This window comes from Onychomys torridus, chromosome 12 (genome assembly GCF_903995425.1).
Source record: "Onychomys torridus chromosome 12, mOncTor1.1, whole genome shotgun sequence".
In the NCBI taxonomy this organism is placed as follows: Eukaryota; Metazoa; Chordata; class Mammalia; order Rodentia; family Cricetidae; genus Onychomys; species Onychomys torridus.
This window is the reverse complement of record NC_050454.1, coordinates 74822508-74894596: the sequence shown is the minus strand read 5'-3', so window position 1 is coordinate 74894596 and position 72089 is coordinate 74822508. Positions and strand designations below refer to the sequence as shown.

Sequence of the window (72089 nt, the reverse complement as noted above, 5' to 3'; positions counted from 1 at the left end):
GGAAGCAGATGCAGAAATCCACAGCCAAGCACCAGGCCAAGCTCTGGGAGTCCAGTCAAGGAAAGAGAAGAGGGATTCTATGAGCAAGGGGCATCAAGATCATGATGGGGAAATCGACAGAGACAACCAAACCCAAGCTAATAGGAACTCATAATCTTTAGACCAACAGCTGTGGAGCCTCCATGAGACTGGACTGGACCCTCTGCATAAGTGAGACAGTTGTATAGCTTGATCTGCTTAAGGGTCCTCCTGGCAGTAGGATCAGGATCCATCCCTGGTGCATAAGCTGGCTTTTTGGAGCCCACTACCTATGGTGGTACACCTTACACAGTCTTAATGCAGGGGAAGGGCCTTGGACCTGCCTCAGCTGAATGGACCAGGCTTTGATAACTCCGCATGGGAGGCCTTACTGTCAGAGGAGGGAATGGAGTGTGGGTTGGTGGGGGAAGGCTTGGGGGGGGGGGTAGGATGAGGGAAGAGAGGGGGATCTGTGGTTGGTATCTAAAATGAATAAAAAATTTCTTAATAAAAAAATGGTAGACTTACTGGCTACCTGGACAATTACCTTAAATTCCTCTGTGGTCACTGAGAACAGAGGTCCCAGGGCAGTGTCACTCTTCAGTTGTCAGACCCAGAAGATATGACAGAGTTTCTTGTTGAGTAGGAACCTGGCAGGGATTGGCCTACCTTGTCTAGACAAAGTGAGGCAATCAACTCCCCAGGCTCATGTTTGTCCACAGTTTGGACAGCGTCCTGGCTGCAGGTGGGGTAAAGGGCAGTTTTATACCCAGTGGCTGGCTTTGCCACAGTAAAAGAAACAAAAAACACTGGAGCTGTGGATTATAGCCTGGTTATCTTTTGCTTTACATCTAGTATCCACTTATGATTGAGTACATATTGTGTTTGTCTTCTGAGTCTGGCTTATCTCACTCAGGATGGGGGGGGGTGGGAGGAAGGTAGGGGAGAGCAAGAGGAGGGGAGGGGGTGTGATGATATATTGTGCACCCCAATAAAGCTTACCTGGGGATCAGAGGACAAATCCAGCCACTAAGTTAGACATAGAGATCAGGCAGTGGTGGCACAATCCCAGATAAGGGATTAAAGGATTACTAGGAAGGAAGGAAGATGGCAGGGCACAGAAAAGTATATAAGGCATGAGGAAACAGGAAGTCTCTCTCTCTTGAGGCTAAGGATTTTGTAGAGGTAAGAACATGGCTGGCTTTTTCTGTTTCTCTGATCTTTTGGCTTTCACCCCAATATCTGGCTCCATTTGTTTGTTTGTTGTTAATAAGACTGTTTAGTAATTTATGTCATGGGGGAACTGTGGTTGGTATGTAAAATGAAAAAAAAATTAAATTAAAAAAAACATCCAGGTGGAGTTCTTATGTGGCCTATCATCTTTGGAGGAGGAGATTATGGGTGCTTCCAGGAGCTAGCATTCTCTCTATCATGAAAAGATTTTTTTATTAAACATTTTAAATGCCATGTTCACCAGATCTCTGAGGTATTTGAGGACCATTATCTATTAAGTACTAGACAAACTGCTTGTTTCTAGTTACATGTTTGGGTCTTAATTTTGAAAACATTCCATTTTCCATCCCTGTTAGGTTTAGCCTTTAAAACGTAATAATTTTTTAACTGAAGCTCTTCTAGCATCAAAATGAAACTTTTAATCATAGATACAGTCCTTAGAGAGGCTGACAGCTTTACTGATCCTTTTGTGGTGTATCATTATAAACTAGACAAATATTACTGTGAACCCGAATAGACCTTTGGGGTTTACAAATCTTAATTATCAAATATATATCATTTGTCAAACATGTTATTGATCCAAAAATTTTAGCAACTTGGTATTCAACAGTTATGAAAGACATGGGTAGTTAGACATACATACTTTGCAGATCACAATTCTCCAGCACCCTTTTACTTTCATTTTTAATTATTCTTACTATATATTATGAGAATTCCCTTATGTCTTTCCCTTTGGGAAATTTTGCATGGGATTTGAAGGATGAAAATGTATAAAACATCAGCCTATTTTAAATAAAGCAATTCTTTGGAAAAAATCCCTACCACTGTGCAACCATATAGCAAGATAACTTTGCCTACTCCCACACAAGTTAACACCGAGTTGCTAGAAAGTTTAGATAAGTAATATATGCTTGATATTTGATAATCAAGATATATAAATTCCTAAGGTCTACTCAGGTTCACAGTAATATTTGTCTAGACTTACGTTTGCTCGCTTTAAGCTTTAGCTATTTGGATAAAGTAAGCCATACAAAAAACTGCAATATTCTATAATGGAGAGTCTGGTCCCCCAAGAAAGTCCTTTTCCCAAGGTCAGAGAACAAAAGCTCCCATTTCCACAGGGGCTGGAAGAATGTTCCTGTTTACTACAAAGGAAGTCATTCTCTTTATCTCTGGCAAGAGGAACTTGTGGCCCTTCCATGAACCTTGGTGCCTAATAACTTGTCAAGGTCAATCTTAGCTCCCTCACTCAGTCCATGCTCAAAAACCTCACCCCAGTTCATAAACCCCCCTTATAATACTTTGTGAAATTATAGAGTATAAAAGTATAGCCTTTTTTTTTTTTCATTAAAGGTGCAGCCATCCTGTCACCCTCAAATTGCATCAGTCTCCTTCCCTTTACCCACTCCACACCTCCTCTTTGGGACCTGAACCCTGTTGGAGCTGGACCCCAGGAGCACGGCCATCTTAAGATGCTAAACTCATAAGACCTTTACTCTAACCTTAGTAAAGATGGCTGTCAGTCATGTGCTTGCCTTCATCTTGATGATGTCATCAGCCAAGATGGAGAAGGGTCACATGGTTGCTATTTAAAAACATCTATTTTCCTAAACAAGAGATGAATTTAAGTTACATATACAGTATATTCTAAACAAGAGCTGGATCACAATTATATAGTATGTGTTAACATTTAGACCTGCCCCTTGGGGACCTAGCCAATAAGCAGGCAATACCCTGGCCTGCCCAGCATCCTGACAACATCATCCTATGTAAAGTCCCATTTAAAAGAAAATCCCTCTCCCTTCTCTTTCTATTTCCACAAACTCATGTCTGCATCTCCACTCTCTCTCTCCCTCTATCTGTCTCTCTCTTCTCTTTCCCTCTCCCTTCCTCTCTGTTCCCACGAAGTTGCTCTTCCCCTCCTCTCTTCCTCTCTTCCCCTTCTCTTTCTCTTCTCCTTCTTCTCTTCTCAGCTAATTGGCTAGCCAATCAATCAATAAGTTTTATTTCTTAATTATCTTTAATTAAAGTAAAATTATTCTTAACAATTTATAAGTTAGTTTCCCTTATATGCTTAGAACTTAGGTTTTTTTGTTTTTGTTTTTGGTTTTGGGTTTTTGTTTGTTTGTTTGTTTGTTTTGTTTTTCAAGACAGGGTTTCTCTGTGTAGCTTTGTGCCTTTCCTGGAACTCGCTTTGGAGACCAGGCTGGCCTCGAACTCACAAAGATCCACCTGCCTCTGTCTCCCAAGTACTGGGATTAAAGGCATGCACCACCACCGCCCAGCCAGAACTTAGGTTTTATACCTGTCAGTTTAGCCTTAAAAATATTAAGTTTGTACTGAAGCTATTTTAATATAGAAACAGGAACTCTTATGCAAAAAATATAGTACATAAGGAGAGTAACAATTCAATAAATCTTTTAAGATGTATCATAAAATGAGATAAGTACAGTAAAAAACTAAACAGAGGAGGATTTTTTTTTTTTTTTTGGTAGCAGCTGCAGCTGGTTAGTCCAGTCTGTATCAAGCCAGGTAGCCCCCGGGAATGGCAAGGTGAGAAGGGTGAAGACCACTCACAGGCGGAAGTGAGCTGAGATGCAGAGAGCAGATAGTTAGGTTCAGAGAGAAGAACGCAGATGTTTAGGATTCCAACCCCCAAACCTCTTGGGGGGGTGTCTGATGAATCCATACAGGTCATAGTAGGGTGTCCCCTAACCAGGACCTGTTTTTTTTTTTTTTAAATGGGTTAACTGAAGTTCTTGTACTTGGCCAAGATTTTTGTAAATTACCAAGAACTTAAAAGTCAACCCAAAAAGAGGAAAGAGAGAAAAGGACACCTTTTTAGGAGAGCTAGGAGTTGCCATCAGTTTTTAAACAGCTCTGGCTGTGGGGCTTGCATTGTTACTTAAATGACGGCTGCAGCAGTGAGCTCCTAGTTAGTAATTTAGAAGTTTAGGCTCAAGTTAGCCCTTAGATCCATTTAGTTTTAGCAAAAAAAAACAAAAAAACAAAACAAACAAACAAAAAAGCACGTTTGTAGCAGGACACTGCTGCTACTGAGAACATAGTGAACTTCATTAGCTCTAGTTTACACTCTCAGGAGGTCTTGTAGTGTGATAATATTGTGTTACCTCCTTGTAAGACCCTGAATAAAGTAATGACAGGTTTCTCCCTAAAAGGGAGGGGTTAGCATCTCTGCCACTTATCATAGTCCGATGGTAAATCAATTTCATAAGGTTGGCAGCTTTTAGGGGTCCCCTAAGTCTTTCCTTATGTTTTTTAGAAGGCCTTATGAAATTAAGATAATCTGTTGCTTCCTCATCTAAGCCAGTAAACAGACTGGAGCTGACTGAAATGCCTTTCATCTTAAGCCTGTGTCCTGTAACTTCTATCAAAAGCTGGTTCTTTTTTGACTCGTTCTGTCTCAGGGTGAAAGAAGGATTCTTAATAGGGAAGGGAGGTATTCAACTACTTACCACAAAGAGGCCTGGGTTTCCTCCCAGTCTGCAGCACCTTTGGTGAGGTCCATTGGTAGCTGTCACTTCAGGGGTCACCTTTATGATTCCCTGGAGAGACTACCTTGTCTCTGGACAGCCTCCCCCAAGCACACCACTGCTTTTTGAGTGTGCTTGGTAGATTACTCTTCCTGAGACTGGGTACTCAAGGGCACCAGGTCTTGTATAATATTAGAGGGACCAGCCTTAACAGTATACATCCCAGGGGCTCAGGAGAGAGAACAACTATCAGGGAATAGAATCTCAGCACACTGAGCTCTATAGTCCACTTGCTTTAATTCCTCTGGCATAACATCCTATATACACAGCTTCAGTTCTGTTCTTGTGCCTAGCTCCTTTCTTGCCTGATTTCTCTCTGTTTATCTACTGCTCCCTCTTAAGTTCCATCTTAATTCTCTTATCTTAATTCTGCCTCATCTAGGTCATTTTCACCTTGTTCTTACCCAGTTAGGATTTTCTCATCTGACTCTTCATCATCTTCCATCTCGTTCCTCTAGTACTCTCTTCTAGCCCTTCAATCTAGTTCTTCCCCATCTCAGTTTGTTCCTCTCAAGTTCTTACCCATCTAGTTCTTCCATTCTCTTTTCTCTTCTCTATGTTCCACATGCCCTGGAAGTCCTGGTATATATACACTTGCAAGAGTATTCCCTTAGCAGTGCAAAGCCAGGCTTCCAGGGTCAAACTGAGGGGTGATAAGAATCATACAGAGAGGCAATAACCATTAATTATCATTTGCAACCCCAAAGGGAAGTGACCAATGGGGAAATGAATTAACCAAAGGCTAAATTCAGGTAATATCTAAGAAGAGGAGTCTTATATGCTCAACTATAGTCTTAAACATGATTGGTAGAAAACATTAAGAATCTATAAGTTGCTAGGTCAATGGGAGAAAATAAAACTGTCTTCTTTTTTCCTGAGGCTCCTATCTGTCCAAGCTATCTGCCGTTTTTTTTGCAGGGTGGGGGAAAGGGTGCTCAGTCGCTAGGCAACCTGCGTACAGCTAGATGCCTCTGGTGACAGTTAAAGGGAGATCTGGAACTAGAGGTAAGGTTTGGGAAAGGAGGAAGTAAAGCTTAGTTGGCACATCTGCCAGGCCTTCTCAAACAGGTAGCCTGGATGCTTAAATCTGTTCTTAGAGAGTACAGAAGTGTCTGATAAGGTACTTTCCTCCATCTGGGGATGGACCTGGCCAGATGCTGCCAATGATGATAATTACAGGGAGGCTTGAACTGGGGTTCTGCTGAGCATAGCTGTCAGCACAGAGAGTTATCTAAATATTCCTAGAAGTGGTTAGGTAAGGAGTTAAAGGTCTACAAAGTTAGTAAGGCTGTAAGAAAGGAGGGTCTGACCTAAATTGTGTAAAGTTATTACTTAAGGTTTACCTGACCTAGGTGGTGCCTCCTTGTGGAATTTACCTTGAGTCAGGAGACTTTCATGTGGATTGTTATTACTGCTAGTCCTTGAAAGTGGCTAAGGGAGATATCTGAATCCAGAGAAAGCCTTTCCTATGGCTGTTCTCCAAATACCTGGAATGTGTATGTCCAGAGAGTGATCAGTCCACACTGTTAGCCCTTCTTAGGGAAAAGTCAATTGGGAAAACTATGAAGGCACACACGATTTTCATAACAGAAGACAGCTGATATATAACAAGCCAAATGACACCAAAAGCTCTTTGGAATTTGGCTTCCTCTGAGGAATTTCCTGATCCCTCCAGGTAGTGACTTTGGCCATAACCAGCTGAGTTCTTATGATATATTCCTGCGGCCCACAGCACCTGCTTTCTCTCTTCCCCTTCTCCCTTTCCCTTCCCTTAATAAAACTTTCCACGTGAGTTGTGTGGTTTATCTTTCCCAGTGGCTCCCACCTGTAGCTAGAGTTTTCCTGCCTGGCCCAGTCAGGACAAATCTCTCTTACCTGCCAGTCCCACAGTCACTCAGACCCAACCAAGAAAGCATACAAAAACTTATATTGCTTACAAACTGTATGGCCGTGGCAGGCTGCTTGTTATCTACCTTTTCTATCTTAAATTAACCCATTTCTGTTAGTCTATACTTTGCCACATGGCTTATGGCTTACCAATGTCTTTACATGTTGCTTTTCATGGCGGTGTCTCTCCAGCCTTCTACTTCCCAGAATTCTCTTCTCTCTTGTCCCGCCTATACTTCCTGCCTGGCCACTGGCCAATCAGAACTTTATTTACACAGAGCGATATCCACAGCACTTCCCCTTTTCTTTTTTTTTTTAGGAAGGTTTTAACTTTTACATAGTACAATTACATATAACAAAACAATTATCAAGCAAGAATTACAGTTACAATATTAAAGAAGATATCCTATCTATCTTATATTTGTGAGTCTAAGGTTTTATATCTAACTTATTTTTTATCATTATTGAGGAAATTATAACTATCTAGTCTTCAACCACATCAAAGACCTCAGAAGGATATAATATTACCTGAGAACCGGGAGAAGGATGTAAGCATTTTTTAGGAGTCTTGCAAGAGTAGACAGAGACAGCTGGCAGCCTGGACAGTCACCTAATGTTCCTTTGTAAAGTTGGGCCATTAGTCTTCAGCCCACAGGGATAGAGTCTCTCGGTCACTTCTTTTAATGTCCTGTAGAATTTTTGGCAGTTTCCTCTCTGAAGCAGGAACCTGAAGGACCATTTTGTCAAGCAAAGTTTAGTGGTCACCTTTCTATGGGTCCTGTATGTCTAGTCGATCCCATCCTCGTCGCCAGCCCGGCTAGCTCAGTCGGTAGAGCATGAGACTCTTAACCTCAGGGTCGTGGGTTCGTGCCCCACGTTGGGCGCCATTTGTAGTTAGAGTTTTCCTGCCTGGCCCAGTCAGGACAAATCTCTCTTACCTGCCAGTCCCACAGTCACTCAGACCCAACCAAGAAAGCATACAAAAACTTATATTGCTTACAAACTGTATGGCTGTGGCAGGCTGCTTGTTATCTACCTTTTCTATCTTAAATTAACCCATTTCTATTAGTCTATACTTTGCCACATGGCTTGTGGCTTACCAATGTCTTTACATGTTGCTTTTCATGGCGGCAGTAGGCTGTGTCTCTCCAGCCTTCTACTTCCCAGAATTCTCTTCTCTCTTGTCCCTCCTATACTTCCTGCCTGGCCACTGGCCAATCAGAACTTTATTTACACAGAGCAATATCCACAGCACCCACCCACTGTGACTGTGACTGCCTCCTGCCCACTGTTTCAGCAAGGCATGTCTCTTTCTTATCCACTATGGGGCCCCTTGGCTCCAACCCATCAAGTTCTCTCTCCCACTGTTTTTACAAAAGTGTGTTGTATCAAATTAAGATTACCTTTGTGTAGAGTTTTAATTATAAGCCTTTCATCAAGGAAAGATCCAGAACCAGAGGAGCAGAGCTGAGAGAGCGCCAACTCTACCTTACCCTGCAAAGATGGAAGCCTCTGAACTTGGAATTAGGAGCTCCCCTGTTATTTACATACCCTTCAAGCAGGGAGCAAAGAGGGTTTTCAGATCAAGAGCTATTTCATATGGGCCCACAAAGAGAAGGCTCATTCTTAGCAACAGGGTTACCTGGGCAACTGCCACAGGACCACAAAAAGAGACTCAGATACCAGCATCCAGGTAGACTTCCTCCACTGCCCTTAATTTGAGAAACCAGTGCTAAGATGCTGAATTTTCCCAATGGGGACACACTCTTATAGCAAGGCCCCTTGGAGCTTCCAGCTGTCTGGCTTCTCTGTGACTAGGAGCCATGGAGAGCCCTTGGGCCCAGTAGGAGGAGCAGACTCTTGTAGTTGGATATTTTTGGAGGGGTGGGGAATGCAAACCAGCTCCCCAATAGACACAGAGACTTGTTGTTAATTATGAATACTTGGCCTTACCTAAGGCTTGTCCCTCTAGCTCTTTTAACTTAATTTAACCTGTTTCCATTCATCTATATTTTGCCTTGGAGCCTTTTACCTTTCTTTCATTCTGTATGGCCTACTTCCCTGCTTCCTCTGTGTCTGGCTGGATGGCCCCTGGCATCTCCCTGGTGTCTCCCTGGTGTTTCACTGGCATCTCTTTTCTTTCTTCCCCAAGCCTAAATCCCTCCTCCTACTTACTTTCCCTGCCCAGAAGTCCCACCTACACCCCCTCCCTCACTATTGGCCATTCAGCTTTTTATTAGACCAGTCAAGTGCCTTAGGTAGGCAAGATAACATGGCAACACATCTTTACATAGTTAAACAAATACAACGCAGCTTTGCATAGTTAAACAAATATTCTGCAACATATCCCATTCCTAGAAGCCAGATAGGACTTCTTGGGAATGCTTCAGAGTATGGAAAGCCTGGGACCCAGCAAGAGGCACCACAAACTCTCTGTGTTTGGTAAGGAGAAGGAAGAATGGGGAGGTCAGCTCTTCCTTAAACATTGGCCTTGTCAAGCTGACCTGCTGGCCTAGGCATCAGGAATCATTTCTTGAAGGCTTTGAGATGCTGGTGAGGTCCCATATTCAGGACATGCATGTGACTTCTAAATTGTATCATCAGCTCCAGTTCCTCTGTGGAAGATTTACTGAGCCCCTACTGTGTGAGAGCATTCATAACCAACCTTCTGGGTTTATTGCAAAGGCTGTTGCAAAACCTAGCTCTTACTCCAAAGGGAACAGAAGAAAGTTTCTCCTAAGCCAAATGTGAGTGACCATGGTCCAGGAAAATGGACGCAGAGTGTCTTAGATGATGTGTTCTACTGTGGAAGTGCTTATAGGGACTTTCATAGTCACCAAGCAGTCATGAACTATGACAATGGTAGCTTATAGCAAGGTGGAGGGGATCTCTGCTACAGGTTTGAAGACTTTCTTAGTTTTTGCATAGGTAGACAGTAGTGGTCCTATGAGTTAATTCATTCCAAAAAGTTTCACCCTACAGTCACAACAAGACTGTTAGGCCAGACATGATACTTTTCAGGGAGCTAAAGTTGACCCAAGATAATTTTGTCTTTCAATCTGCAATGGTTTCACTGTCCATGATAGTGAAGATTTTATCAGTCAGTCATCTGTAAGATCATCAACACAGATGGAGCTCCCCCACCCTCCCATCTTCAGGTCACGTGGTGAAGCCTGCTCACCCTTTGGCTTTCATAGTGACGGTCACTGAAGTTAACCTGAGGTTAGCCACTCAGCTACTGTGTGTAGTTAGAGTTTTCCTGCCTGGCCCAGTCAGGACAAATCTCTCTTACCCGCCAGTCCCACAGTCGCTCAGACCCAACCAAGAAAGCACACAGAAACTTACATTGTTTACAAACTGTATGGCTGTGGCAGGCTTCTTGTTATCTATTTTTTCTATCTTAAATTAACCCATTTTTATTTATCTATACTGTACCACATGGCTCGTGGCTTACCAGTACCTTATATCTTGTCATGGCTGCAGCTGGCAGTGTCTTTCTCCCCCCAGCCTTCCACCTCCCAGAATTCTCTTCTCTCTTGTCCCGCCAATACTTCTTGCCTGGCCACTAGCCAATCAGAACTTTATTTACACAGAGCGATATCCACAGCACTTCCCCTTCTGTTTTTTTTTAAAGGAAGGTTTTAACTTTTATATAGTAAAATTACATATCACAAAACAATTATCAAGCAAGAATTACAGTTACAATATTAAAGAAGATATCCTATCTATCTAATATTTATGAGTCTAAGGTTTATATCTAATGTATCTTTTATCATAACTGAGGAAATTATAACTATCTAGTCTTCAACCACATCAAAGACCTCAGAAGGATATAATATTATCTGAGAAATGGGAGAAAGATGCAAGCAACTTTCCGGAGTCTTGTAGGGTAGATGGAGACGCTGGCAGCCTGGACAGTCACCTAATGTTCCTTTGTAAAGTTGGGGCATTTGTCTTCAGCCCACAGGGCTAGAGTCTCTCGGTCACTTCTCTCAGTGTCCTGTAGAATTTCTGGCAGTTTCCTCTGTGAAGCAGGAACCTGAAGGACCATTTTGTCAAGCAAAGTGGTCACCTTTCTATGGGTCCTGCATGTCCAGTTGATCAAGTAGTCCAGGCAAGAACAGTTTCTTGCCCAAATGGCTATTTTTGCCAAAGTGAAGATAAACTCCATATGAAGTGTCTTCGATGCCCATCCTCCTCTCTGAAGTAAATTGGTGCTTCCAGGAGCAGCCATGTCTCACTGTCCAGAAAGTCTAAATTTTAAAAATATTTTAAATGCCATATTCTGTAGGTCTTTGAAGTATTTGAAGATTACCTATCTATCTGAAATATCTCTATGTATACCTAGAAGTCTTAACTAACATGGCTACGAGTATGATTATCATAGATGACTAATTATTAATCTATTTTTAATTATCCATTACAATTTTAAATGAGCTGTACAAGCATAATACCTTAAACAAAAGTAGAAATATACACACAGTATAACAAAATTAACTTTAAGTTTGTATCAATAGACTAAAATCTATACCAATGTAAAACATTTTAAACAAGTTGTTGCTCTTTAGAAATAAGTTCATTAATCTACCCTTTCATCCTATTATATCTATATCATATCCCCTTTTCTTCTTTATGAAGAGATCACATTTATTATCAACCTGATTTAAAGAAAAATATTGGTTTTTCTCTGTCCCACACCAGAGGGCTCTTCTGATTTGGGACACAGGAATCTCTTAACCCTTTCTTTTAGCAATATGTCTAGGTTTAGAGAAGGAGTGAGCCAATTAAAAAGAAATCTGGTAAATGGAGAATGGTAACAGACCTTAGAGCAATTAACAAAGTAATTCAGCCAATGGGCTCTCTACAATCTGGAATTCCTTTGCCTACTCTGTTACCTAAAGGATGGCCTCTCATAGTTATCGATTTAAAAGACTGTTTCTTTTCAATACCCCTACAAGAAAAAGACAGAGAAAGATTTGCTTTCACGGTGCCTACTTACAATAATTCTCAACCGGTTAGAAGATTTCAATGGAGAGTCCTCCCACAGGGAATGTTGAATAGTCCAACCCTGTGCCAATATTTTGTACAACAGCCCTTGGAAGTGATACGTAAAAAATTTCCTAAATCTATAATTTATCATTATATGGATGATATTTTACTAGCTGACTCAAATGCAGATATTTTAGAAAGAATGTTTGAAGAAGTAAAGAAAATATTGCCTTGCTGGGGATTACAAATTGCTCCTGAAAAGATACAAAGAGGAGATTCTATTAATTATTTAGGATATAAAATAGAGCTACAAAAAATTAGACCTCAAAAGGTACAAATTAGGAGAGATCGCCTACAGACTCTTAATGACTTTCAAAGGTTATTTAGGGACATTTCTCATCTACGAACTATTGTTGGGGTAAAAAATGATGAACTGAATAATTTGTTCAAAACCTTAGAAGGTGACAAGGACTTAAATAGTCCAAGAGAATTATCACCTGAGGCTGAGAAAAAATTGGCCTTGCTAGAAAAAAAAGTACATGAAGGACATGTAGATTGTATTGATCCAAAGCTGGATCGCATTTTGGTTATTTTACCTTCTAGGCATTCTCCTACAGGAATATTAATGCAGAGAGAAGATATTATATTGGAATGGATATTTTTACCAAATAAGCCAAATAAAAAATTAAAAACTTATGTGGAAAAAGTCTCTGACTTAATTTTGAAAGGAAAATTGAGACTTCGTCAATTAGCAGGAATAGACACAGCAGAAATTGTTGTACCTTTAACTAAAGAGGACATTGAAAAATTATGGACAGAAAGTGAACCTTGGCAAAGAGCTTGCAGTAATTTTTTGGGAGAAATTAACAGCAAGTATCCTAAAAGCAATAGAATTGATCTTATAAAGAGAGCTGATTGGATCTTGCCTCGAATTGTACGTGAAAAACCCATATCTGGAGTTCGGACATTTTATACAGATGCCAACAAACAAGGAAAGGCAGGTTACAAATCAGAAAATTTAAGTAAAGTGGTTCAAAGTCCTTATAATTCAGTTCAAAAATCGAAATTGTATGCTATTCTATTGGTATTAATGGATTTTTCAGAACCTCTCAATATAGTTACTGACTCTCAGTATGCTGAAAGAGTGGTATTACATATTGAAACTGCAGAATTTATCCCTGATGCTTCAGAATTAACTTCACTATTTATTCAATTACAAGATACAATCAGGGAAAGGAGTCATCCTTTATATATAACTCACATCCGATCCCATACTGGTCTGCCAGGCCCTCTAGCACAAGGTAATGATGAGATTGATAAATTATTGATAGGAAATGTGCTGGAGGCCTCAGAATTTCATAAGAAACATCATGTCAATAGTAAAGGTTTAAAAAAGGATTTTTCCATAACCTGGCAACAAGCCAAGGAAATTGTAAAGAAATGTCCTACTTGTTCCTTCTACAATCAGACACCATTACCAGCAGGATGCAACCCAAAGGGTACTCAGAGGAATGAAATCTGGCAGATGGATGTGTTTCACTTTGCAGAATTTGGAAAATTGAAATATGTACACCATACTATCGATACTTATTCAGGATTTCAATGGGCAACTGCTTTGAGTTCTGAAAAAGCTGATTCTGTAATCACTCATCTGCTAGAAGTTATGGCCATCATGGGTATACCTGCACAAATTAAAACTGACAATGCTCCAGCATATGTCTCTATTAAAATGAAACAGTTTTTTGCTTATTATAATATAAAGCATATTACAGGTATACCACATAATCCTACAGGCCAAGCAGTTATAGAAAGATCCAACAGAACTCTAAAGGACATGATAAATAAACAGAAAGGGGTAACAAAAACCCCCAGAAATAGACTGCACAATGCTCTATTAACTTTGAATTTTCTCAATGCTAATGAGAAAGGAACAACAGCTGCAGAGAGACATTGGTTAATAGAAAAAACAACAGAATTATATCAGCCTATATACTTCAAGGATGTGCTGACCTCAGAATGGAAACCAGGGCATGTGTTACGTTGGGGACGAGGTTTTGCTTTTGTTTCTGCAGGAGAAGATAAGCTGTGGGTACCATCAAAACTGATAAAGGTTCGATTTGAACAAGAGAGACCTCTTAATTAGAGGAGGTGATAGTTCATCAACCAATATGACCATCCAGTTTAAACTCACTTATAACATTAATACATGCCTTTTCATTTAATCAGATGTAACTTGCCAAAAGGGAACCTCCCCAACATTAGTCTTGGGGAAGGGTTTTTGTTTTTGTCTTTTAGGAGAATGAAGGCTAAGGAATCTGAAGAACACTGGACAAATGAGACAACTGAAGAAAAAGGACAAATCATCTGTCCCAGGAAAAAGAGTAAAATGGCCTATTGGTATATCATCTACAAAATTTCATAAATCTTCCTAAATGTTTGTTTTTGCTCTTCTCTAAAAAATTAATACTCTTAGTCTTCTTGTAGTCCCAGTTCAATTAAAGCTTCAAGCTGATTTTGGAGTTGGAGAATGGCTCTCTCCTCCTTTAAACTCAAGCATGTTGTTAAAAGGAAAATGAAAACTCCCTGTATCATACCAGAAGAAAGAGCCATCTTCTGACATGGGACAGGAGGAAAACCAAATTAATTAAGGGACTATTTTATTACTAATCTCAATTCTTTGATTCTATTCTGATTCTTTAAACTTTTCTTAAAGTATGAATTTTATATCAAAATTTACAAGATATATATATTAAGATAATAATGGTCATATAGAGTACTAATCAATTCTAGAGAAAAGGCTTCGATTAGCTGCCTATACATGTCTTTGTGTTCGAGTCTCTTTTCAGTTTTCTGCAGGAAATCACGGCCAGGCCTAACTTCAACTGAAATCTCCAGGAAGAAGATGGGGCCCCACAACGACAATTCCACGTGGAAAATAATATCACTAAGCTGACAAACATCATCTACAGATCAGCTTTGGACTACAAAATGCTTAGAGCAATTCTGAGATGGCTAGCTGAGATGATCCAGTTTCAAAGACTACTTGAATAAGGACTTGAGATAAACCCTGAACTTTGGCATTATGGATAACAAAGAATATAGTTATCTTTCCTAGAATTTGTCAATTAACCCAAAATTTTTCTTTTCAGAATAAAGATAACTTCGCCCATACCCAGCAGGAAGCAATTTTAAGAATTCGACGCCCACATTCCCAAAGGGGTGGTGTGGGGTGGGTGGTTTTTTGGTCTTTTTATGGGTATTGGGTCTGGGATAGTTTTCATTGTTTAGGAGGGTTGGTTACAAGTTGTTGTTAAGGGTTAGGAAAAGGGCTAGGCAAAAGGTGCTTGTTAAAAAAAAAAAAAGAAAAAGAAAGAAAAAGACAATTACTAGTTTTAAATACTTTACATTCAATTGGATTGTTTTATATTGTATACAAATTATTATTATTGAGATTGAGATTGTTAGAATATACCATACATGTATTTCTAATCTTGTTCGAGATATTGTATTTATACCATTCATTTAACAATGTAATGCAATTTGCTAATCCTTAAATGTTAGTATTACCAACTATTAGGATATATAGAAATGAAAATTAGTGGTTAGACATTACAATTGAACTTGTAGTCATATTAGGTGTGTTTTCAAGATCAAACAGATATATTTTAGATAGACAGGTCATCTTCAAACCCTTCAGAGATCTACAGAATATGGCATTTAAAATGTTTTAAAAACTTAAGAATTTTTCTTTTTTGCTATGACTATGAGACATGATGGCTCCTGGCAGTACCAATCTACTTCAGAGAAAATATGGGCATTGAAGAAACTGCATATGGAGCTAACTTTCATTGTGGCAAAAGTTAGCCACTGGACAACAAAGTATCCTCGAATCAACTGCTAACAAACAGGACAGACAGGACATGAAACCAAGGACTACCAATTCTTGCCAAAACAAATGTGGTTGTGGCTTTAACAAAAGGCATCTTCTGAAGCCAGGACAATATGGCACCATCCCTGAAGTGAGTGACCTTTGCAATCTGTAAAAGGTACCGTGCCCTTTTCTTCGAAGGCAGCTGAACAGGGAGTGGGCCAATGGCTTCTGATATGCAATGGAACAGCAGATGAAACAGTTATTCTTGAAGAATAACTAAGTTCACCTCTCTCAATAGTAGACTGGCGTTTAATAGAGAGATGTGGAGAAGAACAGGATGCCAAGATGAAGCCACATATACACAGCCAAGAAAAATGGACAGCTGAATTGAAAAGACATCAATAATTTCCAGAATTTAAAATCCTGAATCATGACATGACACTAATGGAATTCAGGTGTTTCTGGTACATGGACTGCTCTCACCAAATGTGAGGTCAAACTGTTGACCTTGTATACATCTTAGTTCACAAAAGAGTCTGTCAGATACGCTAAGCCTGTAGGCTGAAGATGATGCCCCAACACTGTGGAGAAACCTCAGGTGACTTTCCAGGCAGCTGGCTGTTTCTGTCAACTCACATTTTTTTTTTTTTTTTGAAGCTGCTTGCATGCACTTCTTGTTTTTATTTTTTATTAGGTAGTATTATTTCCTTCTTGGGTCTCTGAGGGAGTTGAAGATCAGTTAGTTATAGTTATAATTATGTTTGTTAAGGATTTCAGAAAAACTCACTAAGAGCTTTAAGTGTATAAATTTGAAAGACGTTATAAGACAGTTCCGTTAGCTATATAAGTTAGGATAAAAAATGAACCAGGTACATTCTGGACTTACCAAATTGGATAGATAATGGAATTATTTTCTCTGAATTTGTCAAATACAAATGGACTAGACATTGTTTAGGTGTTTATTGTTTGTATATATGGTATATATAGTTATTGTACTTTTGTATATAGTTTTTCTTATATTAGTTATAACTTTTTCTTTTTTTCTTTTTATTAAAATAGAAAAGGGGAAATATAGTGATATTTTATTTGTCTTGAAATGTGATTTTATTTGTATGTCAATAAAATTGCCTTGCGGTCAGAGCAAGCCAGAGCAGAAGCCGAGCAGTAGTGGGGCACGCCTTTAATCCCAGCACTTGAGAGGCAGAGCTAGGTAGATATCTGTGTGTTCAAGGACACAGCCAGCATGGCAGACACACGCCTTTAATCTCAATACCAACCATAGACGACCTGGAGGTCTGTACAAACAGGCAGTGACGAGGAGGTCATGTGGCTGGGTTTACAACCAATGAGAAAACAGAACAGAAAGTCTTTAAATAGACAGGCCGCACAGAAGTAGGTCTCTTGCGGAGAGGAGGAACCGCAGAAGCAGTGAAGGGTAAGGTTTTCCGCTTTTGCTCTGACCTCGTGGTTTTTAACTCTGCAATCGGTTCTGTGTTTCTTATTTGACAAGCTGGTTACATCTACTACTGTGCCAATGTTCTGTCTTCTGTATTTGCTGACAGGGCCATGAAATGGTCTCTCTGGATCTCCAGCTTCCCTTTACTTTGGAGCCAGTTATCCTCTGATGCTAGAATCCTCTGCTTTAAGAGTACTGGTTGCAAATGGAAGCCAGGATATGTGCTGCGCTGGGGATGAGATTTTATTAAAAGAGAGAGAGAGAGAGAGAGAGAGAGAGAGAGAGAGAGAGAGAGAGAGAAAGAAAGAAAGAAAGAAAGAAAGAAAGAAAGAAAGAGGGAGGGGCGGAGGAAGGAAGAGAAAAAGAAAAAAGAACAAGAAAAAATAAAATAAAATAAAAAGAGAAAATAAAAGAACACTGGTTCCATTTTGGGGGATGAGACCTTTTCTGATACTAGCATAAAAAGTAAACCATTTACGAACTCCAAGCTGGTCTTCTGTGGTTGTCCTCTGGTGGTACCAGCACATATGGCACCCCTCTCCCCTTTTGAATTATCTACAGACACTGAAGTTCAGTGGGACCAATGAAGGCTCTAGTTAATGGGGGCCTTTAAGGGCCAGCCTTAAGGACCTCCTCTCAGGGTTCAAAGGAGACGCTACAATAAGGGAAAGACTAATGGCAAAGGAATGGATCTGCTCACCCCGTGATCCTTCTGTGCATGTCTCTTTATTCTTCTCTCCTGTGTTGCAAAGTTTTTTCAGTTTATATACACACACAAAACAAAGGCAGTTCTCTGGTAATCGCAAAGTTACAAAGCCAGTATGTTTTTTCCTCAGGGACAAGAAGCAGATGGGAATTGTCCCGAGTGATATTATCAGCATTTTCATGGTCCCAGGGAGGTGTGGCTAGAAGGGTGCTTGGGCAATGCTAAAAGGCAGAAAGGCTGATTTAATAGGCTTCTCAATTCTGAGGGAGTTCCTACATCATGCTATATTCCTAGGTGTGCTTAATTAAACTAGGGGTTAGTGGTAAATAAGTGTGTAACAATTTACAACTATCACCTAAGTGATTAGAACAAGGGGGATTAATAGCTTTTAGTGGGGGGGGGGGAATCAGCTGAGGTTAGCACATTCCCAAGTCAGCTGCGGGAAACTTTAGGGTACTCATTCTCAGTAATTAGGAGGTACCAGAATCAAACGGGCTTAGACTTCCTTTTATCTCTGAAGGTCCCTAATGTGATCTATTTGAAAGACTCCTTTCCTGACTACATGTCCTGCCAAATGGGAGATAATTGCAGGAAGCTAGCTTCTAATGTTTGTCTCAGAGAACTGGGTGAAGATTAGGCTGTGGGAACGGAGATTATTGACTACATGACTAAATTCTCTCACCGGAGGTTTCAGAGTGGGGTGGGGAGTGTTCCAGCATGTGGGAGAAATTGTGCCCAGTACTCTATACATTGCTAGATCTTTTTTGAAAGGGTCCCACTTAAAGAGTAGAGAGTTTATTATGGTTTCACCCAAGAAATCAACAGTGGAAACAGCCAAATCATTCAAAAGGCAACAATGCCAATTCACCTTGTATTCTTGGTTTAAGTCCTCCATCAGAACCCTTGACTCTGGTGGGTTGGCCTTTTCAATGACAGTTGAATCCCTACTGCATAGTCCTGGTGCTTGCAATAGCTCCTGATATCTAGTCCCTGAGTCACCCAGGCTGCCACTGTCAGTCCTAATTCCTAGGCTATCAGTAACAATCTTGGTTACCCCTCTGTGATACCAGGATCTATCACTGTCTTCTCCTGTATCACTTGTGCACATTTCAAATTAGTTCTCCAGTGACATTCAGCTTTATCAAACACAAATCCTGTGAAAGTAGTAGTTGGACTTTCATCTGTCTGGGGAGGGTTCCTGAGTCAGGCAATGGTAACCCATGACTATGGGCCCATGGTCCTTTGGATGAGAATGCACAGATCTGCACACAGATCCATGCTTGCTGTGTGCCACACAGAACTCTGGGTCCTAGTGAATAGGTGGTGCTTGTGAGGGACACACTATTTAGATTGAGCATACTGGGCATTGTGTGGTTATATAACCTGTGCCTGGTTATTATACTCTGCTCTGAGAATTTCACGCCAATGGGGTTCATTTCCCTTCAGCTAGTCTACAATGTACTGCATTTAGAGACTTTAGTTTTTGAGAAATTAGTTACAGTTGTCAGTCCATGCTATGGTAATGGGGAAGAGTCAAGGCCTGGACAGTAGGATCCAGTGCTGGGTTGGGGCTTCAAGGAGACCCTACTTAGACATCCTGCTCTATGGTGAGAGATAGGAGAACTGTATGCAGAACTCAATCCTGGTACCAGAGGGCCACTTCCAGGACACGACAGGGCCAACAGGGAAGGGCTGGGTCATATAGAGGGGCCTAATGAAGGCACAATTTCTTTTACAGAATTATCTAGAAGTCTAGGGAAATCTCATCAGGAGGGAGGGACAGGTGTCAGCTTCCTGGCAGGATCACCCTCCACACCTGGGAGCATCCTTGTCTCCCTCTAGTGGCCCCGTCTCATCTTTCCAATATAGAGATATTTCTCAACAACATGATCTTAAGCCATGAAGCTTAAGAAAACGTACAACAGATCAGATCTTCAGAGCTGAGGAGGCTCCTGTGTGCAGCCTTCAAGGGACCCATGACTTCTGTAATTGAGCTGATCTCCCTAGGCAAGAGCTTGCGCAGTGTCCTTCAAGGCTCTACAGATGGATAGGGGAGGACTGAAGCTGGTGTTCTGGGTGGGTCATAGTTCTGTTTTGCTGTTGGAGTGTTGAGGATAGACTGTTGGATACTTTGGATTAGTAAGATGATGTTTGGTGTGATTTGGTGCTCTGTATCTCCTGGCAGAATGTTCTTTGGGTGATAATGTAAGTGTGGGGAACCATACAGGGTGCCTCTTAGGAGTTGAGCATAACCCAATGTCCCATTAATCCCATTTTCAGTATAAAGTATGTGGGGGAAATTACTGATTTTGAAGCAACAGAGGAAACTGAGACTCAGAGATTGTGACGGCCACTGTCATGTGTGAGCTGGGAAGTGGTGACATTTTATTCACAGCTAAGATTTGCCTTTGGGGCAGTGGCCCAGTTCCTGTGTATTGGGGAGCTACAGCTAGCTGGGAAGGAACAGTTCATGAGGATCAGCACAGCAGACAGATTCCATGGGGTGAGATGTTCACACCAGAACATTGTCCTGGATTCACAGGCTCCTCCACCCATGGACAGGCACATCAGTTATTTTTCTATTGCTGTAATAAAGTATCATGATCAATGCAACTTGTATAAGAAAGGGTTTATTTGAGCTTGCAATTCCAGAAGGATGATAGCACATCACCATCATGACGGGGAAAGCATGACAGCTGGAAGGCATGGCAACTCTAGCTGGAAGATGAGAGCTGAGGCTCACATCTTAAACCACAAACATGAAGCAGAGAGAATGATTTCAGAATGATTGTGAGTCTTTAAACTCTTAAATCCTGTCCTCAGTTACATACTTCCTCCAACAAGGCCATACCTTTTAAGCCTACACAAACAGTACAACCAACTGGGGATTGAGTATTCAAATGCCAGAGACTATGAGGAAGATACTCTCATTTCAAACCACAACAAATCAGACAGACTTGTATTGTTGTTTTTTTTTTTTCCAAATTGTTATAAGGAAAACTTCAGGTTTAGGGTTCAAGAGAGACACTGAAGCAGATCATCTTTTTGGATCAGGCATTTGTTGAGTAGATATGAATGCCACAGAAAGACAGCATGGCAGGGGCTCTGAGGAGAGTTCAGGCCTATGAAGCAAAGTGTGATGACTCTCAGCAAACTGCACAGCCCGAGTGATATGGGTGGCTCCTATTGCCACTTAGCAGTCACTCCCAGGGCTGAGGATGACGTGTAGATAATGTGAGAAATCCACAGAGTCTGCTTAAAGGGCAAAGGAATTTATTAGGGGAGAAAAACTCACTGTACAAAACAGAATTTTCACAGGTTCTGGAATACTGTTCCAGCCTCCTGAGTCAGTCCCTCATCCAAACCCACAAAGAAGAGAAGAAAGCCTGCCTATGTGCATCTCAGGTCTTAAGGGTATTGATAGGCCACGCCCCAGGGGCATGTACTTCAAGGTCATAGGCCGGTACAGCAGTTACCTGCTGCATCTCTAGGGGTAGTGCTTCAAGGTCATAGACAGAACAGCTATCCACTACATGTACTTTCAGTCTATTTTGGGTAGCAGAGTCTTTCCATCTCCTGCACAGAGGTGACCCTGAGTGGGCAACCTCAGGCTGGATGAGCATCTCTCCAGGACTAAGCTTTGTATGTGGTATGTGATCTCAGCTCCCTGATCAGCACATGTCTCCAAGGAGCCAGGGCCAGCAGGAGATGACTATGGCTGACAGGGCTAGCCTTGGACCAGGCAGAGTGGGTAGGGAACTCCCTATTCTGGCTCCTTATCATCTCATTAACTCATGGATCAAGGCATATCATCCCCAGAAAGACAGAGCAGTTCTTGGCTCAGGGGTGAAGTCATAGTCACATGTAATATTTTGGTTGAGGCTGGACCACACATAGGAAGACATGATTTGCATGGTCCCTGCATCCATGTAGACATCAAAGCCATCTAGTGTTTGTGAGTACCTCTATGAAACACATGATGAACTATCTAACTGAGATGTGTTCATGAACTCATCCCTCTGTGGGGGATTTTGTTAGGGGTTAATATTCATGAGAATGTTGAGAATGTCAGTGCTGAGTACAGGTCCTCACTGTGAGTGCTCACTAGTGTTCACTTTCCCTTTAAGTGGAATAAACCCTTGGAAAGATAACTCTTCGATGAACAGCAGACAGATCCCTTTTCTGTGAAAGTTGCTTCTTAGAGGGGAGATGCCCCTTTTGGAAGCAGTCCACAATGTCATCATGTCAGCTTGGTTGCATTGAATACCTCACAGATACCTTAAGGAAACTGCACTCCGGTTACCGAAGAGCTTTGTAGCCTCTGTTGCTGAGGCCCCAGCTTCTACCCGAGGAGAACTTCCTCCAGTCATGAGCACTGCAGAAAAGACAACCTTTGGTGAACTCTAGATGGCACTGCTTCCCCTGCAGCTATTCTAACTCAAGTCAGGAGGCGCACCTCCCCAGTGACTCAATAGAAAGTTTGTAGTTGGTGCAATGCAAAATCTGATTGGCCCTTAGTGGGGGTCCATGTTTGGTCTTCATGAAAGGCCAGCAATTGATGGAACTTGGAGCAGTGCAGTGATTAGTAGGTATTTAAATTGAGAAGGGTATCCCTCACCTCCTTTCTAGCCATGTAAGCAGCTTGCCTGGCACTAATTTTATGTCAGGCAGGAAACCCTTACTTATGTACTGCATACCTGCAACATTAGGCCCAATAAAAGCCTTCTTCAGAATGCTCTCTTTGTCCACCTGAGGTCTTCATTAAGACACCTAGGCTGCTTGTATGACTAGCTAACAAGACACTGAGGCTTCCTGTGGTAATAGTTGGTGTATGCTCCAACAAATAAAGTTTGCCTGAAGTTCAGAGGGCAGAGCCAGATACTAGTTAGCCATAGAGGCCAGGCAGTGCTGGCCCAAACATTTAATCCCAGCACTTCGGATTTCATGCCCTTGATTTCAGTACTTGGGAGCGACACAAGCCTTTAATCCCAGTGCTAGGGAGGTTGACAGGAAGTGATATGACTAGGCAGAGATAGGAATATAAAGTGGGAGGAGACAGGAGCTCAGTCCTTTCGGCTGAGGAGTTGGTGAATTGAGAGGTGGCTGAGGCTTATTCCTTTGTCTCTCTGATCTTTCTGCATTTACCATGATTTCTGGCTCCAGGTTTTTATTAAGACCACTTAGGATTTGTGCTACAGCTTTCCGCCCAGCAGAAGCCTTTATGGCAAGGAATGATCAAAGAGTCCCAAAGTCACCAGGACCTGAAGGTCTGTCACCTTAAGTCCCAAGGTGAAGAGCTAGCTAAGTATTCTAGAGTCACATTGAGCTGAGGACCCCAAACCTGGAGCTCTAAGTGGCAAATCTAAGCAGCAGTTGAAAACTCCAGAGTCCTGGAAGCATGCTCTGCAGGCTGAGCTACTCAGACTATACAGTGGTAACTACGGAGGACAAGTGGCTTTAGAGAGATAAAGCACAAGACTAGGCTAAAAGACCAGGCTAAGAGGATTGCAGGTGCCTGCACTAGAAGATCTCAAGAGCCACCAAGGATTAATGAGCTGAAAGTTCCCACTGGGGCTCAGGAGCTGCAGTACTGGAGCCTGTGTGCCTCCAGGCCCACAGATTAAGCCCTGTTATGCACACACAATGATAAATCCCTGCCATAAGATCTCAGGATAGTGAACTCCTGACATTATTACCTGAAGCAATAGGCCTCCATGTCTGAAAGCTGTAGACCACTAGTCTCCAGGCTGAGACTCATAGGCCTTTGGGTTTAGATGCTCAGCTGGTGAGCCTCAGGAACCCAGGGTGTCACTGTTTATGGAAATGACTCCTATCTATCTGTTATTTCGGTCCAGAATTTCAAAAGAACCCCAGCCAGCCATCTAAGCAGAATGTCACATTCCTTAAACATATTAAATGGTACAGGGCTGTGCCTTATCTCTTATAACTAAGGCTCATATGATGCTAGGTGCAAAGCACCATCCTGAAGCCTTGATTAATAATGTATTTTAGAGAGTGAATCCCAAACACAGGCTTAATAATTGACTAACCCTCAACTCCAGGACCTGCCCAGATATCCTGGCAAGGGAGTATTTGCCAAGAATCATCCCTGGTGGTGGACAGTTCACAGCAAAGGATGTAAGGAGTCAGCACAGGAAGGAATGAACCAGGCATGATAGTCAGGAGAATCTTGTAGCCTTGGCTCACTAGCAGCCACAGTGCTTTTTTATTTATACAAAATTTAGTACGCAGGGATAGATTCATGTTGTTACAAAAAATAAATCATATCATTTTTGGTTTTGGACATGTGTTTCACCTTTTCTTGCTCATCTTTTAGTCATTGTTAAAGAACTATCACAGAACAGAGTTATCATTTACAATCATTTTCCCTCAAGTCTTGACATCATTGATGAATAGAGTTATCATTTTTACTCATTAACCCATAGCCAATGTTTAAGAATCTAGAGGCATATGACAGCCTGTTTTCAGGCTGGTAGCTATGTTTGCTTCAAGTGTACTAGACCAAAACAAAATCTTCAAGCCAGCCCTGGCATAAATTGCCATATCCCAAGCAGTGTATTCTTAACTCTTAATGGTCAGAGCACCCAAGAAAAATCCTCAGGCCAAAGCTGCTGCAGTTATTATTAAATTCCGACATGGTATTTTCAGCTAACCTAACTTTGTTGCTGTACATGTCACATAATCGCCTGAGTGTACAGTGAGAAGAAGCTTACAATCTGAACTGTGACCAATTCCTCTAGCCCACTAAATCTTGTTGAGTTTTTAAAGTTTACTTTGTTTTGACTATCTTGTTCCTGAGTAAGTACAGGGACAGAAGTTTCAAAAATGTCTTATAGCTTCATAAAGAGACCTCTGGCTTCTTTATGTGTGTCACAACCTCCAACGCATAAAAGGAAGACCTTCAAGTAGATAAGGGTATCTCCTTAAAAGTGGGAAAGGTGGTATGTTCAGGACTTTCCTGGTGAAGCTTAGAAGCATTACTCCTGGGAGAAGGCATAAATGATTCATAAGAAAATTTCCATCAATCCAATATCCCCAAATTGTACGAATACTAAGTCTCCCAAGTATGCAAAGGTGGAGATGAAAACCAAAGGTGGCATGGTGGCCTTCATGTGGCCCAGCTTTGCTGTATCCTTGTCAAACAGCTATGTTGACCTTATGACTTTGCTGTTCCCATCAGATACAGCTGTGCCAAGTGCTTTCCTGAGCTTGACTTCAGGGCATATTTTATGGAACCATGCTTCCAGTAGTGACTCTGCAATCCCAGAGCAAATGTCCTATACAGGGAGGTGAAATGCAAAGATTTAGACCCAAGTGTTCAGTGACAAAGCCCTTCCATGCACCTGCTCATCAGAATATCACATTTTCAAAGACCATAAACATAACTTTTCCCCAGGTGCTCTCTATGCCCGAACAGCAGCCTAGAACTTGTCAGGAACAAACCCTTGAGTCCTGTGGCAGATCCCTGACAGGCCTGGGGCAGTGAGTGGGGTTGACACACCCTCTCTAAGAGTTGCCACACACTAGGGGGTTCAGAACTAGGGGCTAGAGTGCTGTCAAATGTTTTTTCTGCTCAGTGAAGATGGCTCCCTCCCCCCAGACCCTAGTCCCATGGCTATTGAAACTGTTGTTTTCTTCAGCGAGAATCATTGAGGAAGAAAAAGGGACTCCTGTTGTATTCTGAATATCCTGTGGGTGCTCAGTCCCTGGGTGAGTTTCACGATGTAGTGGGAGTACCATATTGAAAATGGCTGAAGGGTCAGTCTTCAGAGCAGACAAAGTAGTAGCATAACCTAGAGTCACCAAGGAAGAGCTGTTTTGCTGCTGGGAGCAATGACACACAACTTTAATCCCAGCACTTGGGAGGCAGAGGCAGGCAGGTCTCTGAGTTTGAGGCCAGCCTGGTTTACAGAGTGAGTTCAGGACGGCCAGAACTGCACAGAAAAACCTGCCTGGAAAGATAAAAAACCAGAAAAAAATGGATTTTCTTGCTTAGATTGGTCTGAGGTCATGTCTATAAGAGATAGCCTCCTCTTCTTTGTTTTAGGTTTTTGAGACAGGATTTCTCTGTGTAGCTCTGGAACTCTCTCTGTAGACCAGGCTGGCCTCCAACTCTGAGATCTGCCTGCCTCTGCCTCTGCCTCTTCCTTCAGCCTCTGCCTCCCAAGTGCTGGGTTAAAGTTATGCACCATTGCTGTCTAGTGAGAAATTTTCTTGATCAATGATTGATGTAATTCCCATCCCACCTTGGGCAGCACCATCCCTAGGCAAGTGAGCTAAGGCTGAATAAGAAAGTCAGCTAAACATGAGCCAGAAAGCAGCTTTGCTGGCTTTGCTGCTTGGTTTCTACTTTGGTTCCCTGTAGGGAGCTGCCATTCTAAGATGGCGCCGACTTCCTGACAGCTTTGCTGTAAACAACTCCATATTTGGCTATGCTTGCTGGGCTGCGCGCCTCCAGACTTGCGCATGCGCATATATGGTAATTTGGCCTTATGTCCTCAGCCTATCCCGTGGCTCCCCGTGCTTGCATTCTGGTGGGATCCAATCATAGATTGACCCGTTCGCTTGGTTCCCTATATAAGCAGCTGCCTTTTGGTTCTTGGGGCCCCTCACCTCCCGCTCTCCCTTAATCAAGAGGCGCTCCAATAAAGCGTGATCTGAGAAGAATCCTCGAATGGTGGTCATTCTTCCTCGCTGGTCGAGGAGCTCGCCGCAGTTCCCTGCTTGTGTTCCTGTCTTGGCTTCCTTCAGTGTTAGATTCTGATAACATATTAGCCAAATAAATCTTTTTCTCTCCAAGTTGCTTTTGTTCCTGGCACTCTAAAGAGATACTGGTTCCCCTCCCTTGGGACATCAGACAGTGAGACAATGGACTCCAAGACATTGGATTTTTCTCCAGAAATCTAATACTGGAAGAAGGAAAAAGCCAAAGCCTCATGTCAGCTGAGAGGTGGGGGAGGGTGATAAATTTCATAGAGTTCTGATAACTTGTCAGATATCTGGCATGGATGTGTGGAGTTGAGACAATGATGAGTCAGTGATCAGTAGGAACACAAAGATCTTGATCAGGATCTTTGGGCAAGCTGAGCAAGCCATGAAGAGAAGCCATTAAGCAAGCAGCCTTCCTCCATTGCCTCTGCTTCAGCTCCTGCTTCCAGGTCCTTCCTGCTTTGTGTTCCTGCCCTGCCTTACCTCTGTGACTATGATCAGGACCTGTAAGCCAAATAAACCCTTTCTTCTCAAGTTGCTTTAGGTCATGGCATCTATTATATCAATAGACACTAAACTAGGGCAAGTATAATCCCTGCTGCTGGGATGCTGCCCTAAAAATCACACACAAAAAAAATATGTACGGACTTGGAAGGTCCCCATGTTCCAATGCCCAGATGTGACTAGTTCTCCACTAATGCAGCTCACTCTGCCTCCTGGGAACAGACATGAGGATATAAGTATGTACTGTGTGTCAAGAGCTTATTGTGATTTAACTTCTGGCCACTTCTACAGGTTCCCAGAAACAAAGGCCTTCCTATGAGCCCACACACCCATTTTTATTTTAACCTCCTCAACGTGTAGGGTAGCAACTGGACTTGATACAGCTGATACTGTCAAACTGGAGACATCACTGGAGCTCATCACTGGATGAGCATATGCCAGTTGGTTTACCAGAAAAGCCAGTTCACAAGTTGATCAGATGTGAGGAGTGTGTACCTTTTACCCATGGAAGTCAGAAAAGTAGTGCTGGATCCCCTGGAGCTGGAGTTACAGTTATGACCTGCCTGACATGGGAGTTGGGAGCTGGAAGAGCAGCAAGCATTTTCTCTCCAGCCCCTAGTTTTTATTCCTATTATTAACAGGGAAGGAATTTTCTCCTGTCTTGTGCTGCTGCAAACATGGACTTAATTGGATTTCATATATTCTGAAATGCTGTGCCTCACTGCTTTCTAATTTTCCTGTTTAATTCCTTTGACACCAAGGAATTTATACAGGTTTTTGAGCCTGTCAAGAAGAAATGCCTTCTTATTCTGATTTTGATCATGGCTGCAGTGTGTCCAACAATTGGAACCAAGGTCTCCTTCTTGGTGTAGCATAAGCTGGTTGACATGGTCTGTGGTCTGGGTGCTTAGACAGATATTTCTTTCCTTCAGGACAGCCTATCTATCATCTCTCCCATCTCTCCTGGAGTCTGTTTCATTATCTGCCTTGATAGATGGCCTTCTGCCCTTACACAGCAGGCTGGAACAAGAGTCTTTCTGACCTCTCCATGCCCTGCTCTGAATTGGTTATCAATTTCTTCTGCTTCCTCAATAACTCAAAGCTTTCCTCTCTTGTTCAGCTTGTTTTGATAATCTGTCTTTTGAATTCTTGAATTGGATTTCCCTTTGCCTCACCTTGATACCATCCCTGGCTGTGCACTCTGACACAAGCACTTGCCTTAGCAGCCTCAGTCCACAGGAGAAGACCCCAATTCAAGTATCGCAGGCTGACCTGACTCCACCTCTCTCACTACGCACCTGTCACCTTCCTGTCTTCAGGTATCCTGGAGTCGAGTGTCGTGCATAGGGTTGGGGGTGACTGTCCTGTCACCACCAGCAAGCCAGGGTCTGGGCCACTGGAATGAATGAGACTGTCCTGGCCCAGCTACTGCCAAACTGCCCCACCTGTGTCATAAGAGGTGTCCAGCCTGACGTGGATGCAATGCAGGAGGTGTACAGGGAAGTCATTAGGCTACCACTCCCATCTAGCCAGAACCAGTTCTAAGTCATTCTGGGAAATTACTTGCACCAGTGACAGATGGTGGAGAACAGAACCCCCAGACACCACCCAGCACCATTGCAATGTCCAATATATGTTTAGATTGTTAGTGTAGCATCGGGGACCTGCTCAGGGGATGAGTTAGCCCCACCCTTGCTTTCACTTCCCTTTCCCATAAGGCTTCAGCCCACTCAGCATGCAGCATCCATGACTCAGAGGCTGTATCAGCTCACCGCCTTCATGGATGCTTTTCTAGGTGGGTATCCACAGTGGGCCTTTGTTATATGAAAAGTGTCATTTAAAACCCCTGGTGACTTGGGAAGCATCTGTTTATTTTATTTACAAGATTTTGTATTTGTTGTTGTTCTAAGCATCATTTTCAAGAGCGGAGAGTGGTGTGATGGGGTCACCGGCCAGAGCAAGCCAGTCCTTTTTTGGAAGAGAATGAATTAAAAAAAAAAAATGGAGCCCTAGCTACAGGATCACTGAAGCACTCCTCCCATCCTTACCAGGGAAATCCAGAGTCACTCTTTGAAAGCAGGTAAGTTGGCATTAAATCAACTGTCAGAGGAAGGGCGAGGAAAAAGAGGTGGTTCCTTTGGTTATTGTTAAAAGAACCGGATTCTTAGCCTGTTTGCTAACTGCTTTAGCCACACCACAAATATTTGTGGTGTGCACTGAGACTCAAGCCTGGACTGGGTCCTGGGGAGTCTAGGCCATAGACCCAAACCTCAGGGACCTTGAGACCAACAAGAAGGGGACAGTGAATGCTTGACATGGTATGTGGTGCTTTGGAGGATTATAGGGCAGAAAATGGGAGAGGTCTGAGGGGTATGAGCTGAGACAAATACTCCAGGTCCACCATCCCCACTTACCATTACTGTAGCCTATCTCCACAGTGTTCCTACTGTCTGCTCTGTAGCTTCCCCTTGAAGGCTACGTAGATGGAACTCCAGTGCTGTTATCTCCAGAAAACAAGGTGGCAGGCAGTCACTAGGACTGGCCTCTGTCTCCACCTGCCCTGTGTCAGGAGACATCCCACCTGAACTTTGCGAGCTGTGGCCAATCTATTATTTCCTTGTTTTGCTCAGCTCCCAGGAACCAAACCCCTGAAGAGTCCTCCAGTCTAGACAGCATATGCCTTTCTGGGGTACTTTCCCCTCACATATGACATGTACCAGTCAAATGCAGGTGGAGAACAGACAGTAAAGGGAACAGCAGCAGAGGCCTTCCAGTGCACACAGCACATGAATCCCCAGGACTCCAGCTAAAGTGGCTCTTAGGGCAGGGTGCTGGAGGATGGCCTGCTGTTCTAGGAGTGCCCGGCAGAGCTGGTCTCAGGCCTCTCCCTTGCCTGTTGTAGACTCAGGGAGGTCCTTCCCTTTCCACTCCTATTGATAACCTCACGAGTGCTCAATCTGGGATATTTGTGACCTGGACGACATTTTTATAAGAGACAAGAAAGCAGCAGCACTGGCCACCGAGTGCATAGCGATCAGATTGCTGCTTGGCAGTCTCATGTGCACAGAGAAGCTCCTCAACAAAGAATAACCCATTAGTGTTCAGGGTGTTAACACCCACCATGCTGACTGAGCAGGGCCTCAGTCTGCCCATACTTTAGAGTCACCCCAAGTTGAGTTCTCACACAGTGAATGGTACTCTCCTGGTCTGAGCCTGGATCCTGCACTTCAGCCTCATCCCAAAGTCCCACAGGCAGACCCAGCTAAGATAGCAGCCCCCCATCAGCATGGACTCTAGTGACCGAAGTCATGGGCCAGGGCTCTGGGAGATGCAGCAATAAAGTCCTTGTTGTACAACCATGAGGACCTGAATTAGGATCCCCAGAACCTATTAAAAGCCACTTTTGTGGAATCAGTACTGGAGGTAAGGGGACAAGCAGATACCAGAGGCTTGCTGGACAGCAATGGTAAGCTCTGGGTTCAGCGAGAGATCTCTTCTCAAAAAATAAGATGAACAATAGAAAAACATTGGATGTCAGCACACACACACACACACACACACACACACACACACACACCAGTCTGAGTCTGAGGACCTGTGTCAGTGGACTTTTAATCTTTTCTTCAATCTTGCAGTGCAGTTTTGCTAACAACGTGAAATAGCTTACAGGCCCAGTGTTCTGCTCAGGTAGAGGCATGCATCCTGATTCTGTCTATGTCCTTAGTATGTGGGACACAGAGATGGCCAAGGATCCAATTTGCATCTTTCCTACCGTATCTGCATCACTGATGGCACCAGGCACTTCAGGAAAAATTTTAGACACCATTACAAGTAGCCCAGGCTGGCCCTGAACTCACTTTGTAGCAGATGACCTTGAACTCCTAATCCTCCAGTTTCCAGCCCCTGCTGGGATGAGGAATTTATTCCAAGTAGATTAGATCTCTGGGTGGCATACAGAGAAATCCAGCTTCCTGGAGGCCACAGATGTGTAGCCCCACTTTGTAACAAGGACATGAAAGTGCCGTCCTGCTTGGGCGAGAGGACAGGATGCTGGGTGCATTTCCCTGAAACATAAGCATATGGAAATTAATGTAAAAGTGCTTCAGTCTAGACTCCTAAATATAAGGGGTCCCAGGACATAAAAGGCATGGAGCCTGGCTTGAGCAAAGCCTTTAGAAGTGGACAGTGAATTTCCTGAGTACTGAACGGGCCTTCCAGGCCCCAGAAGACCATCGCATGCACCCAAAGTCAGGAGAGGGGGGCTTTCTCATGGCTTTTCCTACCCTTGGGCTGTTTCCCTGTGGGGTTCCCTAACAGATGAAGTCTCGCAGGCCTGAATAACCTGTCTGAGAGCCTAGCTGACACCTGGATATGTCCCTGCAAGTTGCAGGATCCCTCACCACGGGATTCCCACAGTGCAGGCCCCAAAATCCTCAGGGTCTGCAGGCGGAAGAGACTACGCATGTTGCAGAGCATGCGGGAAGGACAGGGGGCGCTGTGGGGCAACAGGAACACAGGGCGGAGCTCAGCGGAGCCAGTTGGCCTGGGCACATGGCAGGGGCGCGGCTGCCCCGGACCAGTAGAGGCTGGAGCCACCGACATGGTGAGTGAGGGCCAGGGGTCCCAGGGGAGGACTGTGTCAGGGGTCCCTGGGCACTGCTGGACCCAGCTAGGGCTTTCTCACGCAGGGAATGCTTATGAGGGGAGTCAGACTCCCCCCGCTAGTTCTCACTGCGTGGGTCCCCATACTGCTCATTACCCCTCGGCGCCCCAAACCCGGGTAAGGTGGGTGCTGAGGCCTTGGTTCTTGTCTGTGCTCATGTTGGAAACCCAGGGGCGGACTAGGATCTTACCTGGGACACCAGGGAAGGCGACCTCCCAGGAGGGAATTCCAGAACCTTCCACATAGCAGGAGTGAGCACCTCCAGGCAGTAGCCAAGTGCCTTTCCTAGAAAGCACTGGGTGGCATGCGAGGTTCTCATTCGAGGTCACTGGGATGGCTGTTCGGGAGGAGCAACAGCAAAGGGGCAGCCCTATGACCTAAGAATGAGGTGGGGTTACAGCGGCTGGGGACAGTTACAGGTGGGCTCTGACATCTGGGACTGGGGTGGCTGCTGCTGAGTTTGCTGAGGTGATGGAGGGCAGGGCCTGTCGCAATGGTTTCACTCTCTCATAACCCGGGAGGGAGATGTGTTTGGTCACAGCCTCTGCGACTACTGACTTGAGGTCTTCTGGGATTTGACTGTAGGCAGGGTTGACTGAGCACCACTCTCTATAGGGAGAAAAGTTAGGAAATAGATCTGAAGGTACCTGGCCTGATGATTAGGTCTGGAGTGTGTAGTGTTGGGTAATAACCTTAGGTCCCGAAGAACTGAGTCGGGCTGTGCTGGGATGGACCCTAGCCATAAAGAATTGCGGGCTCCAGCCTGAAACAATATGTCAGTGTATCAAAAACAGCCCACCAGGCTGGAGAGATGGCTCACAACCGTTAAAGGCTAGGCTCACAACCAAAAACAGACCACCCTGCTTCCAGCTAAACCACACACACACACACACACACACACACACACACACACACACACACACACACACCCAGCCCCTCTAAATGAGCTGAATCTTCATCTAAAGGAAAGACTAGGGTCCTTCATTAATCCAATAAAGTAGCCTCAGCCTATTGAGATTGAGTCTATCTGCCTGTCTCCTCAGCATTTCTTATGTGTAGAGGTTCCTACAGCCCTATGCCAACTAGCAAACTAGATTACTTGTGTGTCAGACTCAGTCATGGTGTGGCTTAGGAATCCTGTATGCTTCCAGAAGCATTTTCTGTCTCTTGAGTCCCTTTTGTTTTCTGTCTATAAGAATTACTTTTGAGAAATGTTTTCTGTTGGAATTTTCCAGGCCAAGTGTGTAGGTCACTTCCTGTTTCTGTGATCAAATGCCATGACTCAAACTTGGGTTCTAGATAGTGAGTCCAGAATGGCAGGAAAACGATGGCAATCTTGTAGGAGCAGGAAGCTTGCTGATGACATTTCTATTCACACATATGAAATAGAGAGCAAGAAGTGGATCGTGGCTATAAACCCTCAAAGTGCACCCCCCTCCTCCATCTCCCAGGGAGTTCTTCAAGCAAGGCAGTGTCTCCTAAAATTTCCAGAGCCTCCCCAAATAGTACCTGTGCTGGCTGGTTTTATGTCTACTTAACACAAGCTAGAGTCATCTGAGAGAAGGGAGCCTCAGCTGAGAAAATGCCTCCATACGATTCCTTTAGGCTAGCCTGTAGGGCATTTTCCTAATTAGCGATTGAGCAGGTGTAAGAAGACAAGCTGAACAAGCCACGAGGAAAAAGAAAGCCAGTCAGCAGCACTCCTTCATGGCCTGCATCAGCTCTTGCCCCCAGGTTCCTGCCCTGATTCCCTGTCCTGTTTTCCCTCAGAGATGGATTTATAAGCTGTAAGGTGAAATAAACTCTTCAAGTTACTTTTGGTTATGGTATTATGGAAACCCTAGCTAATACAGTGCCCTCAACTGGTGACCAAGTATTCAAACACATGAATGAGCCTATGGGGGCATCTCTCATTTTAACCACCACAATGTCATGCAGTTTGTCTCCTATGGCCCTTGTGACGGGGAATGCCCATTTTCAGTTTTAGTGGAGCGGGGAACGCCTAGGAGATTAGTAGAGCACACCTCTGCATATTTCTCCAGAAGTTTCCAGAAACAGTTAGGTCATGAGGGCTCTGAACTAATCAGTGTCAACTACTGGTAGATTTAGAATAATGGACCTTCGGGAGAAGTGGGACTGGGCAAGGTGGGGCCCAGATGGAGCAACTGGGTCTGTGGGAAGTGTGTCTTAAAGATGGTAAATCTTGTCATTGGCTTCTTCTGGTTTCTTTCTCTGGCTTGTGGCTGCTAGGAGGTGACTAGCTTTGCTCCCCCATAACACCCCTAGTGGTGTACTGTTTCTGTTTCATCACAGACCCCAAACAAAAATCAGCATCTTGGACTGAAATCCCTGACACTGTGGCCCAGGACAAATCTTTCATGTCTTGTCCCTCTCAAGTGCTTGTCATAGTGACGATATCTCTGACTTAATCCCTAACATTTTTATAAATCTACACTGAAATTCAGTTTTCTGACAGTGAGAGACAAACTGACCAACTGAAATTAGAGACTGTTCATGGGGTATCTCTTCTACACCCAGCATTGTTTCAGGTCTCCTCTCTCAATCCACACTGCCCTCTCTGACGTGGTCCTCAGTAACCAGAATCTAGGATTAGGTGCTCAGAAGCTCACTTAAGTTCAATCAGTTGCTCACTGAAGACATCTAGGTCCAGTTCATCCAACTTTGCACTTATCCTTCTTGATTTCAGATCCCAAAGCCCACAAGAGTTTCTTTATAAAGAATGACGTAGGATTGGGAGATGGCTCAGTGGGTCACAGTACCTGCCTCACAAGTGTAATGACCTGAATTTGGGTCCCAGGCAGAGGCAGGAGAATCTCCATAAGTTTGAGGCTTGTTAGCCTGACTTACATTACTGCAAAGAACCCCTGTCTCAAGATGGAAAACAAGAACCAAAATATAAAGGTTGTCCTCTGACATCTGTACATGCATGCCTGTGTTCGCACGCGTGTGCACACACACACACACACATACACACACACACACACACTTAAAATTTTTTTAAAAAATTTTTAAATTATTATTATATTTGTGTTTTAATTTTACATATCAGCCATGGGTTCCCCTGTCCTCCCCCCTCCCACCCCCAAGTCCCACCTTCCCCCCATCTCCTTCCCTCCATTCCCATTTCCTCCAGGGCCAAGACTCCCCTGGGGATTCATTTAAACCTGGTGGATTCAGTACAGGCAGGTCCAGTCCCCTCCTTCCAGGCTGAGCAAAGTGTCCCTGTGTAAGCCCAAGGTTCCAAACAGCCAGCTCATGCACTAAGAACAGGTCGGGGTCCCACAGCCTGGGTGCCTCCCAAACAGTTCAAGCTATTCAATTGTCTCACTTATCCAGAGGGCCTGCTCCAGCTGGGGGCTCCACAGCCTTTGGTTCATAATTCATGTGCTTCCATTCATTTGGCTATTTGTCCCTGTGCTTTTTCCAATTTTGGGCTCAACAATTCATGCTCTTACAGTCCCTCCTCTTTCTCGACAATTGGACTTCTGGAGCTCCACCTGGGGCCAGGCTGAGGATCTCTGCATCCACTTCCATCAGTTATTGGATGGGAGTTCCAGCTCGACTGTTAGGGGATTTGGCCATCTGATCACCAGACTAGGTCAGATCAGGCTTTCTCTCAACCATTGCCAGCAGTTAATAAGAGCCACATTTAAATTTTTTTTTAAATTTTAATAAAAGCCAGCATCAGAGGAAATGAACCCAGGTGCTGACTTTGGGTGTTTTCTGTGCCTCACACCCTGCATTACAGTGGTAAAGGCTCCCAGCTCACAGGAGGTGGATAAGGAAGAGTGGAGAGAACAATAATGGCAATTACTCAGCATCTCAAACAGGGTCAATAGATGCTTAGGGAACTTTCCTTGTCTGTTGAGGACCTAATGATGAACCCAACTTTGATTTATCTTCAGGGGGAACATGGGATGTGTCACAGGGCCCTGGGACACTCCTGTGAGGGACCAAGAATTTGGAGACTCAGCTTCCTGCGAGGTTCAGTGCACTTCAGCTGCCTAAATAGCAAACAGGAGGAGTAACCAGGTATTCGTGCTCCAGGAAGCACAGTACCTATGTAGTCCTGTGCTCCACAGCACTGGTATATGGTGCTCATGTGGTCAGAGCCTCATGCATTCTCTAAGTTGATGTGCTGCTCAGCTTTCTCCTAGAGTGCAACTTTTGATTTGTGTTTCCAAGTTCATGACTGTGGGGGTGCCTTCCTCACCACAGACTAGTCACCACACACACAGACACTTTCCATGCTCAGTTTGTATCCTGACGCAGTTTAACTTGAATTCACCTTCCTTTTGCTCCAATCACCCTGGCTATGGAATGTGATGACACAGAGATCCATAACTGTTTGGAACTGTAGGATATAAATGCCCCCACAGTGCAAGACCTGATACAGCCCAAACATTGGGACTCTACCTCACACTTTTTCTTAGTACAAACACTATGACCAAGATAGCTCGTGGAAGGACAAGTTTATCTGGGCTGGTTCAAGAGGGTTAGAGTCCAGGATGGCAGAGCAGAGGCAGCAGGCAGCATACATGGTGGCTGGAGCAGAAGCTGAGAGCTCCCCTCTTGAGCTGCAAGCTCAAAGCAGAGAATGCAAACTGGAAAGGGCATTCTCAAAGCCGGTCACCAAGGACATACTTCCTCTAGCAAGGCTACACCTCCTAAGCCTCTGCAAACAGCACCACCAACCAGGAACTAAGTATTCAAATGTCAGAGACTAAGAGGACGCATTTCTCTTAAACCATCACATGCCATGTCTCTGTCTCTGGGGTTGAAGCAGTGTCTGGTGTTAAGAAACATTTAACTCACTGGCTAGAACTAGAAAAATACTTCTGCCTCTTTCTGGGCTTCTCTGTCTAGGCTGTGTCCCCCTCCATGACACCAGAAATTAATGTACTCTCCTCCAGCTTGGAAGAGTTCCATAGAGTCAGCCCTCCCATCATGTTGCATATTCCTGGAATACAAATCCAAGGACATGGAGAGCCTTTTGTTTTTCTCATAGCTGGTCAGCTGAGAATGATTGAAATCACCTCCAACTCAACTAAGTTTCTGACTGCCCCAAAGCCTTAGAAGACAAAGAAATCTTACACAGGTAATAATAGGCCTAAGTACTGTGCTTGTCATTGCCTCATCACTGTGATAAAGCACTGAGTAATCAACCATTAAGTTGAGGAAAGACTCAATCACATACCCCTTGGTGGCAGAGAAGAGAAAGGGAGGAGGAGGAAGGCAAGAGAGAAGAAAGAGAAGAGAGAAGGAACACAATGAAACACAAGAGTGTGAGATGGTTTTCCTAGGCATAGCTTTAACTCTGAAAGTTGACAGTTTCTGAAGATCAGTAATACAAGCTTAGCTGCTGTAAAGGATAAGGGTGCTGAAGAGATGGTTACGTAGGTAAGGCACTGGTTGCTCTCGCAGATGACCCTGGTTAGCTCCCAGAACCCACCTGGCAGCTCACAACTGTCTAGAACTCCAGTTCCAGAGGATTCAATGCCCTCTTCTGACCTCTGAGGGCTGATGCATGTCCCATGGGATCTTCTCTCTTATCTTATTTCCCCAAAGTAATCATCCCATCAGTAATGGAGAAGGTAAGGGGTAGGCACCATGCTGGGCCACACCAACAGCAAGCCAGCAGTGTGACTACTTTGGACACAATATAAGGCCTTGAAATTCAAAGCAGGGGGCTTCACTCTAGAACTCTGTGTTCACAAGGCTTGAGCCAGTCTATATTTTGCAGCCATTTCATATTGTGAAATATTAAATTAAGGTCAGCGATGGTATTGTTAAGGGGCATCTTGTCTTCCCTTAGCTGTAAACCCTGCTGTGTTCCCTCTGATTACATCAGCTCTGGCCTCTGGTCATTTGTGGCTCCAGGTAAGCAGGCCAAGGAGTGCCTCCTGCCTCTCAAGTGACCCTGGAGCTCTAGGGTGCTGCCAGCTGTGCAGCACCACCCACACCTGCCAGCCTGCCAGTCTGCAAACTGCCCCTTGAACCTGCCTGGTCCACGGGTCCTCCCATTTGCTGGGAACTGGCCCGCCCTTGTCTGCCTGCCCTAAGGGCGGTCCCATCTACAGGCAACCCAGTCAGGTAGGCCAGCCTCCCCAGGTCCCTGGGAATCGCAGCCAAGAGCTAGGTAGGAGGAGAGCAGTCCGTGGAAGATGCGTCCAGTTGCTGCAGGTGAGTGCCAGTGCAGCTAGACTTGCTTGTGCCTAGTGGGAAGGGGCAGCACTCCTTCCCATTCCTGACTGTCAAGCTGAGGCAGAAGGGTGAAGGCTCTGGCTAGGGCCACCTCTTGTGAGACCTGGGATCCTGGGGGCACAGTGTGGGAGCTGAGATTTCTGAGAAGGCTCCCACTCCCTCGATCTCTTATTACCCAGCAGGTAGGGGTTCTGTGTACTCTCCTACCTAATGAGTAGACATCAAGTGAGGGCAGGCAGGGGTGACCAAAGTGGCTTAGTCCCTGGAGACCAGCCTACCTGAGTGGGAGGCCCTAGAGCCAGGACAGCTGGGAAGGGGTTGGCTGCTGACTGGGGTTAGGAGGCCACGCTTCAAGCTGACCAGCTCAGGAATCTATGGAAAATAAAGGGACGGTGAGGAAGACCCTTTTGGAGTTTACTTGGGGGAGTGAGAAGTGGGAACCCTGATTACAGATGATCTTGACAGCACCCAGGCACCCTCTCCTCAGAATCCTTGGCATTGGTAAGAGACATGGGAAGATGGAAAGGGGGGAAGAAAGCTCACTTTTCCTCAGTTCTTGAGTTTCCCAGAGCCTGCCTTTTCTGTCATCCCCACCTCATTCACGATGAAAAGCCAGCTCCCCTGAGGGAAAGCACCAGGGCAGCCACAGCAGGTGCTGTGCAAACATGACAGGCTGAGAAAAGGGAAGTGCCCTTGACTTCCCTATCAGGCCTCCTTCCTGCTTCTGCATCAGCATCAGCAGTGACGCAGGTGTCCTGTAGGGTAAGTGAGTGGAGGTGCATTTGCATGTGTGCATCTCTGTGAACAAGGTCGGCATGATGTTGTACTGTTAAGGCCCCTTACTTTGTGTGACTGATCTCTGCTATGTTGGCACAATGACATTTCTCAGAACACATCCCTGCCTCTGACAGATGAATGTAAATGGAGCACATCCCTCATCCCGTGCACTGGCTTCCATTCTGGTTCTTTTAGAAGAGTGGTTTCATTAGCTTTCTACAGTATGATTAGAATATCATTTTCCTGGCTACATATAGAGGAAGCTGGAAGTTACCAATTGCTTTCTCTGACAGCCATTTTCCACACAGCACTTGTGACTCACACAAGAGCTATGTGGTCCTTTCATCTAAAACTTTCAGAAAATTTCACAGTTGCACTTCCCCAGTAAGTGAGATTGTAAGAGGAGGGGCTGTGTTACTTTCCACCACGGTGAGCTGAGGAATTGGCAGTGTTTTTGGAGTAGTCCTTGTCATCGGCTCATCTGTCTAGCCTCAGATTTGTTGTCACTGGACCCGAGAAGCTGCCATGATATTGTCCCTGTGGGGCCTGCTGGTGGGTGTCTTTTCCCTCAGCTTGGGTGTTGGCAAGGTGGGTTATGGAAGCACTTCCTGTCTAAAAGCCTCAATGGACAGGCGGGGAGGCAGTGGGCACCAAAGCCAGCTGAGCCCCAGCCTTCCTGGCTTCCCAGGTCTAAAAGGCATAGGTGTGGCCAGGGACTTGTATGCATGCTGGCAAGCACCAGGAATAAACAGCTTTCTTGTCCTCACTTAGATTGGAGAAAACCCATTAGCAAGACCCATGGTCTCCCTCCAAGTGTGTCTGTGTCATATCACCTCTTCTTGAAAAGATAGTCATGTTGGGTCAGGGTCTCTCCAGATTACTTCATTTTAACTTAACTGTCTCTTTAAAGATTCTGTGTTCACATCCTGTTTCATTCTAAGATCCTGATAGACAGAACTATGACACAAGAACTCTGGTGCTATTCAGCCTCACTGTGCTTGGGACACCCATAGCGTTTCAGTTCTTCAGGTAATAGTGATTGACAGCCCCTGAGTATGAAAGAGAGGTGAGCCCTAATATACTGTGTGTAGCATTGGCTAAAGGATTGCTTCTTGCTGACTCTTCAGTTAAATGGCCAGGCTTCAGAGGCCCTGGGCATCTGACAGTGGGGATGAGGCTGGAACACATGTGTGTAAATACATAAGCACATTCACACACATTTGCACAGAACACACATCTCTAAGGACAAAGTACTTTGATAACAATTTATAATCCCCTGATGCCAAGTGCTGGTCTTTACCCTCAGGCTTCTCTGTGTAGCAAATGAACCAGAGGTGCTTACCTAAGTTAATGACTTTATCACTTTATAAGGAAAGGCTGGGCCTGGTTATAGAACCACAGACAAGCTCCTGGACTCCGTTCTCCCCTCTCATTTCTGAAGCTTCTGGATCTCTTTCCACAAGGGTAGTCACCAACCCAGAGTGCTGAGAGCCATTTCCCCAGAGTCTCTGGACTCCCACCTTCCAGAAGTATCTCCCCCGTGTTCAGCTCAGGTGCCGAGTTGTCACTGCTGTTAGTGCTAGGGGCCACCATCTTGACAGACTGCCTGTGTCCTATCTGCCCAGGGACAGGTGTCCCATGCATGGAGAGGTTGTGCTATGGGTTCCTAGTGCTATGACAGGGACTTAATTGTGCCAAATTCCTGTGCTGAAGTTCCATCCATCAGGACCTCAAAATGGGACTGGATTTGAAGAGTCTTCAAATGAGTTCAAATGAGCTCACAGGATAGAGCCCAAGCTAGCAGGACTAAGTCTTTTCAAGAAAAGGTTATCAGGACATAGGCACACTAAGATGGATGACCACCAAGGACACAGTAAGAAGATACCATCTACAAACCAGGGGGGGGGCAGGAGGAACTGACCCTGTGACACCTTGATCTTGGCCCCCAGCTACTATCATGAGGAAGTGTTTCCATTGACATTCTTGGTCTGCATTTCTTTGTCATGGCAACCAAAGACATGAGTACATGCTACCAGTGTGGGCTTTGGTATCCCACCCTCCAGTTGGGCCCCTTTCCTTCCTTCACTGGTCCCCCAATACTCCCAGCTCTTTCTGCCTACCCTAGAAAAGGTCTTGGCTCTGAATCTCACCCACTTTGGCCAATGTCATGTCATTTCAAGAAGCCAGACTGGCTCCATCCTGGAGGCCAGTGGCTGGACCTTCTACCCAAAGCACAGAGTCCTGATTAGAGTCAAAGCTGGGGTTCCTTGCTTGGCCACAGGTGGCTCTGTCATGAAATGGAGTCTTCCCTAGGAGACTGCCCGGCTATCTGTATATTTTTCATTTTCTTCCTCATCAGATCCACACATTTATCCTGTTAATCTGTTCTTTACCCATTCCAAAAGTAGCATAGCAGCTCCTGTCTCTTATGTCCAGGAGTCTGGAAGACCCGCTGCATGTCATTTCATTTGAAGATTTTATTCTTCGTACAAGCCACTAGGTGGAATTTTTTCAGACTTTGTACATATTCTGCAGCTGTCCTAGCACATAATCCACCCAAAAGAAGTTCCTAGAACATGCTTCCCACAGTTCCAGAGTAGACAGAATTCACCATGTGGAAAGGCCTGGCAGCAAGGACATCCCAACTTGTAGTCAGGAAGCACAAAGAGAGAGAGAGAGAGACAGAGACAGAGACACAGAGACAGAGACACAGAGAGAGAAAGACACACAGAGAGGAAGTAGGGTGGGTTATAAAATGTCAAAGCCCTTCCCTAGTGACAGATCCCTCCAACAAAATTTCTCTCTGAAGTTTGTATAACCTTCCCAAACAGTACCACTACCTGGGGACCCACATGAGGAATTTCTCACTTACTAATGCACACGAGAAATTTCTCACTCAGAACACAACATGTCTCATCTTCATGGACTTCAGAGCTGTGCTGACCACTGTCCTTACCTGTAGAGCACACAGTAAGAGAACTTCTCTTTGGGGCTTTGAGCAGGGAAAAAACATTCAGCCAACTCTGGGATACCTCTGTTCTTGTGACTAAGAAGCTATAGATTGTGGACTCCTCCAGCTTTGACAGCCCTTTCCCTGCCTGTCATTGTCTTTTTCTCATTGTTCCTCATTCCATCCCCCTTTCTCTATCCATTTCTATGGCTGAACCAGGCTTGTGGCATCAAGGAAGAGGGTAATGTCTTCCTAAGGAATTACAAGCTCATATCTGTAGCTCCTTGTGGCCAGGTGATTTTGATAGCAAGTCAGCCTACAAAGGTCTATGGGGACCTCCTAGCATCAGGATCCTTGGGTGTCTCTGCAGATCCCTCTGAGGCTATAAGAGAGGTGAGAGACCTCCATTGTGAGACGCAGCTGTCATCTGTTACACATGCTCAGAGTCCCTTGATGTAATTTTTAATGGAGAAATGCCATGATTAAAAAACAAACAACAAATCTAAGACTACCCTCTGGAGATTCTGTTCCCACTGCGAGAGCAAGCTCAAGGATGAGCCTGTCTTGCAAAGGCCCTGAGTAGGGTCAGCTCCTTAGACCTGTACTGATTACCATAGAGTCTGCAAACCTGTGAGGAGGCTCAGACCCAGGGCAACATCAGTATAGCTGCCCATTCTAAAAAACACTCCTTGTTGTCTGTCTGTGTTGCCTGCCTTCTACTGCAGAGCTCATGGGGCCCTCATGTACTCACTTTCTCCTGACGAAACTGCCATCCCAGGAGTCTGTGCACCAGAAATGGGTAGGGGTGATAGGCTGTGGAGGAAAGGGCATGCCCAGGTGTCCATGGTGATAGGTTGTCACCTCTAGGTGACACTACTGTTGTCTGTCTACAGGTATTTTCAAGGCACTAGTGTTTGTTTTCTCCTCCCTGTGTGCCTGGTATTCGGGGTACCTGCTGGCAGAGCTCATTCCTGACGTGCCCCTGTCCAACACCCTCTACAGTATCAAAAGCATTGGAGAGAGACCTGTTCTCAAAGGTGAGTACTAAAGGACGGCATGGGTAGAGAGATGGCTCAGCAGTTAAAGCACTTGACAGACAAGTGTGGGTCAGAGTTTGGATTCATAGAAGCCATGTAAATGCTGGTGGGTGTAGCACCTGCCTATAGGTCAAGCCTCGGGAGGCAGAGATGGGGGATCTCAAGAGCAAGCTGACTTATGGAGACTAGCCACATTTGTAGCTTCAGAGTTTGATTGAATGACTCTGCCATGAATGAATAAGGTATAAGAGTGATCAAGGCAGATTATTCCAGGCATTAACTTCAGCTTTCCATACCATATGAACATATGTACCCACACACATGGGCTCACATATGTACATAACACACACACACACACACACACACTAGTGGACTTCTAAGACACTTTATACTGGGAGACAAAGCTTTACACAAGTCACAGCTCAGGGTGAAGAGACTGGAACAAGGCTGAGCCAAGGAACAAATTACAGTTGGGAAAAGATGGTCAGGGAATAGCAAAGTAGCAGAGACTGAGCCCGGCACCTCACTGAGGGCTGTGAGCAGGTGTGCTTCAGAGCATAGATGATTACTCTATTAATGATCTGGGACAGAACACCAGAGCCTGGGAGCATAAGGACAGAAGTGCAGGGCCCACAATGTGGAAGCATATGGTACCTGCTGGCATCCTGCTTTCCAGTTTGCTGGTGGCATCCCACTGAGTCACGGTGCTCTCTATTTCCCAATGTCTGTTTTATTTACAACACTCATGCCAGGAAGGAGTGCGTTATCTTGAAGGGAAATGGGTGTTGCCAAAATCCGTTCACGGACTTGGCAGGCAGTGATTAAAACTGTCCCTTCTGAGCACATATGTCTTCAAGGTTCTTCCTTCACTTCTGACTATGAGAGTCAGCTGGCTGGGGAAGAAAGTCAGACCACAGTATCTGCCTTAGTTAGGGTTTCCATTGCTGTGAAGAGACACCGTGACCATGGCAACACTAATAAAGAAAACATTTAATCAGGGTGGCTCATTTAGAGTTTCAGAGGTTCAGTCCATTATCATCATGACTGGAATCATGGCAGCATGCAGGCAGACATGATGCTGCAGCAGCTGAGAGTACTACATTTTGCAGGCAACAGGAAGTTGACTGTCACACTGAGTGAAGCTTGAGAAAAAGACCTCAAAGCCCACCCCCACAGTGACACACTTCCTCCAACAAGGCCACAACTCCTAATAATGCCACTCCCTTTGGAGGCCATTTTCTTTCAGACCACCACAGCGTTCAAGAACAGGGAAGGTTTGAGTGGAATGAACACTGTCCAAATGATTCTGGGACATAGGGCCGCAAACTTCCCCCCTTTAAACATTTCACTGCACGTAGATGCTGTTTGGTTTTTGTTTTGTTTTGAGACAGGCCCTCTCTAAGATGCCCAGGCTTGAAAAGATTTTGAACTGGAGATCTTCCTGCCCCTTCCTAAAGTGATAGAATTACAGATGTGTGCTATTACATCTGGAAGCCAGTATATTTTTAACATAGAAATAAAGTCTAAAAATTAATTTACACAAAACTAGATAATGCTTAAAAAATTGTAGGTGCTGTTTCTTTTCAATTAATTCATTTTTATCTAGGGCTGTACCTCTCAGAATATACCTGGTCTTGACTGGTTGCAGAAGCTAAGCAGAATCAGCCCTTAGAGGGAAGATTAATTACATTTTTTTTAAAAACTTAAAAAAAAAGATAAAAGGATCTTCATTGGATTTGGCTCTGACTGGGTGTTTTGGTTTTCAGTACAGTTTCTGTATGGCCTTCTCCTGTGCCTCACCTATTTCCCATGTACATGGTATGGAGGAGTCTCACCTGTGGAGGGGGCACTACCTGTCAGCAGAGGGCATAGAGGAACCTGAGAAGCTTGTTGTCTCCTTTATTTCCCTCTGCTTTTACATGTGCTTTTAAGCCCACTCTGCAGATGTGGGCTGGTAAGCCAGCCTTGACCAAAGGCTCCTTAGTAGAGTGGTTTCAGCTTCTGCCATCCTGGGGGTGTGTAGTGAAGACATTAGAAACCCAAATGTTATGGTCATAGTCACAATGGCTGTGTGCTGGTTTGTTCCTGGTGTGGAGCCTTCCCTGGGGAGAGAAGCCTGACTACATGGGGGTCTTCTGGGTACTGATTTGGGGAGATAAAGCATGCTGGTGTTAGCATAGGCCAACCTGGTGTAGGGTAACCATAGCTTTTGCTGCCAGGCCTTGCAGCTAGGTGTTCAGTGTTAGTGTTCTCAATGTTCCTGGTGGGCAGATGTCAGGAAATGGCCTCATTCACCCTACATGCAAGCACCTAAGCCCCTTGGAGCCACTCCTAGCGCCCCTTAATTTTCCTCTTGTACAGGCAGTAAAGGGGTCAAGAATGGAGTTGAGGCCCTGGGATCTGCATGGATTCTATAAGTTCTCACCCATCACTCAAGCAAGTGACTCCAGGTACAGGGGTGACCAACAAGAATGAACTCACTTAGTGGGACCAATACTGAATACTGCAGAAACAAACCACTAAAGAGAAGGCCACAAAAACACCAGTTCTGTACTCTGGCTAGAAATAAATACCATTCCTGTAAGGACCTGGTGAAGGCCCCTTGTACTTGATGACAGATGAACTTGATGTTTATTGACCAGCCTCCACTTATGCCCAGCTTAAGACTATAAGACCATGTACTGGACAGTCAGGAGAGCTGAGAGGTACTTCAGACCAGAACTGGATGGATGAATGTGAGGGGGACCCATAGGTGGGCAGAGCAGCCATACAAGACACCAAGTCTGGAGAAGGCCTGCTGGGATCCACAGGACTCAGAGAGTGCATATCCACCACAAGCAAAGCTTTCTGAGGGCACTGGGGGTGTCTTTAAATGTTGGCACCTCCTGCTTCTGATAGCTTTTCAGGTAGACTGGGACCAACTTGCTTTACAAATCTAACCAGAGAGGCCCTAGAGGTGTGCTTTGCTGAGATTTTTTGGAGCCCCAGCCTCAGTTTGCAGTTTCCACGAGGAGGTAGTCTGAAAACTGGGGACTCCTGCTCAGTCTAGAGGCTCTGCCTGTCTTCATTTACCCCTGTTTTCAAATTTTAAAACTATTCATTACAATTTGTTTTGCTTTTAATTTAATTTGAAAGAATTGTTTTAAATGGTTGCTAATTTGCGGGTTACCCTTTAAACTTGAGGCCAGCACCAGACCTCTGTGAGATGCACTGCAACTACTTGTAGTGTAAAAGAATGGCCAGAAGCATTTCTACACACACCTACTTTAGCTACAGGAGGGCTTCTGGCTAGTCCAGGACAGAAGTGCTCATAGGTAGTAATTCTTCTGCATTGAGGAACAGGAAGCATCCTGCAGTTTGCACCCTTGGGTTGGTTATAATGCAGAGGTCACTGAGTGGGAGGATGAGAGTGCTGCAGGGCAGAGGTGGGAGGGTGCTGCAGGGCAGAGGTGGGAGGGTGCTGCAGGGCAGAGGTGGGAGGCAAATGAACATTGCACAGACTGACTATAGCCAGCGGCTGCAGGCCTTTGACAGTCTGGAAGCCGTCATGGTGACAGTAACTTGTGTAAGAAGTTCTTCTGACTCTATTAGAAGTAGAAGCTTCGGTTCTGGCAGCCACAAGAGCTAGGCTTGGCTGCCTCTCCCCAACACACCAGTTAAGGAGACACTAAAAGTGATAATGAAAAGCAAAGAGATGTTATTCAGAGTGGCAGTTTCACAGCATCAGGTCTGATGTTGGGGTCCTTGATTATTTGGAGTTGAGTTTCATGCAGGGTGAAAGGTGAGGGTCCAGTTTCATTTTTCTGCATGTTAAATACAGGTTTTCCAGCAGCATTTTTTGAATGTGTATTTTTGGCAACTTGGTAGAAAATCAGTTGGCGGTATAAGTATGGACTAATACCTGGGTCCTCAGTTCTAGTCTACTGATTCTGTGCTATGACCATGCTAGTGTTTGCTTGTTTTTTCTTGAGACAGGGTTTCTCTGTGTAGCTTTGGAGCCTGTCCTGGAACAAGCTCTGTAGACCAGGCTGGCCTCGAACTCAGATTCACCTGCCTCTGCCTCCTGAGTGCTGGGATTAAAGGTGTGCGCCGCCCTCTGGAGGCCTGACAATGCTGTTTGTAAGGCCATGGTTCTGTGGGATAGCTTGAAGTCGGGTGTGGTGTTATCTCAAGCTGCATTCTTTCTGTTCAGATTGCCTTCACTATCCTGTTTTATTATTTTATTTTATTTTTTGTGTGTTGCCATTTAAACTCTCAGATTTTCTCCTTTTCTGTGAAAAGGAGGGGGCCGAGGAGTTTTGAATGAGAGCGTACTGCATCTGCAGACTGCTTTTAGCAAACGGCCATTCCCACACCATCGATTTGTCCTGTCCAGGAGCATGGCATGTCTTCCGGTCTTCTAGGATCTTTGTCAGCTTCTTTCTTTAGCGGCAGTGACTAATCTCTGTGCCTTTAGCCTGGGAGGGGGACACTTCTTGAGGGACTAATGTAAAGGTTCAACACTCCTTGAAGGACCAGTGTATTCACATGCAAAAGTAAGCAGAATGAAGGCAGAGGTGCCAGACTCTTACTCTGTTTTTATGGTTTGTTTGCTTCTTTGTTTTTTGTACCTTGTAGGCCCAGGAAGAATCAATACTTTTTAGCAAAAATAGCTTCTAAGTTCTGTTCTCTTTTCTCCTAAAATGGATTGCATACTTTTGTGAGAATTGCTATGTGATAGTCCCAGCACACTGCTTTCCAGGAGCCCCTAACCATGGGGCTGAGAAGCCATACAAAACTGTGACAAATCAAAGCTTTAAAACCTGAGTCCTGTGAGACAATAACCAAGGAAGGTGTGGTGGTTTTAATAAGAACAGCCCTGATAGGCTCTTCTATCTGAGTGCTTAGTCATCAGGGAGTGGAACTGTGTAAAAGGATTAGAAGGATTAGAAGGTGTGGCCTTGGATGGGAGTGGGTGGGCTTGGAGGTTTCAAAAGTCCATGCCAGGTCCAGTGTCTCTCTCTCTCCTTTTCCCCCTCTCTCTTTCTGTCTATGACTCAGGATGCAGTTCTCAGCTACTGCTCCTGCACCTGCCTGCATGATGATAATGGACTAAACCTCTGAAACTGTAAGTGAACGCACAATTAAATGGCTTCCTTTTAAGAGTTGCCTTGGTCTCTTCACAGCAATAGAAGAGTAAGACAGGAGGTTTTAGTGCTATGTGAAAACATTTCATTTTTTATTAGATTAATAAAAAGGTACTTTTAGTGCTGTGTGAATTTGAAAATAAGGAAGCACAAACTCCTCATTCCGTCGGCATTTACAGATATTCATGTAATAGGTATTCCAAGTGGGAGTGTCTGTATCTAGGCCTTACAAGTGGGGCAGCAGATGCAGAGAGAGGCAGCTCCACAGTCAGTGGTCTTCCTGAACTTCCTGTCTCCTTTGTCTGGACCCTAGCACCGATGCTGAGTCCTGGAGGACCTCAGAGACACTAGAGAGCCCTACTTCCCAGCCTTCCTTCCTTCTTTCCTTACCAGAGTAGCCTGTCTGTGCTGTCCTGTCTAGGACTTCTGGCTGTGTCTGCTGCTGCTAAAGCTCCTCGCCCGCCTCTCCCTCCTCATGTTCTGACCTTACACAAAAGCTCAACAAAAGCCACAGTGGCATTGCCTATGGATGGCCACCCAACTCCATTCTCCTTATTCCTCCCAACCTCTGAGTGTACAGAGGTCTGGACATTGTTCCCTGACTTCCTCTGTGCTCAGAGGCACAGTCCACACTTAACTACTGACTGGGTTGTAACAGAACACTTTTGGTGGCCAGTTCTGACTGCACAGTTTCATGGGAAGCAGTGAAGTGATGACTGTGGCCGGGAAGCTGCTGTCATGTAGCCCCAGTGTTGGTGGTGTCTCTGCTACACTGAAAGAATCTCCTCACCCAGTGACTTTCTAGTATGCCTCCTACACCCTCAGGATCATCACCCTCATTCCCAGGGTGAGGGAAACCAGAGTACCCAGACCCGGGGATTTTCCTGAAAGACAGATTCTTGGACTCCACACCAGGAAATTAAAAAGTCCAAGGGTTTAGGGTTGAGTCCAAGAACTTGTATTTATTGTGATTAACTTGACCTCAGAGAGGGCTTGTGAGATGAAAAGGAATTTTCATGGCTTGTTTGGAGTCCTGGAGATAGCATTGCTTTCTGGAGGCAGGCTGGAGCCTTCCCCCGTGCCACCTCTCTGCCTCTGGGTCTGGTAAGAGTCACTTGGTCTTGGTGTGAGCAGCATTCCTGTGGGCCAGGGACCTCAGACCCTGCTTGTCCCTTTGGACTTCAGCTGTCTTGGGAAGGAAGAGGATTCGTAGGAAGCACTAAGGCTAGGTGAGGTCCTTTGTGACCCTTTGGGACAGTGCCAGGTGGGAGGGAGCTGTGGATCCTGGACTGAGAAGCAGGCACCTTTTTCCATCCATGCAGTGTGGTTCTGTGCTCTTGGAAAATGAGTGGAAGACTATACTCATGATGAGCATACTACTAAAGAAAAACAAAATAACAACAAAAAACCCATCCTGGTTCCCCACTCATTCCCAGGCCCTTCAAGAAAACAAATACTCACCTCTATGTTACTTTGGTTACTACTATTGAATGTTCATAGGGACTCTGAAGAAAACCAAAGGCCTGCCTTCCAGGAAGTTCACCTGCACATGTCCATATGAAGCAGCACCATTATGAGATACAAGCCAGGTGTGGTGGGGGATGGGGTGGGGTGGTGGTGGTGTGTGAAGCCAGACAAGAGAATAGCCTCTAACCATGCATGACTTCCTGCTCCAGTTTCTCACCCCAGGCATGAGACTTATTTCCTGCAGATGGTGATCCATCTACCATCAGGGAAATTTTAAATATTAAACTGCACTCAAAGAATGTAGAAAGAGAATATATTATATACATGTATGAAATTGTTAAAGCATACGCTTTACTCAGAAAAAGCTGTGTTTATAAAACAGTAAAAATATACTTGTAGTGATTAATGAATCTAAAAGCAAGAAATTATAGAATCTTAATCCCAAGTTGGCATTTTAAATCTCCATAGAAGGCATATATAGTCTTAGTACCTGCTTCCAAACTCTGCAGTGGGTGTATAATATATCTATATCCCTGGCCAGACCTCTTGATCCGTATCTTGTCATTGAGATTTCAGGACCTATCATAAAGAACAGTTAGTTGGCTGAACTTTGAGTCTCGTATCATGAAACTGCGGTTGGAGTTTGTGCAGAGTTAATTGCTGTCCCAGATAACAGCCAGACTTAGCAAGAGGGGCACAACAAGGTTGCTATGTGCCTAACCTTGGCTCAACAAGTCAGACAGCTGGCAGTTTTGTCCTTGTGAATTGGTACTACGGCTGGCTGGCTATCCTTGTGAACAGGACTGCATTCCCTGGGAGAGTTTATCTTAAAACCCATTAGCAAGGCACCTGGTCTAATCTAAGGTTACTTTGAGGCTTTAAATCAGCTAATGGTATAAAAGCTGTCTGAAAATGCTGTTATTTTCCTATGTCAGCCTGAGCTATGATGTAAAACAGGGACTGTCTCTCACAGTTTTCATGGGACAAAAGACCTAATGAGGAAGCATTTTTTAGAAAAGATTTATTTATTTATTATTTGTTTGTTTGTTTGTTTGTTTATTTATTTATTATGTATACAGCATGTATGACTGCAGGCCAGAAGAGGGCACCAGATCTCATTACAGATGGTTGTGAGCCACCATGTGGTTGCTGGAATTGAACTTAGGACCTCTGGAAGAGCAGTCAGTGCTCTTAACCTCTGAGCCATCTCTCCAGCCCCCAGAGGAAGCATTTTTATTCATCAAAATTACACAGCATAAAGAAAAATCATCTTCCTGAAAATCCACAGATATAAATATGTCCAATAGATGGAATATGTATTCATGAGGAAAACACACTACCAATACAGGCTGGGGGGAAATTCCCATAGCAGTTTGGGGAGAAATTTGCAATAGCACATGAGAAAATTACAGACAGAAGCAATTGGTATTCCAGCATCTATGGCCTCACAGCCATGCTTAATGAGGTTCTCCCATCAGAGAATTATTCATCTGGTGGGTTGACATCTTGACTGTTAGTTGCCATCTGCCGTATTGTGCCATGGCCCTTGGCAGGGATATCTGGTGAGTCTGTGACTGGTATTTTGAGCAAGCAGGGTCTTGTTTCCTTGTTAGACTGGTTATCTCATCCTGTCCCAGAGCCCCAACCACTTTGACTGACAGGTAGAGGAGGAACAGCCCAGTGAAAGCCTAGCTCATGGCTGTCCTGACAGGTATATGTGCCTTTGGCAGTGAGCATTTGGGTCCCTTCCCATCTTAGAGGGAAAGGAGATGCCTCTTGCCAGCTCAGAACCTGTCACTCTGCCTGGGAAACTGTCACATGATCAGATAGAGCCCACTTGTTTCTTGGGACCATTACTTGGGCTCTTAGTGCTATGGAGCCAGAGCCCCCAGAAGACTAAAGTAGGTGGGCTTGTGAAATAGAGGTGGGGAGGGAAACTCATCCAGCTTGCCTTTCGGTCTCACAATTTGTATAAAATTTTTTAATAAATCTGAAGTAAATTGACTTGATGGGGGTTTGCTGCTATGTTTACAACACAAAATGTATTCTAAAGATATATTTTAAAGGTATTTTGGTTCATGCCTTCAATCCCAGTAGAGGCAGAGAGGCAGAGGCAGGTAGATCTTCATGAATTCAAGATGAGCCTGGTCTACATAGCAAGTTCCAGGCCAACCAGGGCTACACAGAGAGACTTTGACTCATATGTCTCTATATAGGTTAAAACAGTGTTTTGATGTGTTTGCTGACACAGCACTGCAGGCATAGTTAAACTGCAAAACATACTGATTATGTTATAAAGAGTTTCCTACATTTAGGGGAAAGAAATGCTCTTTTGCCGCCTTTCGCTTTCCCTGTTGCTCTGAGGTCTACTGTCTAATTTAACTTCTCACTGCTTTCTGAATGCTTTGGGGCTTACAGAGCCAAGCTCCTGGAAAAATCAGGGTGCTGCTGCCTTCCTCACTTCTGGGAGGTCTCTACAGGGCTGTCAGATTTAATTTGCTTACTTATATTTTGCAGCTGGATTCATAACCATCTTAAACTATCTTTTATGGTTTTTCCTTTGCTGCCTCCTGTACCAATTTGCCACACTGTTATTATCTTAAGTGTCTGTCCATTGGGACCTGACAAGTATATGATGTCCACAGTGTAGCATGAATCTTAATGGTTTTTATTAATAAAATCAAACCCGAGGCCAGTTTTTGAGGTGAATGCTGGAAGATCAGAGAAGCAGAACAAGCCACAGCTATCTCACCTTGCTAGTTCCTCAGGTGATCCTGTTTCCTCAGGCTGGAAGCTTCTGAGTCCTCATCCCAATGGCTCTCAGCTGAACTGTGCTGCTCCAAAACCTAAATGCTTATCCAGCCAAAATGCTTAACCAAATGCCTAACTAACTACATGCTTTACTCCTTTAGTTCCTGGCCCTCGCGCCTTATATACCTTTCTCTTTCTGCACCCACTCCCTGGGATTAAAGGTTGGGTTTCTGGGATTAAAGGTGGGTCACCATGCTTAGCTGTTTCTAAAGTGGCCTTGAACTCAGAGATCCACCTGGCTCTGCCTCCCAAGTGCTGGGATTAAAAGTGTGCACCACCATCACCCAGCTTTTGCTCTGGCTTGCTCTGACCCATTTTCTAGCCACCATTTTTGGCTTTGTTCTAGTGGCTGTCTGCTCTCTGACCCCAGATATGTTTATTTTGGGGAACACACAATATTTCAGGGAACACAATACCCAGCACACCACAGGGCTTCTCTTTGAACAACCATTAAGATCAGAGTTCCCCTTGCAGGGTAATGTCAGAATATTTGTGGGTATACATAATGTTCATGCATGGGCTCATGCCCACTTCACAGCCAGTGGAGGAGACTCTGTAACTAGTACTCTGGCTACAAGGCTTTCAGGAGGGCAAGAAGAATAGGCCAGGTGTGTTAGCATTGTCCACAGGGAAGCAGGCACACCTGCTGAATAAGAGAACCGTCACTGTGCTAAAGGGAGAACATGTTCCCATCTGAGGAATCATCTCTCTAAACTGAGTTTATAGACATATGTTTGCAAAATTGGAAACCAGGAAGCACCCACTTTTAAACAGTGTTAGAGCTGGGCAGTGGTAGCACATGCCTTTAATCACAGCACTTAAGAGGCAGAGGCAGGCGGATCTCTGTGAGTTCGAGGCCAGCCTGGGCTACCAAGTGAGATCCAGGAAAGTTGCAAAGCTACACAGAGAAACCCTGTCTCGAAAAACCAAAAAAAAATAATAAATAAATAAAAACAAAACAAAACAAAAGACAGTGTTTATTGCATTTAAAGATATTAGCTGGGTGGTGGTGCTGCACGCCTTTAATCCCAGCACTCAGGAGGCAGAGGCAGGCAGATCTCTATGAGTTTGAGGCCAGCCTGGTCTACAGAGTGAGTTCCAGGACAACCAGAGCTGTTACATAGAGAAACCCTGTCTCGAAAAAAAAAAAAGAAAAAAAAAAAAAAAAAACATAAACAAATAAATAAATAAGGAAGGGTAGAGAAAGGGGGAAGGAAGATATTCTGTTCATTGCATTTTCAGGTGAATATCCAAGGAATGAGTATCATTATTAAATTTTAAAGATTGTTAACTAGGGACTGGGAACATGGCTCAGTGGTGAAGGTACTTGTTATGCAAACATGAGGGCCTGAGTTCAAATCTCCAGTACCAACATTAAAAGCTGAGCACAGCTGGGCATGTTTGTAGCCACAGCATTGCAGAGACAGGTGGATCCCAAAAACTTATTGGCCACCTAGTTCTGCCAGAGCAGCAAGCTTCTGGTCCTGTATGGGACCCCTGTCTTAAAGGAATAAAGCAAACAGCACTGTGGCACCCTCCCCCACTGGCCTCTGCTTTGCATGTGTGTGTGTTTACTGGCACACTCACAGATATGCATCTCTCTCTCTCTCTCTCTCTCTCTCTCTCTCTCTCTCACTCTCCTTAAATTGTTAAACACGATGTGGAATGTTAAAATTAACTAGAAATATGGAAAGGTAATGCATATATGGCACCTTTTTGTATTAAGAGTCTAATAATTGATTTAAAGTTGGCTGTCTAGAGCTTGACAAGAACCACATTAAGTATTGTACGTGAAACTTAAGATTAACACAGCATGATGTTTAAATATGTTTCACTCATATCCCAACTTTGCAGATGCCTTTTGAGTGCATGGAAAAGTCCAGAAGGAAATGGTGGTAAAGGTAGAATAGTCAAGATTCCTCCTCAAGAATGAAAATTTAGGGATTTTTTTTTTCTAAATAATCTGAATCTGTAGGAAGGGAATTAGCCGACACTGACTGGGTGCTGTCTTTGCTCCTAGGGTCTCCTGTCATTCTCTTCATTCTCTTTACATGGGTGCTCCAGCTTGTTCTGCTATACTGCTAATCTGTACCTCTCCTCCACCCCTGGTGCTTTCCCAGGGTAGGCAGACTCTCATGTCTCTGAACTCACATGCTCATGTACACACAGATCAGCCTAACAGATGCTTATGCCTTCAACAGATGTTGACAGAGCAGCTACCAGCACTGTCCCCTGTGGAGGTGTTGCAGTGACTGGACATGAACACAAGATATATGCTTCCCAGGAGAAGTTTTTAATAAGGAAATTGTAAGCTAGAGTTAACGAAATACAATAAAGAGACATCCCAGGGGATGCTGGTGTGAGGCTGGACTGGGCCAAGGAGACAGAGGGCAGGCAAAGAGGAGCCCAGAGAAGCCTGAAGGAGAGAAAGCCATCTCTTCCATTTTTTCCTTCTGAGGACAGAGGACTGTGGTCCCCAATAAGCCATGTCTGGAGCCATGTCCATCAGAGACACAACAGTGTGCTGGATATCCTGGCAGCTCTCTGAACTTTGACCTGAACCAGCAGGTTCTTCCAGGGATAAAGCTGTTTACACCATCATTTTTATCTTTTTAAAAGAAGTATTACCCTCATGCACACATATGTATGTGCTGCAGCACAGGTGTGGAGGTCAGAGTTGGTTCTGTCTTTCCAACAGGTTCTGGGGAGTCAACCTCAAGTCCTCAAGCCTGGCACCAAGTGCCTTTTCCTGCTGAGTCCTTTCGCTGGCCTGAATGTCTGCTTTCGATAGACCAATTAACTTTAAAATCCAAGAGTCAAGTCTGTATGTACATGTGGGTACAGTGTGACATTCTGGTCTGTGCAGACACGGTGGGGTGTCTGACTGGAGCTCAGCAGCAAGGCTTTTGGCTAGAAGCTGTTTTGTGTATTAAGGATACTTGAAGGTGGCTTCTGTAACAGTTTTCAAGTATATAATGCAATGTGTTATTAGCCACATCTCATGGCAAATTTCTTGATCAAACAATCTCAGATCTCATCTACCTCACATGCATTCTTAACAAAGCCCTTCCAATTTTCCTCCCACACTCTTTAATCTGCCCAGTCTCAGATGTCCACTATTCTGCTCTGTATCTTTTGAGTTTAACTTCTTTACGTTCCACATGTGAGTGAGGTTTTGTGGTATTTGTCTTTCTATGCTTGGCTTATTTTGTTTGGCAGGATGTCATCCAGTTTTCCCAAAGTGACAAGATTGTCTTTTTAAGGCTGAATAGTATTAACACACTGACTTACTTCATCACCTTTAGAAACAAAACACCCAGAAATATGCAGTATGGGATTTGGGTCTCATCTTAGACACCCCTTTGCCCATTTTATAATCAGGTTTGAAACCTATCATTGAACTGCTGGAGTTCCTTATGTACTTTGAGCCTTAGCCTGTATCTGATGCCTGGCCCAGAACTATTTCCTGTTCTTTCTTTGCTCTTTTTTTTTTTTTTTTTTCCTGTGACAGGTTTCTCTGTGTATCTCTGGCTGTCCTGGAGCTCACCAAGATCCACTTGCCTCTGCCTCCTGAGTGCTGGGATTAAAGGTGTGTACCACAACCACCTGGCACAGTTTCTGTTTTCCCACCCCCCCCCCAATCCACCCCCCAGAGCTGAGGACCAAACCCAGGGCCTTGCGCTTGCTAGGCAAGCACTCTACCACTGAGCCTCTCTGCCAAAAAATGAAAGACTGAATGTAGGGGTTTGTTTCTGTGCTCTCTCTTCTGTTCCATTAGTCGATATGTTTGTTTTAATGACACTACCAAGCTGTTTTGATGATTAAGCTTTGTAATGCGGTTTAAAATCAGGTAGAATACCACTTCTAGATTGCTTTGGCTGCTAAAGATCTTTTGTGGTTCCATATAAAACTGTTTTTCTTTCATTTTTACTGATTAACTGTGTGTGTGTGTGTGTGTGTGTGTGTGTGTGTGTGTGTGTGTGTGTGTGTGTCACAGCAGCCCTTGTGTGGAGGGCAGAGAAAAACTTAAGGGAATCAGTTCTTACCTTATACCATGTGTTTCCAGGGACTGAGCCCGGGTTTGACAGTAGGTACCCATTCCCACTGAGCATCTTGTCAGCCTCCATATATACTCTATTCCTGTGAAGAATAACATTGGATTTTCCATCTGTGGGTCACTTTGGGAAGTATGAATATTTTCAGAATAATTATTATTCTAATTTACAAACAGCCGATGCTACTTGAAATTATCTTCTGTTGTTCCTGTTTTATAGTTTAAAACATACAGGGCATCTACTTACTTGGTTGAATTCATTCCCAAGTATTTTACTGTTTTATAGCAATTATAAATTAGATTTTTCCCTCCGTTTCTTTTGGATAGTTTATTGTGAGTGTACAGAACTATTAGTACTATTTGTATGTGTGTATGTGTGTGTATGTATGTGTGTGTATGTGTGTGTATATGTTTATGTGTGAGTGTATGTGTGTCTGTGTGTGTATATGTTTATGTGTGAATGTGTGTATGTGTGTGTGTGTATATGTTTATGTGTGTATATGTTTATGTGTGAATGTGTGTATGTATGTGTGTATATGTTTATGTGTGTGTGTGTGTGTGTGTGTGTGTATGTGTGTGTGTGTGTCCTGAAACTTTACTGAATTTGTCAATTCTAAGTGTTTCATGGAGTCAAGTACCCTCTGTTTTGGATGATTCCCATAGCAAACAAACTATAGAACTTCCTGTCTTATTTTGATGCTTCTTTTTCTTTGGTAACTACTCTGGCAGGAGCTTCTAGCACTGCATTCAATAGATGTGGTGAGACAGAGTGCCTTAACTTGTTCCTAGTTTCAGAGAAAAAGTCCTACAGCACTATGTTGAGCCCTTCTATATTTAATCCATTGAGAGTTTCATCATAAAATATTAGATTTTATCTTGTTTCCCTCTCTCCTTATCTACTGATACCCCAGTGAGCCCTTTACCCTTCTTTCAGTCTTTGTGGTCTCATGTTTACTGATCTGCATGTGTTGAACCATCCTTGAAAACCAAGGAAAGACCCCATTTTGTTGTGATGAGTGACACTTGAGTGTGCTACTGCATTTGGTCTCTCAGTGTTTGGGGAAGGATTTTTGTGTCTATGGTCATCAGAGAACTTGCATTGTAATTTTATTTCCTGGCAGTGTCCTTGTCTGGCTTTGGTGTCAGGATAATGCTGACCTCCTGTGATGGGTTTTTTTGAAGAGTTTGAGAAGGATTGATGTATTGGGTCATCTTTAAATGTCTGGTAGAAGTCAGGAGTAGAGCTACCTGGCCCTGGGCTTTTGTTTGATGATGGGTGTTTTATTACTGTTTCAGCCTCTATTTGTAACTGACTGTTTGGTTCTGTGTTTCTTCATGATTTGGTCTTGGTAGGTTGTAAGAATGTATGGAATGTTTCTAGGGCTACCCAGTTTGTGCTGTGAGGATTGTTCATCTGAGTAACATCCTCTGTCCTTCTGTCCTGTGGCATTAAAATTCCTCTTCTTTCATACACAAACTTATTTGAATCTTCTCTCTCTCTCTTTTAAATCTAGCTTCAGATATGCCAGTTTTGCTGATTTTTTTCATAAGATGAGTCTTTGCTCCAGTGACTTTCTGTTTCTCCTTAGTCTTCTCTATCTTACACATTTCTGTTCAACTCCATCTTAGTTCTCTCCTACCTCAGGCTTTGGTTTTCTCCTTGTTAGGGTGTTTATCAGAGAGCGTTCCTCTTCTCCGATGTGGGTGAGTATTGCTGTAAACATAGCTTTTTAAATGACTTTTGCTGGATTCCATACATTTTAGTATCTATTTGTTTTGTGTCCATTGTGTCAGGATTGAGGCAGTCACAATCCATAGCACAGGCTGGCTTTGAACTCAGAGCTGTGCTCTTGCCTCAGCCTCCCAAGTTCTGAGGCACAATGTCCTATTAATATATTTTAGATTTTCTCCTTTGACCCACTGATTGCTCAGAACCCTGTTGTTTAGCTTCTGTGTGTTTCCACAGCTTCTGAAAATCCTCATTTCTCATTTCACCATCATGTTTTCAGAAAGCATTTAAAAGATTAAAAAAAAAAAAAAATAGCCAGTGTGGTGGCACACAGCTTTAATCCCAGCACTCAAGAGGCAGAGACAGGTGGATCTCAGTGAGTTTGAAGCCAGTCAGGTCTCCATAGTGAATTCCAGGACAGCCAGAGCTGCATAGTGAGACCCTGTATCAAAAACAAATAAACAAATGACAAACAAAACAAGTGGAGCAATGGTGGCTCACACCTTTAATCCCAGCACTCAGGAGTCAGAGACAGGCAGATCTCTGAGTTCAAGGCCAGCCTGATCTACAGAGTGAGTTCCAGGATAGCCAGGGCTACATAGAGAAACCCTGTTTTGAGAAAACAACAACAAAATCACAAAACAAAACCCCCTAAACAATACTAATACTATAAATAAATACATAAATAAAAAACAAACTTTGTGTGTGGGTATTTTGCCTGTATAAATGTCAATACACTGAGTGGATACAGTGCCTGTGGAGACAGAAAAGAGCATTGGATCCCTGGAACTGGAGTTACAGATATGGGTGCTGGGAATCGAACCCTAGTTCTCTGCAAGAGCAACCAGTACCCTTAACTTTGAACCCCAAGAATATTCTTTCAATCTTAAGTTTGATGAGTCTTATTTATTCCCTAACACAAGCTCTTCATTGGAGAATGTTCTAGTTGCTTCTAGGTATTTTGGCAAAGGTCAAGTATGGAAATGTTCTGTGTATGCTGGAGAAGCATATATTCTTTTGCTGTGGGATGGACCTGCTGTGTACATCTTCTAGGGTCAAATGGCCTGAAGTGTAGTTCATGTCTGCTGTGACCTGAAAGCTTGTGTCCACCAGTGTTCATTGTGTTGTGAGTTAGCAGCTGTGGGCAGCAATCCTAAAACCTCTGAAATGGCTACTCATGCTCACTATCTGCGACTGTTACCAGAAGACAAAACCAAGTTATATCAACCATGCATCTTGAGAAGCATTCTCAGGATCCAAACACAGTTGCCAACTTGCTTCTAGAGTTTCCCTCACCACACTGGGAGCTGGTCCTGGAATAAGAGCTGTTGGTACTGGCGGCCACACAGCAGTCACCTCTGAGAAGCAATTATGATTGTCTCGTTTTTGTCTTTACAGCACCAACCCCCAAAAGGCAAAAATGTGACCACTGGGCACCGTGTCCTCCTAACACCTATGCCTACCGGCTACTCAGTGGTGGTGGTCGAGACAAGTATGCCAAGATCTGCTTTGAGGATGAGCTGTAAGTACTGTGTGTAAGAAGACAAGAGTCTGCTTGGCTGTGTCCCCTCTCTTCCCTCTGAGGCTGCACTTTCATGTTCCTGACCCCTGACAAGGCTGAAAATGAGGAGTGGGAGTCAAAACGCCCACTGTGTCCCCAGGGAGGGGTAATGGGTGTCTCTAAGAGCTGTTTGTGGTCGGATTTTCATGATCTCTTTTGATGGTAGTTCCACCTGTGAAGCCATCCAGGCATGGACTTTTCTTTGTGAAAAAACTTCAACTACAAAGACTTAGTAGAAGCACAGGGCTCTACAAGTCACCTCTTCTCTGGAGAGGGTCCTAGCAGTTCTGAGCACATCTCTGCTCAGTACCCAGGTGATACCCATCCTCACAGATGAAGCCTGCACATCTCTAGAGAGATAGTTTCTTTATGGGGTGCAAGGTGGAACCTCAAACCTGGATCTTGATGTGCTCAGTGCTTTTCAGATTGCTTTTTAAAGATATTTTTACTTATCTCTAGTCTCAGCATTTGTACCCTGGTGTGTCTTGCTTTGTCTTATTTAGATATTTGGGGCTTCTTAAGTAAGCATATTTCAATATCCTCATTGTGTCTGAATAATTTCCCCTTTGCCATGATAAAATACTTGAACAAAAGCAACTCACATGAGAAAGGATTTATGCTGGCACACAGTTTGAGTGCAGTATGGTAGTCATAGGGCCAGGCCCTGAACAAGTCATATTCTGTCACTTAGAGAGCAATGAACGCTGCTGCTCAGCTCCCTGCTTTCTACTGAACCTCATTACTCTATTCCCGATACCCTGCAGTCCACTTTCCATCTGTCACATTTCCCTCTGTATGCTTTCCTGTAGATGGAACTGTTTTTCACGTCACCACTTGTCTCTTCTGTGTCTAATCTGTCCTTAAACCCAGCCATTGACTGCTGCTCTTCCTTTTTTTCCCAGGGGAGCCTGTCAATTTTTTTGACTTCTGATTGAAAATTTCTGTTTTTCCCGTCCTTTCAGAATGCATTGAGTGCTGTTATCTGGAAGTTCAGCTGGCTGGAGGGTGTGAGTGTGCCACTGTAGTCTGCAGTGTTCTGCCGGCTCCTTTGGCTCTTTCGTTGACTTCTTTCTTCGTGTGTTAAGCTTCTTCTGAGATTGTGCCAGGCAGTACCTCTGAGAATTCCTTTAAAAATAGCAGCAAGAGGCACACACTAATCAATTTACCATCACATAGTGAATACCAGAAGCTGGATGGCTTGTGTAGAAAAGAACTCTGTCTCCTACTCAGGAAGTCTAAGAGCATGGCCCTGCCTCTTAGCAAGTGTATTCACAATAGCTAGAATAGACACAGACATTGCCTGGTCAGAAGCAAGTCAGGTTTTCCCTTTTAAAATAAATTGTTCTTTGTGGAATTAACATACTTTAAGAACTTTGTCCCTCTGAGAATAGTTGGCTCCCCTCCAGGGGTTTCCACAGCCTCTTACAGCAACTCAGTGTCACCCTGCTGGGACTAAGCTCCCAATACGGAACTGGCAGGGGACATTCCTCAGTCACAACTGAAGCACAGCAAGGTGGGAGTTTCTGTCTTCTTTTCTCATTTGCTGTTCATAGAACCTGGAGCTATGGTCAGGTTCTGGAACACATTTTAAATGTCACCATTTTCTGGGTTACCTAGTTCAACAAAGTTTGGGCTAAAGGCCAAACCTATTCTAGTTTCTGTCTTCTTCATCCAGCCCTTTGTGACTCTAACTCAATAAGATCTGAGAGATTTATGTGGCCCTCAATTTGCCTTCAGACTTTTGTCCCTAAGGCCTGCATGGCTGTTAGAAGTGCTGCTGTCTTCCCCAGGCTTCCTTCTGTTGATCTGTGAATGTTCCTGCAAGAGCAAAGATCTCGTTCAATGTTAGACTTACCCTTGCAATATCTGTCATCAGTCAGGTGTTGGCTTGGGAAGTTCTTGACTACATTTCACGAGTCTCTTATTCCAGCAGATCTATTTGTTTGTTTGTTTGTTCTTCTCAAGACAAGGTTTCTCTGTGTAAAAGCCCTGGCTGTCCTCAGACTCACTTTGTAGACCAGGCTGGCCTCAAGCACACAGAGATCCACCTGCCTCTTCTGGAATTAAAGGCATGTACCACCACTGCCTCCCAGTAGATCTTTTTAAAGTATGCTCCTCCTCATCTCCTGCTTCCTGTGGGGGTTACGGCTACCCAGTTTTTTACTACTGAGAACGGAAGTCCTTCCTTGCCTCTTTTTGGGCACTTATAGACTGTTCTCTAACACTGAGAAAGCACTAGGCCTTATGGCTCCTGGAGGCCTTCAGTTAAACATGCCAGAGGCAGCATATTAAAGCGCCTGTTGCCCACATTATAGGTGTGACATGAAAGACAAGCTCCAGATTCTCTTTATGATTATACTGAGGCATTGATGCTAATCTCGGCAAAGGTCCAGAATATGCACATATTGTAAATATACAACACGTGCACACCTGCACATATGCAAACATAGACACAATACATGCATGCATACAAGAAGAAATATGCATACATACAACTTGTACATACACTACACACAACACTTACAAATATGTGCATACACGTGGATACATGCTGACATACCACATACATGCACACACCCTAAATACATACACATGCATTATTCCTATGACCTCCAATGACAATTATCATCTCTAGGAAATACTTTAGTCTTCCTGGATTTAAGGCACAGAAATTGAATTAAAATTGTATATGATACTGACATTTCATTTTCTTCAATTGACAGGCAAAAATGGGTTGGAAGGATGGCTTAATGGTTAAAACACTTACTGTTCTTTCAGAGGATCTGACTCGGGTTCCCAGCACTCACATCTGGCAGCTCACAGTTGCCTTTTACTCCAGCTCCAGGGTATCCTATACCATCTCTGACCCCTCAAGCACTGCACTTGTGTGTACCAACTATACACCTGTTAAAATAAAAATCTCTTCAAAAGAAAAGCAGAAATTAAATGATGCAATACAAAGTGCTTATTAAGGAGCTAAGCCGGGTTGTAGTTGGTGGATGGGTGAAAGGAATGACTAGGAGGCGGGCAAAGCCTGTGGGTCCTGAGAGAGAAGGAAGCAGAGACTTGAAGAAGCCCAGCCTGGAGTGGAGCTGCCATCCTCCCTCAAATCTGTGAGACCAGGCATAGCTTCTCAGGGGCTGGTGAGGGAAGCCTTGGTGAAGAGCCTTCCTGTCTGGCCTTTGGTCCAGATTTTAAGACAAAATACAGCTTCCAGGCACCCAGGCACTGAGTCTGAATCCTGTAGGTGTGTAGAGCAAGGCTGGAATAATTTGGGGGAGCATTCTGGAGGGGGTGCCACTGTCCTGAGCACAGAAGGCCTGTTGAGGGAGGGCTGCTCACCCAACTCACGTAGGAGCTCTTTGACTGACCTTCACTCACTTTTTAGGCTGTTAGGAGAGAAGACGAGGAATGTGGGAAGAGGGATAAACATCGCTGTCGTCAACTGTAAGTACATGTTTCTCGGAAATTCCACCTGAAATAGGATTGCCATAGAGACCTTAATGTTTCTTCTTTTAAAATGTGTGTGTGTGTGTGTGTGTGTGTGTGTGTGTGTGTGTGTGTGTGTGTGTGTCTGTGCGCGGGCATGCACATGCATATCCACATGCGTGTAGGCACACATGTGTCGCAATGTATGTAGAGGTCAGAGAGCAACCTCAGATGTACATCCTTACCTCACCCTTTCTTTGAGATCTCTCCTTTGGGTCTCTGTTTTACACACCAGACTAGCTGGCCCATGATTCTCCACCTCTCATCTCTACACAAGCACTGGGTTTACAGACACACAGTTCTGTGTCAGCTTTACATGAGTTCTTAGAATTTGAACTCAGTTCCTCATGCTTGCAAGGCAAGCATTTTTATCTACTGAGCCATTTCCCCAGGTCAAGACCATAGTTTTTCAACATGTTTGCCTATATCTAGGTCTACACTGTAATAAATTCTAAAATGATATAATTATTTAAAACTCTTCTCTAAAAACCATTTGTGGTCCATCAAAAACAAAATAACTGAAAACTGAATCTAAAAGAGACTTTATAATTGAGAGGGCAGGTAGAGAGGACACATTGTGAAGCTCAGATCCACACAGACCCTGGCCCTGGATCCCTTTGCTCTTGGATCCTGGGGACTGGGGAAAGGTAACAACACTGACCAGTTCTATCAGGGCTGTGGGAACCTGTGCAGGTGCATCAGCCTCCTCTGGGATCTGGGTGTTTTTAGAGGTCCCTTGTAATAAGAACCACAGCAGGTTAGAGAACAGGGGTCATGCAGGAACCAGCCAACTACAGGGTCGGTGATGGCAGGGCTGTGGGGCAGGACAAACCACCCTCAGTCAGATAATGCCCCTGGACACTAGTGTGAAGTGGAAAGGTCTGGGGTCTTTTGATGGTTCAGAGAGGAAGAAGAGGAGCATTAAAATCCTGTGACTGACACAGATGAGAGAGTCCTAGAGAAGTGGCCAGGCATCTCCTTCCCTGATGGAGATGCTCCTTGGAGACCAGACTATTGCTACAAGAATTCCCCGGAGAAGTAAAAGAAACTTCTATTCACTCCCAAACAAGGAAGGAGCAGATGGGCCAGACAAGGAGTCCAACAGGTCTAGCCTGGTGATCATAAATTAATTTATTAGAGTTGTTCACTAGAACCGGAATGACTCACAGACAGCCTTGCCATAGCCACTTCCAAATCCTCTGCCTACCAAGGTTCTCTTTTATGTAAAGGCTCCCAGGCCACAGAGTTAAGCAAACCTAGTTCAGAGCGCCACCTAGTGTTGAAGAAGCAGGGGATCCATGTCTCTGTGTGCTCTGACCTTGCTCTTTATCAGGGGTTCTGGTTTCAGCAAACACTGTCTGACCATGTGGAAAGATGGCATGCAGCCCATGGGAAGGACAGCCTGTTTTGCTGCATGTTAGCACACAGATGACAACAAGATGGAGTCGCTCTGGCCAGGATTGGGAAGAATAATCCCACCACACAGCCCCTCTCCAGGCTGGAGACCACTCTGGTCCTATTTCTTCCAGTCACTTGGTGCTAGGGCTACCAGCAGATCCAGGTCCCACGAGCTCTCCCTTAAAGCCATTTCTTCTGCTTTCAGATGAGACTGGAAAGGTGATAACAGCAAAGTACTTTGACATGTATGAAGGTGGTAAGAAAAAAATCTTTTCTGATTAAGATGAAAACTGGACTATGTAGACCCCTGTGAGGAAATAGAGCAGAGAGTTTTTGACTGGTGTTTATTGTATGTAGGTTCTGTTGCAATTCTGTCCCATACTCTAGGGCATCACCTTTGGGGACTGACCTCTTGTCTCTAATGGCAGAGGTGGTTGATGGGTGCTTGCAGAAGCTGGGGTTTGTGGCAGGTTTTGCTAACTACAGCTTCAGAGTTTAATTTATTCAGGGATCTCCACTCTGTGTGGCTAGCCTTGTTCTATCTTTGGACTTATGTTTGTTATACCCTGAGCACCTGCTACAAGTTGTCGATGTCCACAGGGCTTCTCCAAGATCAATTCCCGTAGGACCTCTAACATCACTCCTGAGGAAGTAGCCAAGCATGATTGTGCCCCTGAGACCAGTCTAGGAAGCAGGGGATTCAGAGTGGGTAGACAGTAGAGGGGAAAGGAAACCCACAGCTAGGGTGGGAACCTCATTCACTGAGAAGACCCTGAACTACTGTCTGGCTTTGACTCTACAGATAACTCTGGGCCAATGGCCAAGTTCATTCAGAGCGCCCCTTCAAAATCCCTGCTATTCATGGTAACCCATGATGATGGGAGTTCCAGGTGAGTGTATGCAGTTATTTCTATGTGACAAGAGCAGCCAGTCAGGAGGAGGGCAAAAGGCCCCTGGGTCCTGCAGAGCCCAAGGATTGAGATACTTCTCCAAGGGAAGGGAAGGAAGAAATGCTGTGATAAATGCCAGAAACCACTCCCACATCTGCACTAGGACACATTTCATTCATGCACACACACACACACACACACACACACACACACACACACACACACACACGCACACATGCTGTGTACACTCTCATTCACATGCTCACACTCAATGCCTATGCGTGCGTGCGCACACACCATTGTTACTAGGAGTACTTATGTAAGTCATTGACTCTCCAAGTGCATCCCACTAGTTCAAAGAGCTTGTGGAGATGCAGAGCTCCTTGTTTGGGAAGTGCATTTGCTTAGGAGCACCTGGACCTCTTGCTTCTCTCCTTCTGCACCCTTCTACTCTCTCAGCTAACCTTTTGGAGCATTGAAAAGGAAACTCTTAATATCTGCATTCATCTTCCAGCTGCTTGTTCTGGCCTTACTATATGGAAGTAGGAGGGCCACAGGGACGGGAATGTAGCTGCTGAGTGGGAGGATACGACAGAATAGTGGAACATTGTGACCTTTCATAACTGTAAGGTTACTGGGCTCCAGTGAAGTGCAGAGGGCTCCCAGATGTGGCCGCATGCCCACTAGTAGGGTCACATGGTCCACTAGCACATGCTGTGCTAGAGGTGAACCCTGGGCAGTAGTGAGTCAGGCCAGTTTCACCTCCATTCAGGACAAGCAATGGGACACAGCCAGGACAGCCAGACAACCAGATAGCCAAACACACACACACACACACACACACACACACACACACACACGCACGCGCGCACACACACACACACACACACACACACGCGTGCGCGCGCGCGCACACACACACACACACGCGTGCGCGCACACACACACACACTCATACACTTACACACTCTTACACTCACACTCATCCACACTCACATTCACACACACGCACGCACGCACACGCGCACGCACGCATGCACACACGCACGCATGCACGCACACGCACACACACACACACGCGTGCGCGCGCACACACATACTCATACACTTACACACTCTTACACTCACACTCATCCACACTCACATTCACACATACACACACATGCACACGCACACACACACACTTACACACTCTTACACTCACACTCATCCACACACATTTACATTCACACACGCACACACACTCACACACACACTCTTACACTCACACTCATCCACACTCACACACTTACATTCACACGTACACACCCAACACTTACACACTCTTACACACCCTCAAACCCCTTCACAGGAGGCCTTCTCATGCTTTCTCTTTTGCCCCAGACTGAAGGCTGGAGCAAAGGACGCTATAGAAGCCCTTGGAAGCAAAGAAATCAAGAACATGAAGTTCAGGTCAAGCTGGGTGTTTGTTGCAGCAAAGGGCTTTGAGCTCCCTCCAGAAATGGAGAGAGAAAAAGTGAGTGGTTTTCCCCGTTTCTTCCCAGGCTGTGGTATGTGAAACTGTCCCATTGGCAGTCACTCACGTACAGAGCATTGGTTAGCCTCTCCCCTAAGTTCCATGTTCCATCCTAGACTCCTCTGGTCTCACTACAGAATGCAAATCGGTTCCAGTTCCTGGTGGTAATTGCTCTGTTTGGGCAGGAGGCTAGCCTTCTTTAGTCCCTCCTCCGGGGACAGCAATCACACCATGGATGGTGGCCGAGGGGACTGCCTGAGGTCAATATAGATGAACCATTTCCAATATGGAGATGCCAAATATGCACTGGACAGAAAGACTTTGGCTGATTGTCTTCCTTTGAGGAGTCTCCTGGGACTTGAGGTCTCCATTTATCAAGGATGAAAACAAAGGAGGAAGAGAGTGAGGTTCTGACTTAGCACCTTGTCTCCTGTGAGCACCTAGCTCATGGGTGGTGCTGCGTAGCTGTGTGAGTTCCATGCCTCCAGGGACCATCACCCTGGCCCTTTTCAACAGATATGAATGAGTCTGAAGAGGAGATGAGTTCACCATGAAGGCCCACAGCTCTGATAGGCCATCTTTCCACTTAGCTAGACCTGTCTCCATGGTCACACCAGGTCACATCTGATTCAGCTTGAGACTTTGCTCCAATTGCCTGGAATCATGGTTTAAAGAAGACAGTGGCAGCCAGGAGCAGCTGGACCTCCTCTAGTTGTCATGGCCTCTCCTGGGAGGAGGGGGTGACACCCAGGCCACTGCTCCTAGATTCAGATATCCTGGACCTTCTGGATGTCCCCAGCTCTGAAACTGAGGAACCTGGAGGCCATGGCCAATCAAAGCATGTTTTCACTGTGACTCAGTTACCCTGCCCACAGAAAGCCAGCCCTGCAGAGAGGGCACTTCTTATCCTTCTGTGTCTGAATACCAGTGGACAGTGGAGGCTTCACAGTCACCTTCAAAGGGAGAAAGCTCTGCCTGTCAGCTCCCTAGATTCACAGGGATTGAGGGAAGGCAGGTGTGAGATGAGGGACTGGGCCTCAGGGCTAGGTTTGTTGGGGACACATGTGGTTTTGAACAGGCTACAGTTTCCCTGTAAATCTACCCTGCAGCTGTGTGGTGGGGAGGATTGCCTTGGATTCTGGGGTTTACTCAGAGTGAACTCAGGATTCCCTTCACCCAAATGCACAGACAGACATCTCCTGGGCTGTGTGGCCCTGGGCAAGCTGCTTTACCTCTCTGTGCATCAGATTCTCACCAGTGGAAAAAGGATAAAGACACACCAAAGCAAGCTCCAGGAAGAAGACTTAGGTCTCCTAATTTCAAACCTACTCCAAAGCTACAGTTATCAGAACAGCATGGCACTCTGGGAGGACAGACATAGATTGGGTGAGTAGAGCAGGTTCCAGAGATTGCAAGGGTTCCCTCATACCTGACCAGATGATTTCATCTAGTGAGCCAAGACCATCTCCTCAGGGGTAAATAGTTTCTTCAATAAAGTGTTCAGGGAAAACCAAATAGCAAATAAGGAGAAGATGGATTTGGATCCCTGCCACAGAACATATACAGCAATGCAGAACTGACCAAACAAATGTGGCAGAGATAAAACTGTCAGCTCTTTCAGCAGGATGGCAAGAGGGGCAGAAATCTGTCATCCTGGGCTAAGCAGATGCTTCAGGAAGAGTGCAGAGCTACAGCAAAGGAAAGATAAAATGTTTCAGTTTCACAATTACAAAGTTTTCTGTTGCGCAGAACATGAAGAAAGAAAGAAGCAAGACAGGGTGGCACATGCCTGTCATTTCAATTCTTGGGAGGTGAAGGTAGGACAGTCAGGAGTTCAAAGCCAGCCTGGGCTACTTGAGATCCTGTCTCAAATAACAACAAAGTGAGAAGAAAATTAACAGAGCAATTCTAGGAGAAAATGTTTGCAAATAACAGACTTGTGTACAACGTGTATAAAGAACTCTTACAACTCAGTGATTAAAAAGATAACCCAATTGAAAAATGGCCAAAACTTCTGAACAGATGCTTCCTCAAAGAAGATGTGCTCACAGACTGATGATACACTTGAGGAAAGATGCTTAGTAGCCTGAGTCATCAGATCACGGTGAAATGGAGCCACAGGCTCACTATGGTGGTTGTAATCATAACTTGTAGCAAGACAGGTAAGTGTGGAAGAGAGTGTAGAAAAATTAGAATTCTCACATGGCTGGGAGAGATACAAAATGATGTAAACTCCTTGAGGAACATTCTGGTAGTTTCTTCAAAATTAAAGAGGCAGTTTGCCCTTAGCCTAGCAAGCTTCCTTGTAGGGGTACTTCCAAGAGTGAAAGCATGCCTTCACTCAGGACCCAGGGCACACATTTACACACAGTGCTCTTCTTCCCATCAAGAGGTCAGTGTCAGCCGGGCAGTGGTGGCACACACCTTTAATCCCAGCACTCGTGAGGCAGAGGCAGGTGGATCTCTGTGAGTTCAAGGCCAGCCTGGGCTACTGAGTGAGTTTCGGGAAAGGCTCCAAAGCTACACAGAGAAACCCTGTCTCAAAAAACAAAAACAAAAACAAACAAACAAAAAAAGAGGTCAGTGTCAACATGGGGTAGCTGTAGAAGCAAACACTCTTCAGCCATGTATAGAACTGAAACCCTGACATGAACAGTTACATTGAAGGTTCCTGAAAATGTTATGGTTAGTAACACAGAAAGCAGAAATTACATGTTGTATGATTCATTGTTATATAAAATTTCTGGAATAAGCAGATCTGAAGGGACAGGAAGTAGGTTAGTGGTTACTTGGGGTGAGGAAAGGATAGCATGACTGCTGCAGAGTATGTGACTCCTCATTCCGATAATGACAATGTCTTGTTGATTGTAGTAGCAGTTGCACAGGCTAGGAATGTGCTAAAAACAGTTAAGTTGCTGAAACTCAACTTCAGCAGGTGAGTCTAATGGTATGTGAATTACATCTCAGTAACACTGGTGTGAGAAAAGGCACTAGGCTGTGAAAGAATTGAAAATATAGAGTCATAATGCCCACTCCAATATGAACACATACTTACTGAGTAACAAGTACTAATGCACTCTGAAAACTGCATGTGTGGGGTCTGGACTCCATGGTCCTGTTCCCACAGGCAACAGCTATACCGATGTGCTGTCCCCACAGCAACACTCACCAAATGTACATGTAAGTGGATCAAAATTAAATAGAATCCAGAGCCCAGTTCTTATTTCAGTAGCTGCTTCTAGCAGGCTTCTAGCCACTCCACTAAGCCAAAGAGTCTCATCCTTTGGGAAAGTTCTAGAGCTGCATTTAAATACTATTGAGGCTGGTATGTGGTAGTTCGGACCTGTAATCTCAGTACTTGGAAGGCTGAGGCAGGAGGATCACTGTGAGTTCCAGGCTAGCCTGGACTACAGAATAAGATACTCTTTAACCAAAGAAATTGAAGAAAGAAAAGGAAGGAAGGGAGGAGGAAGGTGTGGAAGGAGGACAGCCAGGAAGAAAGCAAAGAAGAAATGACAGAATGGATGGAAGAAGGAAAGGGGTGTTGAGAAGAATTCTGACCTCAACCTGGGTTGGAGAAAATGCCACTATAACTTCTTATGTGAGACTTCTGCTCACAACAGACACATACAGTAGTTTTTATTTTTTTATGAGATTAGTGGATAAATGTCATTCTTTTCCTCTCCTCACATAGATCAACCACTCAGATCAATCCAAGAACAGATATTTGGGCTGGCCAGCAGAGATCCAGATCGAAGGATGCATACCCAAAGGGCTGGGATAGCAGTGCCTGGGCCTCAATAAATGTTTTTTGTAAAAATACATGCAGCTGGAATGTCTCAAGAGTCTGATCCCTTGAAGTCCATATTTGAGGGGAAATGTTGATATGAATTTGTTGTAAACCAACAAGACATTGTTAGTTACACTGATTCTTAGCCGATGATGTTATTGTATTGTTGTTTGTACAGTGGGGGTATTGTTAAGCCAGGAAAGCAAGCAGAAGGGAGTTATTATGGGGAAACACTGAGTGGAGAGTGGAAAGAAGCAAAACTGTTTGCTGGCTACTGAGCAGTTTGTACTCATGTCTAAGTCAGGCCACTGTGTGGTCCCTACAGCTCTTCAGAGTTCCTTTATTCCACAGTCCCTCCGAACACCCTTGTCCCCAACACTAATCTTCTAGGGAATGAATGAGGCCTTAGTTGACATCCTTGATCACCTCACATTTGGCTCTTAAACTTCCCGTAGGGATGGGTTTATTTGCTATCAGCTCTACCTCTGTGCAAGGCACTAGTTGGCAAGGAGGGAGGCTGGCACTGTGCCTTGGCCATGAATCTGCTCTCAGGAGGACAGCATCTAGCTGAGACTCTGAAGGACTCCTTTCTAAGATGCAGTCAGTAGGATGGCAAGAGTGGACAAACTAAGAATGAAGTCTCTAGGACAGATGACACTAACTAGAATCTGCTCAGAGCTCCTTTCTGTGCCTAGCCACCAGAGAAGCCACTATGACTGGCACTAAGCATGCCAATGTGATTGCTTCTCTGGCCAATGGGATCTCAGTTCCAAGTAAGGGACTCAGGATAAAGGGTTTCAAACATCAGCAGAATGACTTCAAAACCAGGCACCCAGACCTGGAAAATGACGTAGTGGATAAAAATGCTTGTTACACAAATGTGAGAACTTGAATTGGATCCTAAACCATCATGTAAAAAGCTGGCCATGGTGGCATACACCTGCAAACCTCACACAGCAGGCAAGGTCAGAAATATCCCAGGGGTTCAGAAGCCAGCAAGTCTAGAAGTGAGCTTTAGGCTCAGTCAGAAACCTTGTATTAAAAAAAGAAAAAATAAGGTACATGGGGCTGGGCAGATGGCCAAGTCAGTGGAAGCTTCCTGTATAAACACAAGAACATGAGTTCAGATCCCCAGGACCATGCAAAAGCCAGTTATGGTGGCATACACCTGTAATCCCAGTGCTGGTGGATAAGCAGAGACTGACGCTTGTTGGCCATCCAGACTAACTGAAGCAGTCCAGTGTGAGATACTTTCTCAAAAAACAGGTAGAGAGTTATAAAGACACTGCTTCATCTTCTGACTTCCATACGTGCACATATAGATGAATATACCTCTATACACATATGTACATGAAAGTATAACTACACATATAAATGAATAAATTGGACTAACAGTGTTGGGAGAAGATACCTGACTTCGACTTCTAGCCTTGCCACAGTATGCAACATGCATGCACACAAGCAAGCAAGCAAGCACACATGCAAGCAATGAATATAATTGAGAATACCTGACATCATGAACCCAAGCATCCTTGATGTATCAATCCGTCCCAGTCTCTTGGCATACAGGTGCATTGATTTCTCCCTGGGATGCATGGGACACCAGCATCCAGCTGCCTGGATCCTTTCTATCCAATGCAGAAACTGGAGAGAGCAGA

General features: G+C 44.5%; 1 protein-coding gene across 1 annotated transcript; it reads left to right on the top strand.

Annotated features, from left to right (window-relative positions):
• The first annotated feature begins 37712 nt into the window (after positions 1-37712).
• On the top strand, positions 37713-70586 carry Fam3b (FAM3 metabolism regulating signaling molecule B). Its single transcript, XM_036203129.1, has 8 exons — positions 37713-37815; positions 42457-42600; positions 59186-59309; positions 62737-62795; positions 64441-64491; positions 65038-65125; positions 66509-66641; positions 70336-70586. Exons 1-8 carry the CDS (start codon positions 37797-37799, stop codon positions 70423-70425), a joined length of 708 nt encoding a protein of 235 aa, XP_036059022.1. The 5' UTR covers positions 37713-37796; the 3' UTR covers positions 70426-70586.
• The last annotated feature ends 1503 nt before the right edge of the window (positions 70587-72089 follow it).

What these genes read in the sequence shown, in the direction of transcription:
- Fam3b (XM_036203129.1), top strand. An exon ending in AGAGAGACCTGTTCTCAAAG is followed by an intron (nt 42,601 to 59,185) that starts GTGAGTACTAAA and finishes TTGTCTTTACAG; the next exon opens with CACCAACCCCCAAAAGGCAA. An exon ending in ATCTGCTTTGAGGATGAGCT is followed by an intron (nt 59,310 to 62,736) that starts GTAAGTACTGTG and finishes CTCACTTTTTAG; the next exon opens with GCTGTTAGGAGAGAAGACGA.